This window comes from Peromyscus eremicus, chromosome 7 (genome assembly GCF_949786415.1).
Source record: "Peromyscus eremicus chromosome 7, PerEre_H2_v1, whole genome shotgun sequence".
Classification (NCBI taxonomy): Eukaryota; Metazoa; Chordata; class Mammalia; order Rodentia; family Cricetidae; genus Peromyscus; species Peromyscus eremicus.
Window position 1 is genome coordinate 65,082,301 of NC_081422.1, and position 63,754 is coordinate 65,146,054.

Consider the following 63,754-nt stretch of genomic DNA (forward strand, 5'->3'; position numbering starts at 1 on the left):
ACAATAATTTCTATATATAGATTCTTCAAGGGCAATAAATAGATATTGTATATAATTATGGAAAAATATGCCTCAAGTATACTTTTTAAAATCACTCAAGGTTTATTGTTTTTTAAATTAAAATAATAGAGTGTTCTGGAAAAAGCAAACCCTGAGGTTTGAGCTTTCTCCTTTAATCATCAGAGTGCTGTCTGGCATGGGTGTCTGTGCTGAGGTCAGCCCACCCGAAGGGGTCTGACCACTGTCAATTCGTACTCACCCTAGGCTGGAACCAAGAGACTGACCAAGTATTTTATACACAGATTCTATACCCCGGCATATCCTCTGATTAGTTCCCATGCTAGCATAGGAAATCTGAAGAAATAACAAAGAACATAAATAGACATGTAATAGAGAAGAATATAAAGGATACAGCATGGCCCTGAATTTTTTTCCCTTAGAATAATACTTTTCATAAATAAAACTCTACTTTTTACATACAGATTCATCCTACAGCTGGTTTGGGATCATGGAGAATGTTAATGACAATAGTCTTAAGAAACTCTAGACTACTTTTTTTGGGTAGTCTTTCGTTGCCTCCAGATCACAAGAAATAGTCTCTAACTGGACGTTCAATTTGGGATGCTCCTGAATAAACAAGTGCACTGAGGCTTAGGGCAAATCACACAGCTACCTGCACCGGCAAAAATCTTTACAAATGACTGAAACACACTTCAAATACAAAGTATAGAAAAAGGACCGTTAAGGATAGTTTTCCAAACTGGATCTAGAAATACAATATGTGCTGCCTCATCACAAAGCTGAGTAAATATTCTTCCAGAATCCTATAAATGATATAAGATGTCTTAGGTTTATTTGGTTCTCATTAAGTTAAAAAATCTGATTGCTTTTACATAAATTCCTTCAGATTCCTGCTATGTTCAGAATTTTATTAATATCTTTTCACTAGAGTCAAGAGATTAACTCTCCTTCAGAAATGTGCTTTTTATTGGCTTAAATAACTATGCTTAATTTTCTAGCAATAAACATGATTTAAAATTTAAGGTTCAAGGTAATTCTAGAAAAAGGTAGACAGTGAACTCTGCTCTTCTCTGCCATCATATTTACAAGGCTGAACATGAGTGTGGTCTCCTCCTCACTCGCTAACTACATCCTTAACAAACAAACAAAAAAAACCACCATTCAGGTTACCTAAAGGTGTTAAAATTCCTCAGAATCTCACAACACTACAAAGTCAGTATCTGATTTGGATAGGTTATCCGTATTAGTGTCATGTAATTTTTTTGTTTTTTTTTGCTATTGGAAAATAAAAAATATTTTTTTCTATCTAAATTGGATCCAAGCTCCATTATCAATTCTCAAGATAATAGCTAAAATGTACATTACTAAAGAAAGGTAAAGCTGTTCAAGGGCTGAACCAGTTCAATGTACAATGAAGGGTCATTTATTCCTGCTTTTTTTCTCTCCCTATATTAAACTCCTCATTTTTTATGGATTAGAACATAATTTAACATAAATGTTTCAGAAATAGTTGTGCTAATAATTACATCTTTAGAAGGATTGGACTCACTCAGGTGACCTCCATCCATTGTCAGACAGAACACAGTAGCTTACTAACTGATTAGAGTTTCCATGTCACTAAAAACAAAGTAGGAGTGATATACTTATTTGGCTACAAGTGACAACACACAACAGTTCCAACTTGTAACATAAAACTCCAGCTCATAAAGAGTGTATTGTGTAACTTAAAAAGTTGATTGTAACAAAGTAACAACCTTCCCCTGGAAAACAAGAGCAAAATCCCTTGGGAGATCAGGCACAGACGGTAGGTACTGGGTCTTCCTCTCCGTCATCTGCATAGGTGGTTTCCAGATGCCAACACTTCCTACAAAATCACACAGCTGTTTTTTTCCTTTTCTTTCTCTTTGTCTTTTTCCCGGGGTTCCTTGCGTTTCCGTTCACTATTTCCAGGCTGTTTTACACTTGATGGAGAGGCTTGTGCTGGCTGGCCCTGCTGTATGAGAAACACACACAGGAAGAGATGACTAGCTTTCCTGGGTACTGAACCAGAGCTAGCTAGAACCACAGGGCACCCACCCTCACAAAAACAGATGCTTGGCGGCATGGCTTCTGTTGACAGGTGCTAGGGTTCAGCTGGGAGATGGTCCTGGTCCACAGTCGGTCTGTTGCTGTGGGAAGTTTGGGTATCTTAGGGAAAAGGGCCTAGCAGTCCATATAAGGGTGGGTATGAGGGAAGTGGCAGGGCATGTTTTCCTGCCCGGCTCTTCCTGATGGAAAGGACAGGGAATGCTGTGCCACCAACTCCCACCTTCACCAACCGAGCACCATCCAACTCTGCCTTCCCCATTACGGTGAACTGTACCCTTCACTGTAAATCTCAACAAATCTTTTTCTCTAAGTTGCTCTGTCAGGTGTGAGAAAAGTAATTAATATACAGGATAGCTGACACAAATAATTAATGTGAAATTAATTACATACTCATTATTCCAAATACAAAATTATCTATAACTATTTAAGCTTCTAGTTTAAGAAATATTTACGTAGCTGGGCAGTGGTGGCACAGGCCTTTAATCCCAGCACTTGGAAGGCAGAGGCAGGTGGATCTCTGTGAGTTCGAGGCCAGTCTGATCTACAAAGTGAGTTCCAGGGCAGCCAGAGCTAAACAATGAAACTCTGTCTCAAACAAAAAACCAAAAAAAATTTTATGCTAAACTGTCAATTTTGGTAAACTATAATATTTCATCAGGACTTCATTAAACATCATAACAAACAGATCTTAAGAGCAAAAAACAAGAATCCTGAGAACTGAGAGTATAAAATAAGTGTGTGCTATGAGATCAGAGAACTTGAATGAAATGGAAAGCTGATTCTAACATGGTAGGACTCACCTACTAAGCTTGAATAGTTAGTGCTTGATTAAGAAAGAGGCAAGTTTTACATGTATTTTAATGAAAGAGAAGAAAGATGGAGAGAGAATGTGTGTGTGTGTGTGTGTGTGTGTGTGTGTGTGTGTGTTATGAGCGCAAGGTCAGAGGTGTACATCTGGTGCCCTCTGTCACTCTCAGCCTTATTTCCTTGAGAGATGTTCTCTCCAGACTCTGGAGCTCGTTAGGTCGCCTGCAGGCCCGTGAGACCCTCCTACCTGCCCACCACAGTTCTGCAGGCCCGTGAGACCCTCCTACCTGCCCACCACAGTCCTGCAGGCCCGTGAGACCCTCCTACCTGCCCACCACAGTTCTGCAGGCCCGTGAGACCCTCCTACCTGCCCACCACAGTCCTGCAGGCCCGTGAGACCCTCCTACCTGCCCACCACAGTCCTGCAGGCCCGTGAGACCCTCCTACCTGCCCACCACAGTCCTGCAGGCCCATGAGACCCTCCTACCTGCCCACCACAGTCCTGCAGGCCCGTGAGACCCTCCTACCTGCCCACCACAGTTCTGGGGTTGCAGGCATATGGCTATGTCTGGCCTTTGATGTGAGTACTGGGGTTTGAACTCAGGGCTTCACGTTTACACACCAAACACTCTCACCTGCTGAGCCACTGCCCCAGTCTCGTGAATGGTGAGTTCTGTACTTGGTTTCAGGAGATCCTAAAAGACATCTTGTTTTCCTGTGTGCCCAAGCCAAAGGGAAGGCTTCTGGCATGGTGCAGGTTAGCGTCAAATAAAGGAATACTTTTCAATTCATAAAATGAGATTTAGCGTGCAGAAACCTGTGTGACAGTCATACTTTGCAGCTTAAAACACAAATCAACAAAAATGCCAAGGACAGGGGTGCTAGCTTGTGCTGAATATGTGTTAGAAATTGAGTTAAATGGCAGCATTGTTGTTTCTAAAGAAACCTCAAGATGAAGTTTTACTGATAGGGAAAGGGGCCCGGAGAGGCAGAGGGCTGTAACCAAGTGTTCGCAATAGGAAGGAGGAGCCAGCAGGAACTATAGGCCCATGCCTCTGTGGCTCCAAAAATTGCACTCTTTGTAGCAAAACCTCAGACTGTCTCTAGCTGAAAGGAAGTACTTTGTTCAAGTTTATAGTTTGTAGCTTTAAAGGTCTTAAAAGAAAAAGGCTAAATAATCTTATCAGAACCTCTAAGAAAATGTCTTCATGAAATCAGAAATATGTCAGGATAGTAAAAAACGTAGACCAATGTGAAAAACTTCCACAGGAAGAGCTAGAGGGATGGCCCGGCAGTTAAGAGCACTGGCCGCTCTTGCAGAGGACCCAGGTTTGATTCCCAGGACCTACATGGTGGCCCACCACTGTCTCTAACTCCAGTTCCAGGGGATCTGATGCCTTCTTCTGACTTCTGCAGGCACCTGGCACACACATGGTGCACAGATATACATGCAAGCAAAACACTCATACACATGAAATAAGTCTAAAACCAAACCAAAGCAAACCAACAACCTTAAAGCCGTGGGTGCTGCCATGCTAACACAGCTTCAAGCCCGAGCTGACTTACAACTGCTTCTGCCAAACAGAAACTCTCTTGCTGCTAAAGTGACTGTCATGTTTGAGAGTCACAGAGCTGCAGCTTTACCTGGACCTGTGTGGAGGTGGTGGCAGCAGCCACGGCCACCTGTGCCTGCTCCTGCTCCTGGTAGTACTGAGAGGCCCGTCTGTCCTCCTCCTCCTGGAGTTTCTTCGCCAACTCCAGGTCACTGATTCCTTCTGGAATTTGCTCCCAGTTGATATCTTGGCTCTGCTGTTCTTGTTGCAGTGACAGTGCCATAAGGTAGTCCTGAGGAGTTCAATCACAACCAGCTTCAGCTTTGAGATGTGACCCAGGACCCAGCCAGCGTGAAGACAGACACCCATCAACGAGCTCAGAGAATGGCTTTCACAGAAGAGGTTTTTACAGCTCTATTAAGCACTTTTTTTTTTTTTTTTTTTTGCAGAGCTACAAATCTACTTCATTACTATCATTGCTCTACAGAGTTTTAGAATTTGTTTGAAATCTTTTCTACAATCAATAAATAAGGCATTCAAGAAAGCTAATGAAAAAAGTTCTCTTTGTTTACAAAAGAAACATGTGAGTATGGAACATGCAGACAAGACAGGAAACCAGAAATAGGAAAGCTGAAATCACTGTAACAGATGTAACTGTTGAGTATTTATAGCCGTCTAGTATTTTCTACATTCACATAGAAATTCAAACATATCTCCCACCCTCTAACACTATTTTAAGCTTTTATTTTTCATTTAACATTTGTTTTTAAAATAGTCTAAGAATTTCATAAGATTATTTATTCAATTCTCTCCCCCTCCCCTCAAAATTGTTTTGTTTTGCTCTGAGGCAAGGTCTTACTAAGTATCTTAGGCTGGTCTCCGTTTCAGATTTTTGTGCTTGGGCCTCCTGAGGGCTGGGATTACAGCTATATACGACCTATACAGCTCAAAGAATGATTTTTGTTTTTATTTTACATTATTTAATTACTCTCTCTCTCTCTTTTTTTTCTTTTTCTTTCTTTCTTTCTTTTTTTTTTTTTTTTTTTTGGCTGCATGTATGCCTGTGTGAGGTTGCCAGATCGCTGGAACTAGAGTTACAGACAGTTGTGAGCTATCACGTGGGTGCTGGGAATTGAACTGGGGTCCTCTGGAAGAGCAGCCAGTGCTCTTAACTGCTGAGCCATCTTTCCAGTCCCTTACTCATTTTTGAAGTAGGCCCTTGCTATATAGACCTGGCTGGCCTCAAAGTTGCCTTTGAGTGGAAAGCAGAGGACAACCTCAAGTGTCATTCATGGTTTTTTTCTCTCTTTCTGTGTGTGTGTGTGGGGGGGGGTAGTACAGTCATATGCATGTGTTCACACCTTTGGTGGTTGGAGCAGGACATTAGGTATCTTTCTGTATTACAGTCTTGAGACAGTCCATGTTACTCGCTATATTACAGCCTTGAGACAGGGTATCTTAGTGAATTAGAAGTTCATCTTTTGGACTAAGTTAAGCCAGGTAGTCAACCAGCTCTCAGGAGACATCTGTCTCCATCCCTAATGCTGGGATTACAGGGATGCATTGCCATGCTCAACTTTCTATATGGATGTTGGGAATTTGAACTCAGGTTTTCATGACTGGCCAGTGAGTTCCAGGGATCATCTTGTCTCTGCCTCCTCAGCACTAAGATTATAAGTGCATACAACCATTCCCAGCTTTTTACATGGGTTCTGGGGATTGAATTTAGGTCCTCATGTGTGGGCAGCAGGCACTTTAAAACTGAGTTATTTCCCTGGCCCCAAAAGATGAGTTTTAATGTATCCATGGTCAAATTCAATAACTAGGTAATTACATCTTCTCCTAGCTACATACCTAGATTATCTCCTATGAGAAAAAGTTCATTTTGGTCAAAGTTATACCTAATTTATTATTATTTTTTAACTTACTTATTCTCTGTCTGTCTGTCTGTCTCTCACTGGGTGGTGGTAGTGCACACCTTTAGTCCTAGCACTTGGAGGCAGAGGCAGGTGGATCTCTGAGTTTGAGGCCAGTCTAGTCTACAGATCGAGATCCAGAACAGCCAGGGCTACATGGAGAAACCCTGTCTCAGTACGTGTGTGTGTGTGTGTGTGTGTGTGTGTGTGTGTGTGTGTGTGTGTGTGTAAAAGCTCCTACTGCTAAGCCTGATGACCAGAGTTCAATTCCTCGGACCCACATGGTTGGTAGGAAAGGACAGATCTGCACACTATTCTCTAACTTCCAGGTGCACTGTGGTACACAAACTTACCCACACACAAACTAAGTAAATAAATACAATAAAGTGGATTACTGGTTTCTGCTTATGCCTATCTCTTTCCTATGTATTCTCCACATAGCAATCTTTTAAAAACATGACATAGTTCATGCAGTTTCCACATTTAACACTCAATATAATTGTTCTACTGTAATTAGAATGAATTTCAAAGTCCTCACTATGACCCTTCAACACACTCAACCTTCTGAATCATAGCGTATAACTGATGTTCATATAGAAACTATAGAATGATCACTTTCCTATTTAGGAAATATGAGAACTCACAGCTAAATTAATGGATGAATAGCCGGGCAGTGGTGGCACATGCCTTTAATCCCAGCACTCAGGCAGAGGCAGGCAGATTTCTGTGAGTTTGAGGCCAGTCTGGTCTACAGAGTGAGTGCCAGGACAGCCAGGGCTACACAGAGAAACCCTGTCTCAAAAAACTAGTAAATAAATAGATAAATAAATAAAATTAACGGATGAATCAACACTTTTAGATTAAAAAAAAAAACCTGACACTTGAAAAGAATTTGTTTTTTCCTTGCTATGTTGCCCAGGCTGCTTCCAACTTGTGAGCTCAGTGACATCCCTCAGCCTCCCAAGCAGCTGGGTACATCACCATGCCTCAATTAAGAGTATGCATTTTAAGCTGGGCGGCAGTGGTGCTGGCCTTTAGTCCCAGCACTTAGGAGGCACAGCCAGGAGGATCTCTGTGAGTTCCAGGCCAGCCTGGTCTACAGAGCAAGATCCAGGACAGGCACCAAAACTACACAGAGAAACCCTGTCTCGAAAAACCAAAAAAAAAAAAAAAAGTATGCACTTTAGCCAGGCATGGTGGCACAAGTCTTTAGTCCCAGCATTTGGGAAGCAGAGGTAGGCAGATCTCTGAGTTCAAGGGAGCTTGGTCTTCATAGGGAACTCCAGACAAGTTAAGGCTGTATAGCAAGACCCTGTCAAAAAAAAAAAAAAAAAAGGAAAAGAAAAGAAGAAAGAGAATATGCACTTTAGAGAATGTGATGGGTGGTGGGGAAAAACAATTTTACCTGATCTATTTGGTCTTGTTGACCTTTGTACACAGTCTCAGGATCTGAAGGAGGTCGCAGATGGAATTCTGAGTCACAGAAATTTCCATCACCATCTACATTGTGTAGGCTTTCCCAGACAACTTTTTCTTCGGTAAGAAATCCCTGGTCTGTTACCAACAAATACAGTTGACCCTTAATAAAAAATAACAAATGAAAAAGGAGTGTTAAATTCTCCCATACTAGCCAACATTAAATTTAAGGAACATTTTAAAGCCGTATGTTTGAAGTACAGTAATTATTTTAACTGGATCTGTGCAACCCAATAAAAAGACAAAGGGGACATCTGCTCAAATTCACCTGGTTTTGCCTGGAGCTGGTTGGTAGTCAGCATAGCACAGTGTATCATGAGATAATGAGCTTCTGATATGTTAACTGACAAACAGTTATAGTTTGTTTATAATTTCATTTCATAAAATAGAAAGATACAACCAGAAAGCATATGCAAAAAATATATTACATTGTCTGATTTTATTTACTTAACAAAAGTATGCTGATAGGACCAATCTAACCCAAACCAGCCTTTCCTAAACAACAACAACAACAAAAAGCCCCCTGTGTCTATGTGTCTATGTGTGGGTTGGTGCACAGGTGCAGTGCCCCATGGGCCAGGAGTGCGTCAGAGCCTCTGAAGCAGGAGTCACAGGCTGACGTGGGTGCTGAGGACTGAACTGTGCTCTGCAATAGCAGTGCATGTTCTTATGCTGAGACACCTCTCCAGCACCGTTGGTGTTTGAAAGGACTGAGCTACACATGTCCTTTGTCCTGTTGCTGTTTAATAAACAGCAGTGTCCCTTCTGCCCCTACTTAAGGGAAAAGGGCAAACTTCTGCCTGTGGAGTCCCTCCCTTACTCCTACTTCCACATTTCTTCCCTTTCTTATCTTTAAAATAAGTTTCTCATTTATTAGTCACCTTTAAAACAACTAAATGGATTTTCACTTCAATGTGGCAATCTGGGGGGAAGAAGCTAGCACTCTTAGTCCAAGTGTGAAAAGAATTAACAAGACATTATTGTATTTATTTATTTATCAGTGCTGGTGAATGAATGCAGGGCCTTACAGAACCTGTCAAGCAAGTTTCTCTGCCACTCTGCTACTCCTGGAAGTATATCTTTGTTTCTCACCAGCGTTAGTGTCACCCGGAACTCTGCTTTTCACTTCTAATCTCTAACAGGAACAAGGCAAGCAAAAGCAAACCTCAGAGCCTGTTCTCTCCCTCACTATAACGCAAAGATAGACAGATCCCTTTGAAAGTCCCGGGCTGGTCAGGTGCAGTGGTGAACACCTTTAGTCTCAGCACTCAGGAGGCAGAGAGAGGTGAATCTCTGTGAGTTTGAGGCCAGCCTGGTCTACAGAGTGAGTTTTAAGACAGCCAGAGCTACATAGTGAGACCCTGTTTCAAAACAAACAAATAATAAAATAAAATCACATAATAAAATAAAATCACATGTTGATGTTCTTCACCTGTGGAAAGATACCTATGCTTCTTATGCTTTGCTTCTAACATCTTTGGAATCTTCACTTTTTCTCTCTCTAATGAGTCTGTCAATGTTTTAAAGGCGCAAAGCTACACAGAGAAACCCTGTCTCGAAAAACCAAAAAAAAAAAAAAAAAACCAAAAAAAAACCAAAACGGGGGGGGGGGGGGTGTTGGGAGGCGGTGGAATGGTTTCGGGGTAAAAGACAACCTGCATTTGATTCCTGGGACCCATATGGTAGAAAGAGAGAACTGATTTGCCAAAGTTGTCCCCTTACAAGTGCTCCATGGCACACAAGTGTCTGTGTCCAAGCTATCACATAAACTTTGAACACTCCTCAATAATAATGAAGAACAAACAAGCAAACAAACAAAACAACCCAAGAGCCAGATGCAGGTGCAGTGGTATATGACTGTGGTACTAGTGCAGGGAGCCTGAGGTGGGAATATCATTTGAGGTGAGCTAGCAATATAAAAAGTCTGAGACCGAGCATGGTGGTAGATACTTTTCATTCTGGAATTTAGGAGACAGGTAAATCTTTATGAGTTCAAGGCCAGCTTGATCTACACAGTGAGATCCAGGCCAGCCAAAGCTACACAGTAAAATCACCTCATAAAACAAAGTGTAACAAACAAAAGCATGAAAATCACCAACCTTAGGTTCCATACCTCTAAAGCCCCTACGAGGAGAAGCCATCACCCTTAAGTCCAACATCTCCTTTTCGGGCAAACCATTATATATAAAAAACCAAGTTTCTTTTTATGTTTATTTCTTTTACGTGTGGGTGCGCGCGCAGGAGTCACACGACCTGGGTTCAAACTCAGGTCCTTTGGAAGAACAGCCAGTGCTCTTAACTGAAGCATCTCTCCAGTCCTCAGCAAACATTTCTAGAGTTGCCACTATGGCCTTCTCCATTCCAGCCACTCTTAAGTAACTCAGATTCTTTTGCTGCCACGCCTGTCCCCTCCTCCCATGTCTACCCTCAGGGTTCTTATCTCTTCTCCCCTAGCTTCCTAGATGCCACACTCTTTGTTTGTTTGTTTTGAGACAGGGTTTCTCTGTGTAGTTTTGTTTCCTGTCTTGGATCTCACTCTGTAGACCAGGCTGACCTAGATCCGCCTGGCTCTGCCTCCTGAGTGCTGGGATTAAAGGTGTGCAACACCACCGCTGCCCAGCTGATGCTACATTCTTAATTTCCCCCTTGCCCTCTTCTTTCTCAGCTGTCTTTACTAATGTTTCTTCCTTGAGGTGATTCTTTAAAAGTTGACATTCTTTAAATCTCTATCCTAGGTTTTCTCTTCTGATTCCTTATCTTTTTTTTTTTTTTTTTTTTTTTTTTTTTTTTTTTTTTTTTTCGAGACAGGGTTTCTCTGTGTAGCTTTGCGCCTTTCCTGGGACTCACTTGGTAGCCCAGGCTGGCCTCGAACTCACAGAGATCCGCCTGGCTCTGCCTCCCAAGTGCTGGGATTAAAGGCGTGCGCCACCACCGCCCGGCTTGATTCCTTATCTTGTAACACCCCCCCCCCCCCCCACCAAATTTCTGTATTTTCTTGTAAATCCTAAAATTCTATCAGTTCAAAGCATTCCCTCAGTATTTCCATACTGAAGTTCACCTCAGAAGTACTTCTTACATCCCAGACCCTTAACATTATATCTTTTTTTTCTTATATCTGTTTCTTTTGTTTGTTTTGAGACAGCCTCCTGTAACTCTGGCTGGCCTGGAACTTGCTAGTGTAGACCAGGCTAGTCTTGAAGTCACAGAGGTTCACCTATTTCAGCTTCCCAAGTGTTAAGATTAAAGGTGTGAACCACCATGCATGGCCAGCCATGTATGACTCAATAAGGAACATCACCATCCACAGAGGACCCAGAAATCACTTATTTTTCAAATCCAATGGAGATATCTGGCTGATCTATCTCCTGACCCACTCTGGAATCTTTTCACAGTGCATGGCCATTAGCAGCCCTTGTCCAAATCACTATAATCTCCTTCCTTTATCTTTTGGGGTATCTCCTAACTATATTCCACATCCACTCTCAAAGTCTGAAGCAAATTAATGTCACACAAGGGGCATGAGAGCACATGACACCAGTGCAGCATTGTTAAGCTACAGAATCAACTTAATAGGAAACCTTAGAAGCAGAAAAAAAGGCAGAACATACATTGTCTGAGCTCCCATGACCTTACAGATAGGCCTGCTTAGTCTACACAGGCATATCCTCTTCAACCACACAAAATTGGGGATACCTAACTGGCTAGTAAAGGCTTCCTGGCTGGGGACAAGGCTTTACTAGAACAGAGAACATCAGAGGCGATGTAGCTCTATGGTACAGTGCTTACCTAGCACATAGGAAATGAGGGGTGGGAGGGGAAGGGGTAGAGAGAGGAGAGGGAAAGCTCTCAGCCACCAATGACAGCCAGAGACCTTGTTTTCTCAAAGAACTATTTCATTCCTACTCACTCTTGGGCCCAAAGAACAAGAAAAGAAACCAGTGCCATTAAGAAAACAAGGTTCAGCCAAGTGGTGGTGGCACATGCCTTTAATCTCAGCATTCAGGAGGCAGACAGGTGAATCTTTGAGTTTGAGGCCAGCCTGGTCTACAGAGCAAGTTCCAGGACAGCCAGAGCTACACAGAGAAACCCTGTCTCCAAAAACAGAAACAAAACAAAACAAAAGCCAGAAAACAAAAATCTTACCTCTACGTTTCCACTCACAACTCTCTTTTAATGTGACTACCTCAGGGCCTTTGCATACTTGCTGCTAGTTATTTCTGCTTAGTTATTTCTTTTTGTTGTTAACCAATTAAACTCAGATAATTCATTCTCAGATTTCAGAAGTTTTCTTTCTTTTCTTTTTCTTTTTCTTTTTTCTTTTCTTTTTTTTTTTTTGTGCATGCTGAGCAAGTGCTCTACCACTGAGCTGTACACCCCAAGTCCTTAGGCTTGTATGTATGTGACCTTCTCAGGGAAGTTTTTCCAACACAATCCTGATAAGAGCTCTCAGAGTTCATGGTACGTGCCCTTGACATAAGCATCTCAGTATCAAACAAAGAAGTCCTGAAATGGCAGGAACCATGGCTGCTGTATCTATGGCTGCAGTTGTCAGGGTTAGCTTGGCTTTGTTAATCAGCAGATCCAAGGTCTGAAGAGGACAAGGAAAGCAAGATGATGGAGCAGCCATTCAGATCTGACTTACTCCGGCTTTCAATTCCTGAGGAATGTGAATGGCTCTCATCTGACATCTCACACACTCCTAACTATGAAGCTGAGGTAACAAAATGTACTCTTCTTAAAACACGACAGTAACAGAAGAGCCATGGCTTTGGGGTTTTCTTTTTTTTTTTTTTTTTTTGTTTGTTTGTTTTTTGTTTTTTGTTTTTTGTTTTTCGAGACAGGGTTTCTCTGTGTAGCTTTGCGCCTTTCCTGGAACTCGCTTTGGAGACCAGGCTGGCCTCGAACTCACAGAGATCCGCCTGCCTCTGCCTCCCGAGTGCTGGGATTAAAGGCGTGTGCCACCACCGCCCGGCTGGGGTTTTCTTTCATTGGCAAACAAATCATTTTTTACTACCCCATGTCATCCATTGACTTAAAAGCAGAGATAGAAACATGACGATGTGATTTATACTTCAATAAGCTACCTTCATTTAGAAAATAAACGGACATTTACATGGGAGGCAAACTGGTAAGCGACATAAAACAGTAAAAGCTCAATAAGGACAATGTGGCCACTAACAGGTAGAGGATGAGTACAGCAGTGGTCCTCAGTCTTCACATTAAAATCACCTGGGGAGCATCTGAAGCCACTGATGCAGGACAGATAGTGTAGCCTAACAGTGGAGTGCTTGCCTAGCATGTGTAAAAGCACTGGGTCTAATCCTTCAGATTGCAAAAAACAAACAAACAAAAAACTAAACAAAACAGACAACAACAACAACAAAAACTAGTGTTTAGGTCCCACCTCCTTTAGAGATTCTAATTTAATTGTATTAGTGGTAAGTTCTGGGCAGTACTATCTTTTTTTAAAAGCCATCCAGATAGGTCTAGGATACAATCAGGGCCGAGAACCACTGGTTTAAGTAGAAAAGGGGTACCTTTCAGTAAGTTAGTATTTGAAACGTTTCTTTAAGGATGGGTAATTTCGGAATAGGCAAACAGAAGTGAGGAAAGCTTCCCAAATAGTATGAACATATAGGATGGGAGCTGTGGCAGAGGGACCCTGCATTTTATCCTCTAGACATAGGTGCTAACTGAACATCTGTGCTGTATTATCAACACGGTAAGAACAGCATTCTGCCATGGGGGTCTAGGTTGATGATAAACTCCTGAACTAGATGTTACCTGTAAAATCAAGAGACAGATCTAAGAGACGAATAAAAGGGATGGATTCATAAGAGTGTGTGTATGTGTGTAAAACCATAAATACACTGATAATTTTAATAAAAGCCAACACTGTCATAAAGATAATTTGTGTGTGTTTAGGGGTAGGGACTTGAACTTGTAATCCTTCTGCTCAGCCTCTTCAGTAGCTTTGATCACATGCAAGCACCAACACATTCCAGTTTAGGGTAAATCTTTTTTTTTTTTTTTTTTTTTTTGGTTTTTCGAGACAGGGTTTCTCTCTGTAGCTATGCGCCTTTCCTGGGACTCACTTGGTAGCCCAGGCTGGCCTCGAACTCAAAGAGATCCGCCTGGCTCTGCCTCCCAAGTGCTGGGATTAAAGGCGTGCGCCACCACCGCCCGGCGTAAATCTTAATTCTAACTTCTAGTATCTTTTAATGCTTAAATATAAACATCCTTCATTCATAACCACCCTGGTTCTAGCTCTAGGTATTTTGTTTTCTCTAAGTAAGAAATAACCTAGCTAGGCATGAGAGCACATGCCTTTAATCCCAGTGTTCCAAAGGCTGAGACAGGAAGATCTCAAATTCAAGGCCAGTGTGAGTTACCCAGTGAAGTCCTCTCTCCAAGAAAGTAGAAAAGTAAACACTTGAATGCAATAATCTGTGATAAAGAAGTTGAGACTTCATTTAAAATAAAAGCTGATCAAGGTAACACTTCAATTGCTAACCCATTCCATTTTAACGCAGTATTTAATAATAATTACCTTCACAACTAATGGCTAAGGAATATTAAGCTCAATCTTATTCTGTAGCAGATTAAACACATCTCTAAATCAAGCTCCTTTGATTGAGAGTAAAAAATATCTGTTTCTATAGCCTACCTTGTGTTTTGTCATGGTGCTAAAATGATTATTCCGAAAGAACACACAGAGTTCTCCTTCCTGAACCGTTGAAGTCAGTTCACATAATCCATGGTACGTCAGTTGAGTGGCTGTATTGTTTAGAAACTGCTCAGCTACAAAGCCTATGGAACCAATGTGTACTATGAGAAGGAAGAATCATTTCAAAATTAGAAAGTTATTTTTCCTATTTACATTGTTCCAACTGTATACAAAGGCCAATGTTCCTGTTACATGATGGCCCCCAGATTGGAGATGCATCTTTCTAATTTTCTTATGGGAGCAGTGTCCCTGGTCATCCCTGTCCTGAAGAAACAATGACATGAAATGGCTTTCATCCACAGGTGCAGTTTCTTAACTTACAAAAACTCTTTCAGGTGATTTACAAGAGACACAGACACAATAAAACAACAACAGGGAAGTCAGTCACTCTACAACATTTTATAAGAGAGCTAAGGTCAGGCATGGCAGTGTATGCCTTCAATCTCTGTGAGTTCAAGGCCAGCCTGGTCTAAAAAGTGAGTTCCAGACCATCCAGGGCTACACAGTGAGACCTTGTTTCAAAAAACCAGAGATATATAGAGAGATAGAGACAGAGAGAGAGTGTCAGAGAGCATACCAAGAAGTGCAGAGTCAAGTTGAGTTTGTCTTGAGAGATACTTCAATAAGAGGCTGAAAATAACTTGGTGGGAATCTTGGTAAGCCCAGTGAGTGTAGCTGAGCAAGGCAGGTTTCGGGCACTCCTTTTCTATTACTTTTCATCAGGCCAGGGCACTTGGAGGTTCAAAGGAGTTAGAAAGTTACAATGCAGCACAACCACAAGGACTTGGTTAGGGAGAGCAGAGTCTGAGGTCTACAGCACACACTTGTGTCTATACCCTGGGAAATGAGTTTCCCTTCATGTTATTGTCATCACCTGGTTCACCAGAACGTATTCAAGCTCTTACTATTATGTACTACATTAAAGGATGCACCATTTGCTCAAAAGTACTCCTGGATGCAGTATCCATGCTCATAAACGCTTCCTTGAGAAAATACAAAAAAATTCACTGGAGATAGAGCACACTACCATTATGTTGGTGTGAAATTCAAAAATGAACAATAGACACATCTTTTTCAATCTTCTTTTTATAGAAAAGGAAATAGGCTCACAGAAAATAGATGATTTGCCCAAAGTAGTTATGGCAAAATGAAAACTGGGATCAAAGGAATTATTATTGGTATTAAAATGTTACCAATTTAGTGCAGAGATGATTATGAATTCCACCTGAATTACATATCACCCCAAATCATAAGGCATAAACTTATTAAGAGTTTAAAAATACAATGTTTCCTAATTCTTTTGTTCTCTCTCTCTCTCTCTCTCTCTCTCTCTTTTTTTTTTTTTTTTTTTTTTAGTTTTTCGAGACAGGGTTTCTCTGTGCAGCTTTGCGCCTTTCCTGGATCTTCTTTTGTTGTCTCTTAAATGGTAATTTTAATCCCATATAGGTAAGGTTACTCTAGGTTCAACTAACTAATTAGATTTTTTTTACAGAATAACAGCTAATAAGTATAAAAGGAATAATAAAAACACAATAACCACCATAACCATAATCGATTCAGTTAAAAATCAATGGTTCCCAATCTATTGAGTATACAATTCTTAGAGAAAAGGCTATTCACACAGTTTCAAAGCCTTAGGACAGATTATTAATTACACATTATTACTTATTAATTACAAAATGAAAAGGGTGATTTTACAATAAAGATATTTGGCCTATTCTACCTCACTCAAGTTTAAATATAACCAACACTGAATAATCTACGCACGCACCCAATTTGATGCAGTAAGAAGACAACTGTAGAGGATGTCATCTGTGTGGCATTCCAACCAAAATTATATCACCTGTCTCTACTCATAAGAGAACAATCAGTTAAGTCAAAATTGGGCCTAGTCTATAAAATACTGTTCCTCACTATTTAAAAAATGTTAGTAGAGAAGAGTGGGAGTAGATGAGGGTGGGCTGCATAGAGAAGGGCTGTGGAGGGGAAGAGAGCAATGCCACAAATGCAGGAAAGTTCTAAAAGGGGCTGGAAATATGGAACAGTGGGTAAAAGCACATGGAAGGACAGTGGCACACACCTTTAATCCCAGCACTCGGGAGGCAGAGTCAGGTGGATCTCTGTGAGTTCGAGGCCAGCCTGGTCTAGAGTGAGATCTAGGACAGGCACCAAAACTACACGGAGAAACCCTGTCTCGAAAAACCAAAAAAAAAGCACATACTGATCTTGCAAAGCACCCAAGTTTGGTTTTTAGCACTAGCACCCACATCTGATGGTTCACAACTGCCTCTAACTCCAACGCCAGGGAATCTAAAGCCCCTTTCTTGCCTCAGTGGTCACCCCATACATGGGGTGTACACACACGTACACACACACACACACACACACACACACACACACACACACACACAAATAACAGTAAGTTTTAAAGAATAGCTTCTTGGCTAGCAGTAGAGCTTGTGTCAACGCTCTTTCCTTTGTACAGGGTTGGGGTGGGAGTGGGGGTGTTGTCTGACTTGAGCTCGTGTCGGTCTTATACATGCTGTCACGGTCTCTATGAGTCCATAAGTGCATCTGCCCTGTTGTTCCTGGACAATGCTGTCTCCTTAAAATCACCCACCACCTCTGGCTCTTCGACTCTTCCACTCCCCTCGCCCATACAGACCCCCGAACTTTGAAAGGGAGGGGCTATGATGAGACATTTCTTTCAGGGCTGAACACTCCCAAGTCTCTCTCTCTCTGCATGTTGCCCAGTTGTGGAGCTTTGTGTTAATTACCATATGCTATAAGAAGTTTTTCTGATGTGGGTTGAACAAGGCATTGATCCATGGGTATAGCAATGTGTCATTAGGAGTTGTTTTATTGCTGTGCTCATTAGCAGAATAGTAGTAGTAGGTTTTCCCTTGGGCCCATGACCTATCTAATATCAGGTTCCTGGCCTCATTAACAGTATCAGATATGGGTTCCATCTCATGGAGTGGACCTTACAGTCCCACCAAAAAGTGGTTGGTTACTCCTATACCATTCAAGCCCCGATCTGTACCAGTGGGTATATCTGGCAGGCAGGTTATTATCACAGCTCGCAGGGTTTGTAGCTGGGAGACACTGACAATGACTTTACTTCTCCAGGAGTGTATGCAGCACCTTCTACCACTATGAATGCTAGCCAGAAGAGGTGAAGCTTGCAGTAAGTACCAGCTAGATTTCTCCAGGGAGAGGGAAAAAAATCAATTTTCTTCAATGGAAAATGGAATGACACTAGGTATATCCCCCACACTCCAGGGCAGGCCCCATGCTTAGGAGTGTTTGACTAGCACACATAATTTTTTTTGGGTGGCTTTTTAAAAAAATACTTAATATATATATATATATATATATATATATATATATATATATATATGTGCTCTATCTGTATGTACAACTTCATGCCCAAAGAGGGCATCAGATCCCACTATAGATGGTTGTGAGCCACCATGTGGTTGCTGGGAATTGAACTCAGGATCTCTGGAAGAGCAGCCAGTGCTCTTAACCACTGAGCCATACCTCTCCAGCCCCAGTTTTTTTTTTTTTTTTTTTTTTTTTTTTTTAAGAGAGAAAAGAACATGAAGTTGGGTGGATAGGGAAAGGAAAGGATCTGGAAGAAGTTGGGGATCAGGAAAGAATACGATAAAAATATATTGTATGAAGTTCTCAAAGAACAAAACAAAGGTTTAAAATAAAGCAGGAAAGAAAAGAAAGGAAAAGGAAAATAGGGATCTATTCTAAATGACAGAGATTGAAGCTGTTACAACTGCTGACTGGTCCTTGGCTGGAGTGTACACTGAAAGAGATGGAGAGTTAGAGGGTATGGTTAAGAAAACCAGGGAAGCACATGAACAACATACTACGTAACACAGCGTGACACTGCCTTGCCTGAGGTCACTGTGATCACAATGGGAAAGTTACACAGAATCCTTTCTTTTCAAGAGACAATGATGACACACTCATGATGTGACACTTGCAACTAGCTCTAATATGATTTTGGAAGAAACAATGTGTTGTGTAGGAATACAGAAAAAAGGCAGGTATTCAATGTGTGAAGAAGTGATGAATTAAGAGCAAGTGAATGTTCACCAAGAGAATCTTTTTATGTTTGAGATGTCTCAAAATAAAAGTTGGACAAAGAAAAATGATGGATATTACTTAATAAATTAATAATTCTTGCCACTACTTAATAAAGACAATATGAATGCAATCGGGGGAAAAAAAAGAAGTTTGAGTAAATGAGTGAATATCCTGGAGTTAGTTTCAGAAGTGTGTGTTTATCCTAGGAATAGTTACTAAGAAGTTACTTCTAAAAGATGTGAAACGAAATGACTGGCTTGGGAGGAGTCTGGCAGCTGGTAGTGTGGGGGGCTTTCTTATTGATTCTTATTTTCGTGTCACAAGCAATCATTAGAACAATCAGATTCAAGAAGGTATGGCCATTCCAAAGAGGAAGCAGACATGAACCTCTGCTTTCTGTAACAACGCTGTGCTGTGTTCACAAGGTGTCAGCACCCAAGAGAAAAGCTGCTTTTGCCGATACCAGCTATATAACATTCTTCCCCACCAAAAAGAATGCTAGTAAAGTATTTCTTATATTCTGAGGCTTCACGGCATATGGAATGTTTGGATTAAAAACAAAACAAAAGTAGTTGTCATTTAAGACTAAAGCTTCTAAGACTAGAAATAAACCAGTTTGGATATTTTATTGATTTAAAAGGAAGATACAGTTGAAGGCTACATATAAAAAGGAACTGGGCTACTTCTTGAACGTTAATCAAGGTGGTATGACCACAAACCACGTGGGAAGAACTTGCTGGAATGTGAGTAAAAACAGTCAGTGTGGCTCTTCCTTGTTTGTGTGAACTTTGGGGCCTTATACAAGTCATAACTGGTATTATTTCAAATGCACTACATATTGCTATTTCTTATATTTTTGGTTGTGAGCCTAGCCTTTAACGGCTGAGCCATCTCTCCAGCCCCATATTGCTATTTCTTATCATCAGAATACTATCCCAGCTTTCAAACTGTGATAAACTTCACATATGATTACTTCTTAGTATAAAAAAATCATATAGAGTTTCACTGCTATCAAATTGGCCTATCAAGGACTTTATAATAAACATGCACGGTATATGCACCCGAAAATTCGATGCACTGCAGGGTAGGTGATCCCTTCTTGCTTTTGCCAAGATATCCTTCCCAATTATCCATACTATGTACCTACACCTATCCATTATCCTGAGGAGTCAGTGTCAGAGAAACAATGATTTACACTATCAGGTTAGGGAGAAAAAGAGGAGTGATGGAAGAATTGACCTTTCCATGTTCATTGTATTTAATTAGTGTGTTACCAACTCCTATCCTTGTGGAATTGCAGCCTGGCATGGGAAGGATGCTGTCAGGCTGTTTCCAGTGACTTCTTACCCATAACATGCACACCCAAACTCCTTTTTATGATATCACTCTATTTCTTACCACTTTCTGACTCTTACTCTTCTTTTAATTACCATAAAAGAGTAGAATTATATTTTTAAAAATCATTTTTAAAAAAAATTTTATTTATTATATAAACAGTGTTCTTTCTGCAAATTTGCCGTATGCCAGAAGAGGGCATCAGATCTCATTATAGATGGTTGTGAGCCACCATGTGGTTGGTGGGAATTGAACTCAGGACCTCTGGAAGAGAAGACAGGACAGCGCTCTTAACCTCTGAGCCATCTCTCCAGCCCTAAAAATCATTATTATTATTATTATTATTATAGAGTGTGTATGTGTATTGTGCATATATGTTACTGGATGCATGTAGAAGCTAGAGGTCAACTTTCAGAAGTGGTTCTCTCCTTCTGCCATGGGTTCTGAGGATCAAACTACGGTCATCAGGTTTGTTGTGGGAAGTGCCTTTACCTCTGAGTCATCTCACCAACCCTAGAATAGTATAATAATAATAGTACATTGAGTGTTGTTGATAAAGTAGATTTCATAGATAGATATTTCCTTTATAGTCTTCTTTTCAGGAATGTATCTGAAACCAGGAATGTAGAAAGAAAGGAGTACATTTAGTGAGTAGAATTCTGCATACAAAGAGAAAAAAGATTTTCTTGTTTTTTTGAGATGATCTCACACTGTAGTCCATATTGGCCTGGACTCACTATGTAGCTACACTGTTCAGGCTGGACTCAAACTCATGGCCGTCCTGCTAACTCAGACTCTAAAGCAGTGGGATTAGAGGAGGCATGAGACACTACACCTGGCAGAAAACATTTTTATGATAGCTTTATTGCTTGTTTCCTTCCTAAAATTTAAAACTTTTTGCCTTAAATTGTAATAAAACAGATGTCACTCAAACCAATGATCAATGTTCCTATATGCTTATGTTACCTTTTCAAGTAAAAGACAGGGATAACTTTTTATTACTTGTATTTTTGCATAAATATATAAAGCTCCTGGATAATTAATACAATTAGTAGGAGCAGTCAAGATGAGATTCACACACACATCTTTTTATATGCTCTTATATATAATCTTTTGTTCTGTGGTGTGTGTGGTATTCATGTGGAGGGCCAGAGGTTGGTATAGGGTGCCTTTCTCAGTTACTATCCACCAGTGTCTGAAACAGGGTCCTCAGCAATTTAGCTAGACTGGCTGACCAGCTGGCCCCCAGGATGTTCCTGTCTTTGAAGTGTTCAGTTTTTATGTGGGATATAGGAAATCCAATACGGGTCTTACACAACAAGAATTTTACCAACTGAGTCATCTCCCTAGCCTAGCCCATTCTTTCATTTGTTTGTTTTTGAGATGGGGTCTCTATGTAGTCCTGGCTGTTCTGAAACTTGCTATGTAGACCAGGCTGGCCTCAAACTCACAGAGATCCTCCTGCGTGCCTGTAGCACCCAGCCAGCAGAAGAGGGAGGGCTCTAGGAGAATCCCTTCCTGCATGTCTACAGATGCTTCTCTTTAATTCCCACAAGAGCCACCACTTACAGTTTTAGAAGTCCTATCTGAGAAATTTACAACTACGAAATGATTTCAAGGCACATTGTTTAACCAGGTATCAGCAGCACTCAGCAGCACTCACCCACCTTCACTAACCAACTGGCTGTTGTCTGACTGCTTACAGGAGATGATCTTCTCCACCAGTTGGTTGTAGCTGCAGTTGCCAACAGCTTTTACAATGTCATCAATCTGGAAAACAAATGACTGTCTTACTAGCCCTGGCAAGATTAGAAACAGTGACAAAAACAATCCCATCACTCTGTAAGCCTCTGTCCTAATACAACACTAAATAGAAATGCTTATGAGAATGTCAGTACAGAAGCCAGAACCCAGCAGTTTCTGTTTACAACTCAAGTCTAACACATGAAAGCTACAGCACAGTTATAGTTGAATTGTGCAAAAATGATAGTTATTACATACAACTGTAAAAACTATAAAAATGCATAGATGGCTCACGCCTTTAATCCCAGCACTTGGGAGGCAGAGCCAGGTGGATCTTTGTGAGTTCGAGGCCAGCCTGGACTACAGAGTGAGATCCAGAAAAGGCGCAAAGCTACACAGAGAAACCCTGTCTCAAAAAACCAAAAAAAAAAACAAAACAAAACAAAACAAAAACATAGAAAAGCAACTACAATACATGAGGTATTCAGGAGGAAAAATAAGAAAATTCAGGGGGTAGAGAGATGATTTAGCAGTTAAAAGCACTGGCTGCTTTTCCAGAGGACCCGAGTTCCTTTTCCAGTACCTACATAGGTGCTCACAACTGTCCAGTTCCAGAAGCCGACACCCTCTTCTGGTCTCCACAGACATATAGGCAGGTAAAACATCCATACACATAAAACAAAAACAAATAAAAAAGGAAAAACCCAGTGTTCAGATAAAACACAGATGCTTTCAAACAGTGTGGTGGCACATGCTAAACCACTCTTCCACCTATAACACTTTCACACCTATTTTACTTTTTTTTTTTTTTTATGGTTTTTCGAGACAGGGTTTCTCTGTGTAGCTTTGCGCCTTTCCTGGAACTCGCTTTGGAGACCAGGCTGGCTTCGAACTCACAGAGATCCACCTGCCTCTGCCTCCAGAGTGTGCGCCACCACCGCCCGGGCTTTTACTCTTTTTTTTGAGATTGGGGGGAGTCTTATAAATCTCAGGCTGGCCTTAAACTCAGAATGCCCATGTCATCTGCCCATCACTTTTCTTTGATCAATTTTGAGGCATTTCTTTTTCCTTACAATATTTCTATGTAATTATATTTTATGTATATCTCTTACCAACAGCAAAACACAAATCTGTTTTAATCCAGCCCACAGTCATGTCTTTTTAAGTATTTTCGGAGGCCAGCATCAGTAACAAAGCAAGGCTTACCACAGAATTAAAAACAGAAATTGTTAATTATTTTCTTCTTTAACAATTAACACTAGGTCCTTGGAAACCTTAATTTCATTAATTTTTCTAACTTCTTTCTGCAGAGTTTTAGAAGTTTTGAGTACCCAAAAGATCATGCTATTTAGTAATCATTAGTCACTTAGATTTATCTATGTTTCATACAATATATCCAGTTTTTCTTTACATTTAGGATGATTTTGCCTCATGTCCAAATGTTTATTTATATTTATACTAATAAAGGTCTAGTGAGAGCAAATTACTAAAATGTAATTTGAAAAAAAATTTGCTTCATTTTTGAAAAGTGACTTTACAAGGACAGAATTATGGCCTGGAGTTTGTCTTCTTCAGTTCATTGATGCCATCCTGTTATCATCTGGCCTGCACCTTTGCTTTCAAGAGGCCAGTCACAGGCGTGTGGTGGCGTGTGGTTGAAACCTTAGCACTTGGGAGGGGGAGGCAGGTGGATCAGGAGTCCAAGGTGATTCCTCTGTTACAACGTAGTGAGTTTAAGGCCAGAATAGGATGTTTGAGACTCTGTCTCCAAACAAACAAACAAACAAACAAACAAAAATTAGTTATCAATTAATCATTTGGCAATATCTTCTCAGTGACTGAATTCTAGTGTCCATTATTCAGATGACTATAGATATTTATTTGCAAGATACTTTTCTCTTTTGAGACAAGGTCTCTATATGTAGCCCTAACTGTCTTGGTACTCTCTATGCAAACCATGGTAGCCTCAAATCCAGAGAGATCTGTCTGCCTCTGCCTCCCAAATGCTGATATTAAAGGTGTGCATTACTACACTCAAGCAAGATAGCTATTTACAGACCACAGAATTAGAATTCAAAGAAGCATCCAGTTCTGAAGTTGGCTTTTTTTTTTTTTTTTTCTGAGACAGGGTTTCTCTTGTGTAGCCCTGGCCATCCTGGAACTCATTCTGTAGACCAGGCTGACCTTGAACTCACAGAAATCCTCCTGCCTCTGCGCTGGGATTAAAGGTGTGCTCCACCACTGCCTGGCCTGAAAAGGGTTTTTAGGCTTTTGTCTTTTCTTGTTCTCTTTGGATCAACAGGATTTGTTAGAAAGAAAGGGAGTGAAACAGATCTAAAGTACTGAGATTTCTCTTGGGAACCTCTGCCTAGATCAGAAGTACCCAAAAAGCCATCTCTGTATTACACTGAAGTTTATTTTTTCTGTAAGTATAATATTCAACTGTATACTGGACAACTTACAGCTACACATACAAACAAATGATTCGAGTTTTGTTTTTAAGAACTCAGTCTACTGTTCCTCAGGCTGTCATGTAACTTACAAGAAGTGAAACTACCTGGTATTCCTACCTGCCAGGATACACCCAGGATGTGTAAAATTCTGGGCATGGTTGACTTTTAGTGATATCCTCAGTGATAGAGTGCCAATCAAAACACAGATGTCCTTGTTAAAGTGAACTACCCCTTTATTGCCCTGAATACCAGTTGATTTTAGGAATGGACAGGGATGGAGGGTATGGGCAAACCTCTGCCATGATGTCCTCTCTTTCTCTATAGCTAATGCAGGCACAATGCACTTTATCAGTTAATATTTATTAAGCACCTACTGTGTGATACACACTATTCTAAACATTGAGACATTAGATCCCCTAAAATGAACATTTATTGGGAAATGGCAGTCAGTCAGGTAAATGAATAGATAATAATTATAGTTAATGATAAATGATAAAAACATAGTAAAGGGAGAGAAAATGGCTGAGAAGAGGGAGAGTAATAATTTTAGGTAGGATCTCTTTTACAAGATAATATTTGACAAGAACTTTTGAAATGCAAAGAGCCAAAAATGTGAAGACCTGGGAGAACAAGGTACTGGGAGAATAGCAGTCCACAGGGAGTAATCCAGTCAGTACAAAACTGAGCTGGCCTGAGAGTGCAGACTTGCTTGGCATGCACAGGGCTCTGGGTTCCACGCCAAGACCTGCAGCAACATCAGCAGCTCTGAGAGGAATGAGCTGACCTGCTTAGATAACAGAAAAACATCAAGTGTCACTGGGGTAGAGTAAGAATGTTGGAGAAAGGCAGGAAGTGGAATTAGGCAGAGTCTACATCATAAAAGCCTGGATTAAATTGAGGCAGGATTGCTGTGGATTCAAGGCCAGCCTGGTCTACATAGTGAGTTCCAGGTCAAACTGGGCTATCAAACAAGACTCAGTCAAAAAAAAAAAAAAAGCCAACAAATACCCATCATGATTTCACCTTACTGCATCTATACTGGAGATTTAAGAAAATAAAAAAAAAAGGTTACTTTACAAGTAAGTATCAAGACAATTCAGTAGGTCTTGAAGGATCTTTTCAGCAACTAACAGGGCAATGGGATACTGACATGCAAAAGAATAAGGTTGGGTCCTTTCTAGACACAGAAAAACTAATTCAAAATGCATCATATTTCTAAATGTAAAAATTAAGACATATGAGTTCACATTTGTGACTTGTGGTTAGAAGACCACACAAAAGACAAAATTAAAATAGATAAATTGGGTCTCATCAAAATTATACATCCTATTACTCAGGAGGTAGATGCAAGGTAGATCTCTGTGAGCACAAGAGTCTACACGCATATGCACATAAATAAAGAAGTAAGAAAGATCACATGTTACATGTTTTCATTTACATGAAGTGCCCAGGATAGCTAAGTCTTTACAGGCAAAGCAGACTGGGAAAGTTACAAAGACTAGAGGCTGATGGCTAACAGGTATAGAGTTTCGTTTCTTTTCCTCTCTTCTTTCTCTCTCTCTCTCTCTCTCTCTCTCTCTCTCTCTCTCTCTCTCTCTCAAAGATTTTATCTATCTATCTATCTATCTATCTATCTATCTATCTATCTATCTATCTATTTAGGTTTTTTCCAAAGACAGGGTTTCTCTATGTAGTCCTGGCTGTCCTGTCCTGGAACTAGCTCTGTAGACCAGGCTGGCCTCAAACTCAGAGATCTTCCTGCCTCTGCCTTTCAAGTGCTGGGATTCAAGGTGTGTGCCTCCACCACCCAGCTGAGTTTCTTTTCAAGATGATAAAACTCTTCAAAAAATTGATTGAGGTGACAGCTACACATGAAATGTGCCAGAGCTAGGGAATATTCACATTCAACAACTCAAGTCTTCAAAATTAACTCAAAATGGGTCATAGACTTAAGTACAATAAATAAAACTATAGTATATTTGGCAAAGAAAAGCACAGCAAAAGCTGTCAAGATTTAGAGCTAGAAAGAGTTGTTGGACTTAACAGAGAAAAAAAATCAACGAACTAGGTTTCACTAAACCACTGAGTGATGGCTCAGTGGTTAAGAACACACACTGTTCTTCCAGAGGACCTGAGTTTGATTCTTAGCACCTACATCATGTGACTAACAACCACCTATAACTCAAGCTCCAGGGAGCCCATACCTTCGTATGGCTTCTGCAAGTACCTGCACATATGTGATACATGTATGCGCACATATACACAGACACACATAAAAATTAAAATAAAAAAACCCTTGAAGCCAGGTATGGTAGCACACACCTGCAACCTGGCACTCAGGAAGCAGAGGCAAGAAAATTGCAAATTCTATGCCAGCTCTGGTTATATATAGAGACTCTGTTTCAAAAAACTAAAAACACCAATATAATTAGAAAATTGGAGGGGAAAAAGGGAGGGAGAAAAAGAGATTTTATAAGAGGATATACTAACAGCAAATAAGCATGGGAAAATATGTTCAACATCCTTAATGGTTAAAAATGCAGGCATGGGGCTAGGAGATGACTCAATACTGCCATCCAAGTTTAATCTTCAACCCTCATAGAAAAAGTCAAGCACAGTGGTATATGCCTGAAATCCTAGCACCAGGAAGGCAGGCAGGTGGAGCTCTGTGAGTTCCAGGCTAGCCTGATTTATATAGTAAGACCCTATCTCAGAAACAAACAAACAAACAAATAAAATAACTTTACACGTAAGAAAGAAGCTGTTTCTTCCTTTGGTTCTTCCAAAACTGTCTCTGCACTCTATTCTAAAGCTGCCTCTTTACTTTCACTCAGCTTGACTAATGTATGGTAATAATGGACACTAGAGAGTGGGGGCAGGATAGGTCTTCCTTTCTATCTCTGCTACTATCCATACTTGGTAGTAACTGTATTACCTTCTGGACTGTCCTCTCATGCTTCAGCAAGTGGTATTGCTGGGTTTTAAGCACTGTCTCTTCAGAGTTCAGGGGAAATGGTTCCTGGCTGCAGATAGCTCTCAGATGCTTCACCATTCCTTGGTTGTTTCCCTTACCTTTGCCCACATCTTTCTAACTAGACTCTTCTTAAAACTTTGTTTGGTTATACTGGAGTGTGTCCTGTATTTCAAGTCAGGACCCTGGTATACTCGGCAAGAGGCAGAATGTAGATTATTAAATACAAGCAGTCACTGGACATATAGAAAGGTGCAGAATCCTTTCACACATTAGAGTGATGAGGATATGGCAGTGGCTTTTAAAATAAATGTCAGGGAAATTAGAAAATCTGTCTTTAATGCTATGCCCTTGACCAAGGAGAGGTCTGGCCTTTCCAGACTTCTGGGGTGATAACCTCTAAGCTCTTGGGATTTCTCTAGTAACAAGACCAATGGTGCTACACATGGGAAAGCCTTTATGCTACACCTGCAGCTCACATTAGAGCACAGTGACTCATGGAGGCCCCCTTGAACAATGAATGCGGCATCAAGTCTTGCTTTCTGGAAAGGAAGGACTGGAGACTGGGATCAATCACACTGGCAATCAATCATAAGAAATCTGAACTCTGGAGGCTGAGTTCTGGGATTAGCAACACTCTATGATACTGCCATATACCAATTCCAGGAGGGCAGCATGCTTAGAGGACAGGAGCTTCCCAGGTAAAACCTTCCTAGATTCTGTCCTATGCACCTTCCCTTGGTTAATATGAACCTGTATCTGATTTCTCTTGTGTGCATCATTATAGTAATAAGCTGAATTATTTGTATGCAATGGTACACCCAAGAAGGTTGTCTTAGTTAGGGTTTCTATTGCTGTGAAGAGACACCACAGCAACTCTTTTTTTTTTTTTTTTAAGATTTATTTATTATGTATACAGTGTTCTGCCTGCATGTATGCCTGCAGGCCAGAAGAGGGCACCAGATCTCATTACAGATGGTTGTGAGCCACCATGTGGTTGCTGGGAATTGAACTCAGGACCTCTGAATGAGCAGCCAGTGCTCTTAACCTCTAAGCCATCTTTCCAGCCCCACAGCAACTCTTTTTTTAAAAAAAAATTTATTTTATGTGTATTGGTGTTTTGCCTGTGTGACAGTGTTGGAGCCCCTGGAACTGGAGTTACAGACAGTTGTGAGCTGCCATGTGGGTGCAGGGAATTGAAGCAGGGTCCTCTGGAAGAGCAGTCAGTGCTCTTAACCGCTGAGCCATCTCTCCAGCCCCACAGCAACTCTTATAAAGGAAAACATTTAATTGGGGGCTTGCTTACAGTTTCAGAGGTTCGGTCCATTATCATCATGGCAGGGAAAATGGCGGCATGGATGCAGTTGTGGTGCTGGAGGAGTAGCTGAGAGTCCTACATCTTGCAGGCAACAGGAAGTTGACTGTGACACTGAGCAAAGCTTAAGCAAGACACCTCAAAGCCTGACTCCACTGTGACACACTTCCTCCAACAAATCCACACCTAACTCCAACAAAGCTACACCTCCCAATATTGCCATTTCCTTTGGAGGCCATTTTCTTTCAAACCACCATAAGGGTTCTAACAAACTATTAACTCTTAAGATATTTTGGAAAATTCTCTAAACTTGCAATTGATGTGAAAAGTGAGGGATTCTTTACTTGACTCTGCAGTTAGCAAGAGTCAGAGTCTTAAGCAGGTTGGGAGCTCTGGAAGACTGTGTCTGTCTTGGTTTTGCTAATTCCAGGTCAAAGAGCAAGCATACTCATATTAAAAAATATAAATTTAGATGAACTTTCTGGCATTTGTGTTTGTGTGACTGTTATTTTTAAGTTTACGAGTGTTTTGCCTGCATGTATGTCTGTGTACCAGTGGCATTCCTGGCATCTGCATGTGTCAAAAGAAAGCATTAGATCCCCTGGAACTGGAGTTACAGACAATTGTGACCTGTCTGCAAGAGTAGCCAGTGCTCTTAACCACTGAGTCATCTCTCAAGCCCCCTGTATTTATACAACTGAAACACTACTTACCTGAGGGTCCACTAACCACCCATGATACAAAGGAATATCTAGAAGATCGAAGACTATGCACTCTGGTGTGTACTCGAACACTCGCACCCCAGTGAACCTGACATTCACATCCAGGCCTGTCTGTAGTTTGTGCAAGATCGCCATAGCATCACTCATATTCTAAAAATACAAAGGGGAGAAGTAGAATTCAGAAGAGTAAGAAGTACAAAAAAAATAAAAGTATGTTTCTTTTTTCTTTCCTCTCTCTCTGTCTCTGTCTCTGTCTCTGTCTCTGTCTCTGTCTCTCCCTCTCCCCCCTTCCTTTCTTCTTTTCTTTCTCTTTCTTTTTTTGAGACAGGGTTTCTTTGTGTAATTTTGGAGCCTGTCCTGGAACTCACTCTGTAGCCCAGGCTGGCCTCAAACTCACAGAGATTTAAATACAAAACATACTTTTACTTATTTCAGACAGTCTTGCTGTGTAGGCCAGGCCTTGAATTTTCAGTCCTCCACCCTCTGCCTCCTGATCACTCAGATTACAATGGTGTGCTGTCACAACCAACTTAAACCTAAGTATGTTTTACAAACACACTTGTGATCATTTAAAAACTTGTCAGGCTGAAGGTGCAGCCTGGTAGTAGAGCCCTGACCTACCTGTGTAAGGCTCTCATTTAATACCCTACAACTGCAAAAATAAATGAGTAAAATGAAAAGGAAAACCTGTTGCCATGCACACTGTGTTTTCTTACCCTTGTCTATTTGACAAGGCTAGGAAGTGTGCATTGTCAGCATGGTGCCTTTGGCAGAGGTCTCACGTGAATATCCCAGCTCTGTGTTGGTCTTTGCAGATGTAGGTCTGACCATGTCGGCTCATATAAAGTCTCATTAAGAACAGGTGCCTGACCACAAAACAAAACAAAACAAAACAAAACAAACCAACAGGTGCCTCACACCTGTGGGCTTAAACCAGGTGCTCAGACCCAGCATGTAGCTTGCTACACACTATTCTTAAAGTGAATGGTAACATAGAATTACTTCACCAATACTTTTCATACTTATTTTAAGAACAAGGTAGTCTGAAAATTGTTCACTGTGGTTGGGGGACGAGTGTGTGGATGCCACAACATGCATGTGGAGGTCAGAGGACAGCCTGAGGGAAGCCGTTGTTTCCTTTCACCAAGTGGGCTCCAGGAATTAAGTTCCTTTATGCACTGAACCATCTCAGTGGGGTCAGGTATGTTTGCCTTAAGTCCTTATATATCCTTGGTCTCAAAGTCAAACTGCTTTTCTTCCACTACTCAGGAATCCAAGCCACTGTAGAGGAAATGCATCCACAGACTACATGGCAGGTTAAAAGGAACAAACATGCTTCTGTCACTTGCAAACACTTGTCAATGGATCCTTAGAACTCGTCAACAGATGTAATATGATACTAGGATGACCAACCACTATTCTGAATTTGAGTTTTGATGTTATCCAAAAACGCCTCATTGAGTTCAGTAAGAAATTATATCAACTTTATAAATGATATCAGTCAAACCTTACCATGTCATACTTATAAACTATTATTTACTGGTTTGATGTGGACATCAGTCATGAAATGAGAAAGAGGACTCTGAAAGGGGAAGATGAAATCTAAAGTGAGGGAAAAGAAAGACAAAAAAATGACAGTAATGGAATTCATGTGAAGTGAAAGTGGGAAGGGCTATTGGGGAGAAGATGGGGACCAGAGAAGATGAAGGGCAGGAGAGGGGTAACCTAAGAACAAAGCATGCATGAAAATTATACAATGAGACACGTTACTTTATCTGCTAGCTTAAAAAACAAATTAAAACATCATTTATGCTGGGCGGTGGTGGCGCATGCCTTTAATCCCAGCACTAGGGAGGCAGAGGCAGGTGGATCTCTGTGAGTTCGAGGCCAGCCTGGTCTACAGAGCGAGTTCCAGGACAGGCTCCAAAGCTACACAGAGAAACCCTGTCTCAAAAAACCAAAAAACAAAAACAAAAACAAAACAAACAAACAAACAAACAAAACCCACATCATTTATTGATTTTATATACTAGAAACTGATGTTAAGATTTCAGGGGAGGTTTCTACTGCTAAAAACTGTTTGAAAATCACTGCTCTAAACTACAAATTCTCCTAGTAATTTTTGGGAGAGTTACTGATTGGTAAACCTAGGTCCTTCGGAGCTAGGCTTCAATCTTCTCTAATAAAATTTCAACCAGCACACAAAGTTGACTTCAGTTACAGATTACCTATAATGCAAGATGGTGATTTTTCAATTGTGTTAGGACAAGATTATATGAACATTCAAATTCAAGAAACTTTGTAAATTAGTCCCAGCACTTGGAGGCAGAGGAAGGTGGTTCTCTGTGAATTCCAGGCTAACCTGTTCGACATTGTGAGCTCTAGGCCAGCCAAGTCTACACAGTGAGACCCTACCTAAATAAATAAATAGAAAGATAAACTCTAAAAACCAGAAATGAATTTTGTTTCCTGTTGTGAATTTGCTCCTGATGACTGTTTTGTGAGAGAGAGTCTCACTGTGTAGCCCTGGTTGGCATGGAAATCTACGCAGATTAGGCTTCACCATGCCCAGCTGATCCCATATTTTAAACGTTGCTTGTACAGTGAGAATGAATCCCCAGTGATGTTCATTTCCTCCCCAGGTGACCCATCCTTTCACATAAAGAAGCTAATTTCTTTGTCCTCCCTTCTATTGACAAATACAAAGAAAACTGTAGAAAATAAAGCTTGCTTGCTTATTCCCAGCTTTGGCAACTTTGAACCTGCTGTGCCTTCATTACAGAACAGGATCTCTAAAGAATGTACCAAAAACGTGGCCATGTTGAAATTACACAATTGCAGAATGTGTCCTGACATCTCAGCCAGCATTTACTCAACTTTATCCTAAACATAACTTGAGGACTGGCTGAGTGTTTATCTGGCATGTACAAGGTATTGAATTCAATTCTCAGCACTGGAAAAAATGATAATAACTTAAATAAAACAAGAAAAGATAAATCAATGACAAATTCACTTGAGGGTAAATTTTTTCAAGAAAACTGCCAAGTTATCCTGTACAGATTTATAAGATGATATCGATACATTATTAGTACATAAATTCATAAAAACAGGAATCCAAAAATTACAGCTTCTGAACCAAATATGGCTCTGAGCTAAGATTTTTTTTTTTACATTTTTAAAGGGTAGTTAAAAAAAAAAAAGAAGAAGCAATAGATTTGAACTTATGTGATTGGCAAAGTCTAAAACATTTACTCTCCAGTCCTGTATAGAAAAAATTTCAAACCACAGACAATGATCAATGTGTATATTCGTAACACAAAATTACATATTTTAATACAAAAATCATGTTTATTACCTGTTCATAATTTACACGTTGAATTTCTGAAATTTCTTTTGGCTTTGCCTCAAGCATGTAATCCCCTGTAAAAAGAAATTATAAATTGCCTTTTAAAAAATATTCTTTCTGCTTATAAAAGATTTTAACTATAAATTTTTAAATATTGTAGCAACAGGTTACTCATGAAGTTGACCCCTCAGTTCTACCTAGAGAAAGTCAAAGTTAACTATTCACCTTACATAGCTTTCAATGTATACATACAATGCTCATAAATTCTTATGAACTTCCCTTCCCTCTCTTCCTTTCTTCCTTTTTGTGGTACTGTGGACTGAACCCAGGGCCCTATTCATGCCAAGCAAGCACTCTACCCATTCTCCAGCCCTTTTAAAACTAATATATATGTTAGTTTAAAACGTGTGTGTGTGTGTGTGTGTGTGTGTGTGTGTGTGTGTGTGTTTCCTGCATGCATATCTGTGTACGACAAGTGTGCCTGGAGCCAGGAGGGTATCAGTGTCTCTGGAACTGTGGTTACAGAGGGTTGTGAGTTGCCATGTGGGTGCTAGGAATCAGACCCTGGTCCTCTGTAAGAGCAGAAAGTGCTCTTCACCACTGAGCCATCTCTCCAGACCCCCTTTTTTAGTCTTTGAGATAAAGTCTAACTAAGTTGCCCAGGTTGGCTTGATCTTGCTCTGTAGCCCAGGATGGCCTTGACTAGAGATCCTCCTGCCTCAGCCTCTTGAATAACTAGATTTACAGGCCCATGCCACTAGGCTTGACTTGAATCTTCTTTTTTATTTTTCATTTTACAATATATTTGAGCATCTTTCTATGACCTATAGCGATCCCAAAGAATGCACCAACTTCAATAGCTATAAATAAGTTAGCTACTTCTCCAATGATTTCATAAACCAGAGATGCTACCAATCTGCCACTGAGGCACCCTAGTCACTGCTATTATTTTTTAATGCGTGTATAACTTTTCAATATATGTGGCACCTTTAAAAATGTAGAGCACAATTTTAGTATGTATCTGTCTCTTTCTCTCTGTATGTACACACACACACACACACACACACACACACCCCTCTTAAAATTTTATTTATGTGTATGGGTGTTTTGCCTGCATGCATCTGTGCATCATGTTTGTGCCTCAGAGGCCAGAAGAGGGTGTCAGATCCCCTGGGACTGGAACTACAGACCGTTGTGAGCTGTCTCCAGGTGGGCACAATTGAATTGGGTCCCCTGGAAGCACAGCTATTGCTCTTGGTTTTTTGTTTCTTTTAGACAGGGTCTCACTATGTAGCCTTGAGTGGCCAGGAACTCACAGAGATCTACCACTTCTGTCTCCCAAGAGCTAGGAATAAAACCATGTGATGCCATACATGACTTACATTTTACTGTTACATTAAGATTGTGGAGTTCTTGTGTTTTGAACCTAGGGCCTTGAAGATGCACTAAGTATGTGCTCTACCATTGAACTACAGCCCCAGTCTCCATATTACCTGTGAAATTATTAACCGAATATGCCTTTTTATTTAAATTAACAGTGTATTTATCATCACTTTATTGAGTTGTAAAAGCTCTTTTACATTTTTACCACATTTCTATGTATTTTGTGTGTGTGTGCACGCATGTGGAAGTCAGAGAACAAGGTGTGGGATTCAGACCCCTCCTCCCACCATGTAGTTCTTGGGGACTGAATGCAGATGGTCAGGCTTGATGGCAGGTGCTTCACTCACTAAGCATCTCCCTGACCCCAAAAGCTCTTTCAGAATGAGAAGAATCAGCACAATCTCTGTGATATATTTAGTAAAGATTTTTTTCCTATAGTTTTTTTTCACTCCATGACAGTTGTTTTTTGTTTGTTTGTCCTATTTTTCCTGAATGGAAATAGCTATGTAGATTCTGGATTAGATGCTATGTTCAGAAAGATCTCTACCTCTTTAGAGCTTATAGATATTCACATATGCTTTCTTTAACCTTTGTGCACTCCCTTTTAAATGTTTAAATCTTTCATTTTAAATGAAATTTATTTTGATAGAAACAGTAAGATATGGAACTAGCTTCTTATTCAAGTAGCTAACAAGTTAACAAAACTACTTTACTATAACCTCTACTTCCTACTTTGAATAAACTTATAAAGACTACACCAAATATTCTCTTAAGCTTTGCAGCTCTGAAAGCAAAAGAATTCCTATAGATATCAATCTTTATTTTAAGACAGTTACACCTGCAATGACTTAATTTACTTATACAGAAGAACTTCAAAAGTACTAAAATAATTGCTTTATGGAATAGCATATGCAATTTTTAAATTATATAGATTGTTTTGTCTGTACTGGGGAATGGATTCTGGGTCTTATGTATTTAACAGTTTCATCTTTGAAATGCTTCTTTCTATTTAGGCAAGGCTGCCTCAAAATTATGATATTCTGAATGCTGGGATTACATACATGTACCATGAAACCTGGCTAGGTTGAGATTTTGATGTAAAATTTAGCTGAAAGCAAATTTAACTGTGAGCAAACTATATGTGTGTGTGTGTGTATATATACACACACACACACACAAATTATATATGTATATATTTATAAATATATATATTTATTTGGATAATGGAGAATATGAGTGGTCTGCTTGAATCCTGTATTTCATTTGTGTTCCATGTTCATTTTGGTGAAAGACTGTGTGTGCTTTTTCTAGCTACCATGTTACATGTTAGTTGGTCTGGGATGTGAACATCATATGAGACAGTTTTAAATGATATGCTTACAGAGACAAAAGCTTGGGCACTAAAGACAGGACTCTTGATATTTATAACTTTTTTATAGATCCTTTCATATGGAATGTATTTATTGATTCATTATCTTGTTTGTTTTTTCTGTGTTCTTGAAACAGGGTCATATTTGTAGGCCAGGCTAGCCTTGAAATCATGATTCTCCTGCCTCGGTCTCTCCAGTGCTGGGATTATAGGTGGGTTCCACCACACCTGGCTGATTTACCTCAATGAAGAAAATATGACAGAGTAATGAGATGTCCCTTCTATAATTAGAATAAAAACACTACAGCTTTTACATTGTGCTCGCTACTGCTCACTCTGAGGACAGCCAGCCTCCATGTTGTGAAGCTCCTCATGCAGAGGTTCCTATGGCCAGCAGTCATCAGGTAACCAAGGGCTTTAGTATCACAACTCAAGAGAAACTGAGTCCTGCCAACAACTGTATGTGTCAATAGCCACCAACTCTCCATAGCTACATAGTCACCTGAAGTGGCAGTGCTGGTGGGCACCATGTTTTCAGCTTCCTAAGACCCTGAGTGAGGCTGTCACCCATATTCCTGACCCAACAATACCATGAAATAACAAATGATTATTGCTTGGGATGATTTATTATATAGCATAAGGTAACTAGTATACGAGGCACACAATGCTGGAACCATGTAGTTTAGGGAGAATTTGTAATATAAGAATCTGATTGGTCTTGTGTGTGGACACAATGGAGATCAAACCCAGAGCTTTGTTGAGTGCTAAGGTATGTTCTACTACCGAACTAAACCTACAGCCCTTATAACCAAATCTTTTTAAAAAGAAGAAATTACCGGGCAGTGGTGGCACATGCCTTTAATCCCAGCACTCAGGAGGCAGAGGCAAGTGGATATCTGTGAGTTCGAGGCCCACCTGGGCTACAGAGTGAGTTCCAGGAAAGGTGCAAAGCTACACAGAGAAACCCTGTCTCAAAAAGCAAGCAAACAAACAAAAAACAAATAAAAAGAAGAAATTGAGCTTCTAAAAAAGCACCTTTCAGTTTTAAATATGGAAATAAATTATCTCTTAAGAGTACACTTTTATTTAGATTATCACACTGTAGTGTCTGTTCTTACTTTAAAAACATCATTTACATAAAAGGTGCTTCTTTTCCACAGCTCTGGAGACTACAGAGACATGACTGCCAGCTCCAGGACAGCCTGGACTACATAGCAAGACCTTGTTTCATAAAACAGAAGTATTTCTTTTCTTTTTGCTTTTTTTTTGTTCCCTTAAATATTTTTGCCTTTTTTAAAGTTTTATTTTATTTTTAAAATTATGTGTGAGATGGCTAAAAAGATAGCTAAGCAGTTAAGAAATTTTTTTTTGTTCCCTTAAATATTTTTGCCTTTTTTAAAGTTTTATTTTATTTTTAAAATTATGTGTGAGATGGCTAAAAAGATAGCTAAGCAGTTAAGAAATATATACTAGTCTGGCAGAGGAGCTGAGTTTGGTTCCTGAACTCACATCAGGCAGCTCACAACTGCCTGTAACTCCAGCCACAGGGGATCCAATGCTGTCTGCTGGCCTTCATGGGCACTGTACTCATGAACACACGTGTATGTATGTGATAGTGCACAAGTGTATACACACACACACACAAACACACATACATACTCTTAAAATTTAAAAATGTTATGTGAAGATATATGCGTGTGAGCATGGGTGCTTGCAGAGGCCAGAAGAGGGTGTCAGGTATGGAGTTACAGGCAGCTGTAAGCCACTTGACATGGATGCTGGGACCTGAACTCAGGTCCTTTGGAAGAGCAGTATATGTAACCCAGGCTGGTCTTGAACTTGGGATTCTCTTGCCTACCTCCTCTGCAATACAGGGATTACATTATGCACCACTCTGTCCAGTGTATTTCTTTTGTGTGTGAAAACATGAATGTGTGGAGGCCAGAAGTCAGTCACTGCTGTTGATACTTGTGAAGTCTCTACCTTGAGTTGGGGTCTAGCATGTACCCATCAGGCTATGATGGCTGGCCAGGGAGCCCCAGGGAGCTGCCTGTCTCAGTCTCTCCAGCACTGGAATGACAAGTGCTATTACCATTCCCAGCTGTTTCACATGCATTCTTGAGGCTCAAACTGGTGTCCTCATGCTTGGATTGTAGGCACTTTACTGAGCATGTCGCCAGAACTCTCAGCATATTTGTTGGAAGTCAAATCCATTTTTGTCACGGTTTAAAATAAATATTAGGACAAAGATGTGTTACTCTTTAAAAACTAATAATTTGGTTGTACAAAAACCATATTTCTTATTCTTGAAAATAGAGAAATCTCTATTTCCCATAGAGACTAAATCAAGAATAAAGTAGACAAAGGGTAAAATGAAATAAATGCTTGAATCTCAAGTGGTTTTGGAAACAGATAATGAAGCTAGCCAGGCTTCTAAACAGCCTCTGGAAGGAGCTGTCTAAAGTAGGTTCAGAACTTGGCAGAACTTGGCAAGGCAGATCTCTCTCTCTCTCTCTCTCTCTCTCTCTCTCTCTCTCTCTCTCTCTCTCTCTCTCTCCTTCATGTGCAAAAGCAATGAGCCTTTACTGCAAGCTCAAGCTTAGGCTCTCTATCCATTCCGACAACTGGATCAGTTGAGGCAGGGTTTTTAAGGAGTAAAGGATGAGGGGGTAGGGGAACTCCGGATTCAGATGGGGGTTGAACTCCTGATTGGGCAGGAGTGGGGCAATAGAAGTCTTGTCAAACAAGGATTGGTACTGTCATTGCTGCAAGGAAATTGGCAACCTATATACAAGTGATGTAAGTTATCCTTAATGTTGTAGAGCCTTTAGTACTTGTTTGTCTCAATTCTGATTGGTCCACCACAGGGTACAGTTTGTGGCTTTTCCTGGTTATTGTTAGGATGGAGCCTAGTCTCAGTATTGCCTGCACACTGCCATGTCCCATCACAATGATAATGGACTATACCTCTGAAACTGTAAGCTAGCCCCAATTAAATGTTTTCCTTTCTAAGAGTTGCCATGGTCATGGTGTCTCTTCACAGCAACAAAAAATCTAAGACAATGGCAGAACTGGAGAAATCTTTGTGAACTTCATAGGCAGATTAAACAAGCACAGCACGACCAGTCCTGGATTTGATGTGCAGCTCAAAGACCTAGGAAAATGGCAGCATGGTGTACTCCTGAAGAGGCCTAATTTAAACATTAGTGCAGCCATGACAGGCTGCAGACTAACAATACTGAGACTAGGCTTCTCTCTCTCTCTCTTACACACACACACACACACACACACACACACACACACACACACCCCACATATACTTAAAATAAATTTTAAAATGTTACATGTGTATAAGTGCATGTGAGCATGGGTGCCTGCAGAGGCCAGAAGAGGGTGTAGGTCTGGAGTTCCAGGCAGCTGTAAGCCACCTAACATGGATGCTGGGACCTGAACTGATAGGTGAGCAAGCACTCTGAAGGGAAAGAGGGTTGGCACTGCAGCTGGGCATTAGAACACTTTTTAAGCATATGCAAGGCCCCCATGAAACAGCTGAGTCAATGAGTGGGGTTTTTAAATGGGTTATTTTAAAAGATGAATATGTCAGATTTGTTTTAGAAGAAAATATGTCTGGTAAAAAACAAGATTATAAAAAAAAATCCCAAGTTATATAATGTGTGGTTTCTTATAAAAGACCGTAGGGATGTATATATGCACACATATCTATGTGTGTGTTTATTTACTTTTTCTAGTATGAAGGGTAAGATCTAGTACCTCACACTTGCTAGACAATGGCTTACCACTGAGTTATATATCCCAGCCCCTTGAGATTTTAAGTTGGATGGAGGATGAAATTGATGCTTTCAGAAGAGTATACTAGTATAGGCTAATCTAGAGGGCAGAAGAATGACAAGAATTCACAGCCTCTGAAATATCAGTGCACAGAGAAAGAATTTCAAAGAAAGTCCCCAATTAGAATTTGCTACTAAGAAGCTGTTCCAGGCAACTGAAAATCAAGAAACAAAACCCAATATTTACATTAGGCCAACAATGGAATCTGGCAAGTAGTTAGTTTAGGCCAGATGATCTTGGAAAAGAAGACATAGTTAACTGTAGTCAAAATTAAAATGTTTTAATACAGGTCTATTTTTATAGTTTATTTGTATTCAAAGGGTAATTTTTTTTAAAGCACAACAATGCCATCATCCCAACTATTTTTCTTTACTATGCTTTACTATACTTGTCTCATCATCTCACTACTAGGGATGGTTGCAGTCACAACATTCATCCCAGCTTGTGTAAAATCTTAAAAACAAGCAACATTTATTTATCTGGGAGGTGATATATGGAGGTTAGAGGACAATTCACAGGAGTCAGTTCCTTCTCCCACCACTCAAATTCAGATCATCAGGCTTGGCAGCAAGTACCTTAATTTGCTGAATCTGTATTTTCTACCTCACTTCTTTGTTTTTTTGAGGCCAGGTCTCCCACACAGGCCAGGTATGTACCAACTTGTAGATGTATTGTGTCCCACAATATACTGTGTCTCCCAATAAAATTTACCTGAGGATCAGAGGAAAAAGCTAGTCACTATCTTAACATAGAAGTCAGGCAATGGTAGCACATGCCTTTAATCCCATCACTTGGGAGGCAGGGATCTGTCTGGATCTCTGTGAGTTCAAGGCCACACTGGGAACAGAGCCAGGCATGGTGATACATGCCTTTAATCCCAGCACTAACCAGAAAGGTCTGGAGGTCTGTACAGACAGACAGGAAGTGACAAAGTTGGGCAGAAAGAAGAAGTGATGTAGCTGGGCTGAGAGAGCAAATGAGAGAACAGAACATAAAGGCCTATAAGTGTGGGTAGACAGGAAGTAGCTTGTTTTGGAAGCTTTGGAGTTGGTGAGGTGAGGTCAGCATGTGGCTGTTCCTATTCCTCTGATCTCTCTCAGGCTTTAACCCCAATTTCTAGCTCCGAGTTTTTTATTAATAAGGCCGTTTAGCAATTCGTCTACACCACCTCATTCAGCTAGTTCCCACCTTATTTTATTAGACTTCTCAACACTGCCTAGGCATCTACATGCTATGTTCCTTTCTCTGTGTCAAATACTTGAACGAGCTACAGCTGTGTTTGGCCACCTTCTTACCTAGGAGCAGCGATTTCCAAAATGAAACTCATTTGCTTTTCCTTTAACCTTTGCCAGGCAAAATTCCCATTTTTGTTGGGTGTGATAGTACACACCTGTAATCCCAGCATTTGCAGCCTGAGGCAGGGGGTTGTGAATTAGAGGGCAGCTTAGTTTACACAGCAAGATCTTATCTCAAAACAATTAAGTAAATAAAGAAATAAAAATCCCAAAAGCTGAGTGTGCGTGCTTGTTATCACAGCACTGGGGAGGCAGAGATGGAGATTCTTGGGGCTTACTGGCCAGCCTGTCCTACTTGGCACGCTTCAGGCCAGTGAAAGATGCAGTATCAAAAAACAAACAAAAAAGACATGTCTGAGGAATGACATCTGAGTTTGTCCTCTGGCATAGACTCACGTGTACCTGCACGTGTACCTGTACACAAAACTAATACACACAAAATTCCCATCCTTTGGGGTAGCTCACCTAGATGTTAGGAAAACAACCAATGATCTCTCTTTTTTTTTTTTTTTTTTCCTGAGACAGGGTTTCTCTGTGTAGCTTTGCGCCTTTCCTGGAACTCACTTGGTAGCCCAGGCTGGCCTCGAACTCACAGAGATCCGCCTGGCTCTGCCTCCCAAGTGCTGGGATTAAAGGCGTGCGCCACCACCACCCGGCCAATGATCTCTCTTATAATCCTTCTACTACTGTTTGCACCTTAACTCAAGTATTATAACATCCCATGCTGGCAAGATGGCTCAGCAGGTAAAAACACTTTGCCCTACAAGCCTGATGACTTAAGTTTGATCCATGGAACCCCTCCCTGACCTCCACATTGGCACTGAAGCGTGCTGGTACTGTGCTGATGCCTCTCTTGCCAGGATGTGGCTGGCCAAGGCAAGAAAATCACGGAGTCCAGGAGTTTAGGAATATGGCCAAAGACTTAAGACTTCTGAGACATGATGGAGAAAACAAGCCTAAGATCCCATGAGGTGGAAGAAAGAGCTGGAGAGAGCCAATGGAAGACCAGTTTTAGCCCTCACTGGGTTTAACAGGAATTAAAACTGGTGTGGGCTGTTTAGATAGAAAAGATTTTCACCTTTATCTTGGACTAACTAGTGGTAAAACAGCCAAGTACATTAGGCTTACGACAGAATTGGTGAGGTTGGATGGATCCCCTACCCTGCCCAAGTTCCTGTGATAAAACGCCACATTTTGTAACCTGTTGTACTCTGGATGTGAAGCATTTTTGCATAGCATTGTGATACTGTATGTTTTGTCCTGGTTTTATAGTAATGCCTCCTCCCATCATCCAGAGTTGGCTGCAGGACCCATTCAGCTGTGAAGATTTGCCTTTGCTCTGGTAGACTGCTTTTCAGTTATGTATGAACATCTCAAGAGGTCACTTCCTCCTTTAAGGCTTTTTCTTTTCTTTCTCTCTTTTTTTTTTTTTTTCAAGACAGGGTTTCTCTGTGTAGCCCCACGCTGTCATGGAACTTGCTCTGTAGACCAGGCTGGCCTTGAACTCAGAGATTTGCCTGCCTCTGCCTCAAGAGTGCTGGGATTAAAGGTGTGTGCATGTGAGTACAGATGTCTGCAGAGGCCAGAGGTGTTGGATGCCCTGAGCTGGAGTTACAGCCAGTTGTGAGGCACTTGCTCTAGGTGCTGGGACTGAGCTCTAGGTCCTTTGCAACAGCAGCCAAGTGCCATTAACCACTATGTCATCTTTCCAGTGCTTCACCTTATTTTTCGGTCTCTTATATTAAGATCCCTCACTGAATCTGGAGCTCACCAATTGGTTAAAATGGTTGACCAAGAAGCATCAAGGATTTTATTGCTTCTACCTTCCATGTAGTACAGGCACACGCTGCTACACTCAGCTTTTACATGAGTACTGGGATCCAAAGTCAGGTCCTCATGCATGTGCAGTAAGCATTTTACTAACTAAGCCATCTTCACAGCCCTTGACTAACAATATTTTTAAATAATTTAATCACTAAAAGTACTAGAAAGATATGGGGGAAAATATCTTATTTGGCAAAAATATAAACACGTAAGTTGTTTGCCAAATGGCAAAAGGCATAGTACAATGTATAATCACCTTTTCTCTAAACAAGTTCAATTTAATATAGCCAGCCTACAAGCTGAATTACTAGTCTTTTTTTTTTTAAAAAAAAAAGGTTTATTTTTATTATATGTATATGAGTGTTTGTCTACATGTATGTATGTGCACAATGTATATGCCTGGTGCCTATGGAAGCCAGAAGATGAAGTAGGGTCCCCTAAAACTAGAGTTGCCATATACTATGGGTACTGGAAATTGAATACAAGTCTTCTGCAAGAGCAGCCAGTGTTCTTAACTGCTGAGCAATCTCTCTAGCCCCTACTAGTCTGTTTTGAGATAAAAAGCCTGGGAAAGAATGTAATTCAACACATTGCTTCCTTCAACAAGAAAGACATTTCAGATGAAATAAGACTATAAACTGACACAGGTCCACAAATTATACTTTGAGTAGCAGTATCTCACATCATTTTGTCAGCTTTTTTTTTTGTGTGTGTGTGTGTGTGTGTGTATGGCTTGTTATGTTTGTTTTTTCAGCTCTATTGATTAAATCCAGGACCTCACACATGCTAGCCAAATGCTCCACCACTGAGCTACATCTCAATCCAATTCCTTCAACTTTAATCCAAGTCAACACAATTTTAAAAAGGTATTTTTCTCATGCCAAAGTTTCTGTATCATTTCTCATTCTACAGTTTACTGGGATTAATTAATTAGTGTGCTATTCTCTAGATTTGCCCAGTCTTCTTATTTATAATTCAGGATTCTAATGATGGTTAGAAGAATGCTGTAACAGCCAAGAATAGTAACATACTGGTAAAATTTTTAATTAGCAGATTCAGAACTATAATTTTAAAATAGATTATATAATAGCACCAGTAAAATAACAGCTTTGAAAACTTCATTTAATTTTGTAAAAGATACAAAATCACCTAGTCTTTGGCACTGACCTAAATATTCCATCAGCTGCTCCGCAGTTATGATTTCCATCATTGGTGGAAGTTTCACCTGAAAAAACAAAGTATTATTTCTATAAAAAATGTTTTTGATGACTGAATTATTTCCTGTAAGTCAAAAACAAGCACACATGTGCATGCAGATACACACAAACACTTACTATATAAATACATTAATATTCATCAACATATAACAAAGTCATCCAGGCATGTGGCTCATGCCTATATTCCCAGTACTCAGCAGAACGATGGCCATGAGCTTTAGGTCAGCTATAGAATGTGACTCTTTCTCAAAAAATGCAAATAAGGGTGAACAAAATAGTTCAGCAGGCAAAAGTCTTGATAGGTGAGCTTGATCCTAGGAACTCAGGATGAGAGGATAGAATGGACTCCTATAGTTGTCCTCTGACTTTCACACACATTGTGATACATATGCACACCAAGACACACATGAATCTTTACTCACATCTCATGCACAAATAATATTTTTTAAAAATGTTAAAAGGCAAATAAAATAACAAAAAATAAAGTATAGCTGGGTGGTGGTGGCACACGCCTTTAATTCCAGCACTAGGAAGGCAGAGCCAGAAGGATCTCTGTGAGTTCAAGGCCAGCCTGGTCTACAGAGCAAGATCCAGGGCAGGTACCAAAACTACACAGAGAAACCCTGTCTCAAACCCCCCACCCCCAAAAAAGTATAACAAAGTCAGTCCTGTCACTGTAACAATTATAAGGTGATAGAGGATTATATAGAGATATTGAGATGTCTGAAAAGCCATGTCCTTTTATCATCTAGCATGATTGCTATGAGACCCCTGTCACAGAGTCCAGAATGGTAGAAAATTCAGTTAAAGAGCAGGAAGAGGCACCAAGCATGTAACAAGTCATCAGTGGAATCATTTTCTGGAAGGCAGGATGGAACAAAGCTTTATATCCATTATTTCAATCTACCTTGGGTATGTTTTGAATGGTTCAAATAAATACAGTATTAAAGTACTAACTAAACACTAAAGAATTCATCAGTATGACTTTATGTAAATACAAATTTTGCCAGGTTGCGGTGGTGCATTCCTTAAATCTCAGCACTCAGGAGGCAGAGGCAGACAGATCTCTGTGAGTTCGAGACCAGCCTGGTCTACAGAGTGAGTTCCAAGACAGGCTTCAAAGCTACACAGAGAAACCCTGTCTCGAAAAACCAAAAAGACTATATATATATATATATATATATATATATATATATATATATATATATATAGTAAAAATAAGCTACATTATTTAGAGTTATATATGTAGGTGACAAAAGTATATATTAAAAAAAGGTAAGGAAATATAAACCTGTAATTCCAACACTCAGAAGGCTGACAGCTCAGACTATGTAGGGAGACCTTGTCCAAACAAACAAACAAACAAACAATAGCCAGGCATAGTAGTACACACCTGTAATCCCAGCACTAGGGAAATGGGGGCAGGAAGATCAAGAGTTCAAGGCCATCTTTGAGGACAACCTATGCTACATTAGTCATAAGACCTCATTTCAGAAAATGAAAAAACAAAACGTAACAATACAAACCAAGATTATGGTTACTCCTAGAGGTTAAGAAAGAGTTCCAGAAGAGAGACTGTAAGAGCTTCTGAGGCACTGCAAACTCAGGTTGCTAGGATTGTATACCAAGTGCTTTTATCTACTGACCTAACTCACTGTCCTAAAATAAAATTTCAGTTGAGTTGTCAGATGAGTTACATATATCATGCCAATGACTAAATATTTTAACTGACATCCACAACCATACTCTGTTATAGTCACAGAATAGAGGAAAAATAACTATTCGGAGGACTGGAGAGATGCCTCAGCCGTTAGGAGCACTAGCACATATATGGTGGCTCACAGATGTTTGTAACCCCAATTCTAGGAGATTAGACACCTCCTTTCGGACTCTGAAGGCACCAGGCACACACAGGGTGCACATACACACATGCAGGCAAACACTCACACACACACAATTCTTTTGAAAATCTTAAAAATATTCAGGATGGAAATTCCAAATAATTACCATATCAATGAAGGGAGAATATAATTAAAAATGTATTAGTCATTATTTTCTGTTCAACCAAGGAAACTGTTTAAATCATCAATTTCTCCAATAGCTCCCTAATTGTTAAAGAAGGTATTCTAAGTTTATGCTATCAAATGTGTTAATGACACATTAAAATGTTTTTAATCAATGATAAAACAAGTTTTCAAAATGATTGCTGCAAACATAGCAGTTTTAGCTTCTCGGAGAGCACCTATGACAGTTGCTTCTTAGGGTCCAGTTGTCTTTTGGATTTATCACTCAATGAAAAACAAGACACGCCATAGAGGCTTGCTCATCATATTATTCTAAATGATTTTTTATTCTTTGTAACAACGTATTCTAAAGAATACTTTTGGCTGCAGGCAGCACTCTAGTTACTGTCTAGTCCAATGCCCTATTGCAGTTACTCAATAAACCATTCTTCAAAGAAAATGTGGGTTTAAAAAAAAGGTTTCTTTTTTACTTATATGTATGTATCTATATGAGAATGTACCATGTGTGTACTCGTACCCAGAGGCCAGAAAAGGGTGCTAGATCCCATGGAGCTGGTGTTATAGACAGCTGTGAGCCCCAACTTGGGTGTGGAAAATCAAACTTGGGTCCTCTACAAGAGCTGTATGTGTTCTGAACTGCTGAGCCAGCTCTGCAGCCCACTTCCTACACATAATTTTAAAACTGAAGATCACTTGCAAATTATAGTTTGCTGTCTGTTTTTCTAAGAAAAAGTTGGGTTTCTTACTCACATTGTTTATGTATTCTTTGGCTACACTTCAATATATTCTACTTTTTTTTTACTACAGTAGCAAAGTTTAATTTCTCTAACAGAAACTCATGAAACACAAAGCCTAAAATGATTAACAACCAGTTTTAAATTTTTTTTTTAATTTTATATGTCCGGGTATTTTGCCTGCATGTATGTCTGTGCACCATTTGTATGCCTGGTGCCCACAGAAGCCAGAGGAGGCCAGAAGAGGGCATCAGATTCTCTAGAGCTGGAGTTACAGATGGTGGTTATAAGCTGCCATGTGAGTGCCCGGAATTAAACCAGGTCCTCTGGAAGAACAGCCAGTGAGTGCTCTTAACCCCTGAGCTATTTCTCCAGTTCCACTAAGTAATTCTTTACAGGACAATTTACTAATTTTTGCTTTAGACTATTCTAGCTATTGTTATACAGTATTTATCAAAGTGTTTCAGTATCATTTTTGATGTGCTGATATCTAGCTATACTTGTATTCTAAAGATGGAACTTTCAATTTCACAGCAATCTGAAAGGGCCATTCATACATATCAATGTTTTTAAAATTATTACTATTTTTTTTGGAGATAGGGCCTGACTATATAGCCTTAGCTGGCCTGGAGCCCACTATATAGACCAGGCTGGCCTCAAACTCACGGAGATCCACCTGCCTCTGCTTCTTGCATGCTAAGACTAAAGGTGTATGCCACCATCCCTGTCATTTTTATTGTTTCTACATTTTTTCACACTTATTTATTTTGTGTTTGTACCTGCGTGGGCACACATGTGCCTGGGCATACTTGTGGAGGTCATAAGACAACATGCCAGAGTCCATTCTCTCCTTTCACCATGTGGGTCCTAGGAATCAAACTCAGATTGTCAGGCAATTGGTGGCAAGCACCTTTACCTGTTGAGTCTTCTTGCCAACTTAAATGACATTTTCTTTTAAAAGAATTATGTGTTTTCTTATTTAAGACAGATTCAATGTGACAAATTCACCAGAAGATTTCCTAAACAAATAATTTATCCTTACCGGGCAGTGGTGGAGCACGCCTTTAATCCCAGCACTTGGGAGGCAGAGCCAGGTGGATCTCTGTGAGTTCAAGGCCAGCCTGGTCTACAGAGCGAGATCCGGGACAGGCACCAAAACAACACAGCCGGGCGGTGGTGGCGCACGCCTTTAGTCCCAGCACTTGGGAGAGAGAGCCAGGCGGATCTCTGTGAGTTCGAGGCCAGCCTGGGCTACCAAGTGAGTCCCAGGAAAGGCGCAAAGCTACACAGAGAAACCCTGTCTCGAAAAACCAAAAAAAAAAAAAACCAAACAAAAAAATTTGTCCTTTCTCAAAGGGCATGCAAGATGGTCCAGCAGGTAAAGGAACTTCCCACTAAGCCCAATGACCTGACAATTTGAGTTCCATCCTCTGAATCCACATAATGAAGGAAAACAGGTTGTCCTCTGACCTCTACACATAGACTGTGGTGTATTCTCCCAATACATAAATAAATGTAAAAAAGAAGATAAGTGTAAAAAGAAGAAAAAATAAACCCTTCTTTTAGTTTCAGCAATGTCGTAAAGTTAAAAAGCCAAAGAAACGGGCTGTAGCTCATGGTGGAGTTGCATTCATCATGCACAAGGTCCCAGGTTTAGCCACCAAGACCAGAGGATAAGAACAAGATGAAGACACCAAAGAGTGTGTGAATTTGGCATATATATTCTATAATCCTAGGGCTCTACATAATTTCAGAATATAGTCTGGAACTTTCCAAGAGGAGACTGCCTACCATGTCCTGTTCTAAGCATATAAAATGAGAAGAATCACCTCTATATTGATACTAGAAGTAGCCTCAAGAGAGGCCAAAAATGCAGGGCAGTGGTGGAGCACGCCTTTAATCCCAGCACTCGGGAGGCAGAAGCAGGTGGATCTCTGTGAGTTGGAGGCCAGCCTGGACTACAGAGTGAGTTCCAGGAAAGGCACCAAAACTACACAGAGAAATCCTGTCTCAAAAAAAAAAAAGAGAGAGAGAGAGAGAGAGAGAGAGAGAGAGAGAGAGAGAGAGAGAGGCCAAAAATGAAAACAATAAAATCTTGTGTTTAAAACACTAGTGAAATTTTAAACAGGAATGTAAAATGTGCTAAAAGTGATAGGCTAAGATTTTTAAGGGGATGGGGAAGTAGTAAATGCAGAGGACTCCACATTACTAAGGAATAAGGAGCAGCTTATCTAGAAGATACTAATATAAGCCTTTAATCCTCAAACTCAGGAGGCAGAAGCAGAAAGATCACTGGGAGTTTGAGGCATATTGATTCATACAGTGAGTTCCAGATTGGCAAGAGTTATATAGTTAGACCTTGACCTTGTCTCAAAAAACAAACAACAGCATCACCCCCCCCAAAAAAAAAGAAAGAAAGAAAAAGGTTTTTGATCAGTTATTGTAGATAATTGTTAAATTCTTAATACAAAGTATTGAAGAAATGTACAATCAAGTCCTAACAACTTTCCTAATGTGTGTGTCCATGTCCGTCCCCACAGGAACAGAGGCCGGAGGCAGGCACCGGGTGTCCTCCCCTCTGTCACTTTTCTCTTTATTCCTCTGAGGAAGGGTTGTTCCCTGAACCTGGAGCGTGTGTATTTTCTAGTTGGCTGGCATCAGTAAGCCCCAGTGATCTTGTCCCTGTCCCTCCACTGTGCAGGGATTACAGGTGTTTCCAAGACCACACCTGGTTTGTTGGAGGATGCTGGGATCTGAATTCACATCCTCATGGTTACACAGCACTCCTGGTGGCCCTTATGCCTCAGCTTCTCAAGTGTTGGGATGCCCAGCTCCAATGGCTTTTTAAGGAAGAGACACTAGAAGAGATAATAAAATTGAGTTTGTCCAGTCTGTTTATTAAATTACCTACTAACTGCCATTCAACTTACTGGTCACCTTAATTGATGACTGTGAAACAAGTCACAAGACATAATTAATTCAAAGACTAAATTAAGGCTTTGAAATGTTTGTCCAAAGTAAGTAGATGACTTGTAATGTGACTTGAGACTCACAGCAAAGTAAGTTCCTCTTTCATTGTGACAGTATGAACCTCAAAAGAAAAAGAGAGGAAAGAATGAATAAAATATATTCAGTCAGTGAAATGTCTGTCAGAATCAGATGTGTCCAATCGGCCACATTATGACATGACACTGTCATACACACACATGATTTCAGAATGTTTAAAGTAAGTTAATGATTCTATTTTAGGGCACATTCATACTATTCTGGGGTGCATGCAGTCTGCTGTAAAACAGGTGAAGGTAGGGTGTATAGGTAGAGTGCTTGCTTAGCATACTAAATTGAGTTCCCAAAAAGAAGTTGCACCTATATTAAATATTCTACAAAGTCTGATTAAGTGATAGAATTTCAGTGATTGTGGAAAGACTGGAACACTGTAGGTCCGGAATCTAATTATAATTTATCTTGGACTATCTTTAGTCCTCTTAATAACTCACCTCTGTGTCTGACCTAACAACTTTGGGATGTATTAATGGAGCAGACCACTGGCTTCCACTAACCTAAAACCTAAGAAAGTCAGCAGATAGCATCTGATACCCATAGCTGAGGTTCTTTTGATCTCCCTCACCCCTCATTCTGCTGTAACTCACCTATCTGATGTTTCCACCAATGTATTTAAAATAGTCTTTGTTTTGTTACTCTAACGTTTTCATGAAACTGTTACCATATCAGAACATGGGATTTGGGGTCACCTAAATTTGTGTTCCTGGACAGTGCCACTCATTTTTGGCTCCCAAACAGCCAAGCAGCACCACTTGTTTGCTTCGTTTGATCTGATCTTTTCAGACAGGCTCTCTCAACAAAGCACAAGCTGCCACCAAACTTACCAGAAGATAAGAAATGGGTTTTTGTTTTATGTCATCAGATCCCTAACACAACAAAAACAAAACATTCAAAACAAGCAGTGCATAGTGGTCCAGATCTGTAGTCCCACTCCCAGGAGAATGACAGAGAATAGTGAATTTGAGACCTGTCACAAAACTGAACTAAAGACAAAGCAACTTAATTAATTAAAAGTGGAGAATAAGGGACTGGAAAGATAGTTCAGTGGCTCCAGATCACTGGCTGTCCCTTCAGAGTACCCAAGCTCGATTTCCAGCACCCACATGGCAGTTTACAACTGCCTATAACTATTCCCAGTGGATCTGATGCCACCTGGCCTCCTCTGGCCTTCAAAGGCACAGGCACACACACGGTACACAGACATACATACAGACAAAACAATCATACAAATAAAATAAAAATAATTTAAAAAGTAGAAGTAGAGAATAAGTGGCCGAAGAGGTGGTTCAAAGGTTAAGAGCACTTACCAGAATTCCATTCACAGCACTCACATCTCAGCTCACAATCATATGTAACTCCAGTTCCAAAGACTCTGTTCCCTCTTCTGGCCTCCATCAGCACCAAGCATACATGTGATACACATGCATACATGCATGAAAAACAGCCCCTCTCCCCAAAAAAGATACATGGAAGTATCCTATTTTTTTTAAAAAAGTGGAGAATAATGGGGGAACAGTATCAAAGTTTACCTTAAGCCAGGAATGTTGCTGGACACCTGTAACTCTAGCACTCTAGCACTCAACAGGCTGAACCCAGAGGATTGAGAGTTCAAAAGCAGTGACTAAATAGCAACACCCTGTTTCAAAACAAGCAAGCAAACAAACAAACCAAAGTAGAAACAAAAAGTTACTATAGTCAAACTAGTTTGTTGGTAAGACATGTATTAAAAAACCCAATATCCTTTACCTGGACCTCCATAGGCATGATTGGAAAAGGAAAAGGAAGGCTTTTTCATTGAAGGAATACCACCAGAACCAGGCAGCCACCCATGTGGGATCACACTGTTCTCATCTACTTTACTCGCAAGTTCAGAGATACATATTACTTCTAATTCTTGTGAGAAATTGGGAAAGGAAGCCCCAGAACTGTTCCTCAAATCTTTATGTAGATAAGATTCCACTAGTGTGTAAAGTTTTTAATTTCTCCTTACAAGATCTATATTTAAAACAGAGTAGGCAGAGGCTAAGATAAAACCTTTGGCTCACCATCTGCTTTTCCTTTTTTATAAGCAGTAAACACACTTGGAAAACCTCAAGAGAGTTTTGTGCTTACTGTAGGAAAAGATAGCATGAAAAAAATTAGTGTGACTGCAATTCTTCTACAGGTTTGGAGTAGGATAGGGTAGAGTAAGTCATAAAGTAACATGAAGGATTTGGGGAAAGCACATGGGAGAAGAGATGAGATGTTATCGAAAAGTAGGGAGAGCCACAGCAAATAGTCACTGCTGGAAAGATGCTCATTGACATAGAACTTTACTTCAAGGTGATAAAACAGGAAATGGCCATATAAACTTTAAGTTTCTTTCCCTCCCTCCTTTCTTTTTTTTGAGACAGGGTTTCTCTGTGTAGCCTTGGCTGTCCTGGAACTCACTCTGTAGACCAGGCTGGCCTCGGACTCAGAGATTCACCTGCCTCTGGGATTGAAGGTGTGCGCCACCACCACTTGGTGGAGTTTTTTGCTATTGATTTTTTTTTCTTGGTTATTTATAGGTGCTCTTTATAAACTAAGAAACTTATCCTCAGGTCTAGAGAGAGATGGCTTAGTGGTTAAGAGCACTGGTTTCTCTTCCAGAGGACCTGGGCACCAGACATGCATGTGGTACACAGATACACATGCAGGCAAAACACCCATACACACTAAAGAAGAAACTAGCCCCTGCAGTCAGGTGAAGATGATCAGAGCACACTACAAACATGTTTGAAAATGCTATAATGAGGTCTGGAGATGTAGCTCAGTTGACAGGCGCCTGTCTAACATACATGAAGCCCTGGTTAACCCCAGAACCACATAAACTGGGAGTGGTGGCACATGCTTGTAATTCCAGTACTTGGGAGGTTGAGGCAGGAGAACCAGCAGTTCAAAAATCATCCTCAGGCTACACAGCAAGCTGGAGCCCAACCTGTGATATATAAGACTCTTATCTCAAAAAGAAACAAACAAAAAAACCCCAAATCTTATAATGAAATCCATTACTTTCTATATAATCAGCATCATGTAATAAGATGAATATGATCAAAGTATATTATATATGTATGAAAATGTAATAGTGAAACCCATTATTTTGTACAATATAATGCTAACTACGAAAAGAAACTTGAAAAAAATAAAGAAACTTGCAGCTGGGACAATGGCTCAGTGGAAAAAGTGCACCTGAGTTTAGATCCCCAGCAGCCATGTAGAAACTGGGCTGTGATGCCAGCCATACTTCCGTCCCTCAACACTGAAGGGTGGTGAAGTAGAACAGGCAAACCCAGGGCTCACTGGTCAGGTGGTCTAACTAAAAGAACAAATTCAGCTGAGACCTGTCTCCAAAAAACCACAAGATACTGGGAGTGATACAGAAAACCACCCAACTACTGGCCTCCACACCTCCACACACAGTGCACGCGCACGCGCGCACACACACACACACACACACACACACTCACACACACTCACTGGTTCTTAGACATAATAACCCAACAAATACTTATGTCTGTGTGTTGTGTATAGTGGATGCCCTTTTGTTCTCCTTTTTAACCTCAATCATCACCCATCCATCAAAGAGTCTAGAAATCTCTGCTGACTTCCAAAAGGCAAATAACATTTTTGCATTAGTAGGAAAACAGTTTTGACCTCTAGACACCCTGGCTCACCTTGCAAATACGACTTGACATTGTTTCTCTCACCCATTTCTCTAGCAATCATTAATAATGACTGGTTTTTGTTGGCATAAATAGCCTACAGGCAGAAAAAGAGCTGAGAACCACAGATTTTCAAAAAATCTTCAAATTCACCAGCACACACGCTCATTCACAGACTAACCAAACCCATCAAATTTCCTGCTTGCTTACGACCCTTTCTTTCTCCTTCTCCACTCCATTTCAACCAAACTTGGAGGTGATCAAAATAAACTATCTCTGATCTTTCTTCAAATGTACTATTTTGTCCAGAAGCCTTATCTCACTCAATCTTCTGACCTAAATCAGCGTGTCTCATCTCTAAAGCCTTCCCCTGAGATCCCATTCCCAGTTACCCACCCCCGCCTTTTTTTTTGGGGGGGGGGTTTACTTCCTTAGCACATTAGGACTGCAATTACTCTTTATGTCTGCCTTCTTATCATATACTGAGCTACCAGAAGGCTGATGTACTCTGTACAGTCTTTGCATTTATAGTGTCTTCCACAAAACCGGAACCCAATTGTGGTTACACATTTGAATCTGTCTTTCAGAGTCAATTCAAGGCTCATATATCCACAAAGTAATCCAGGCCATGGTAGCTGCTCCTCCCACTCTGGATGTGGGTTTGGACTACATAAAAAGGAGAAATCCAATTGAGCAGTCATCTGCCTCTGCTTCCTGACTATGAATGCAATGTGACTAGCTACTTCAGGCTCCAGCTCCCATGTCCTCCCTGAATTAATGGACTGTACCCTCACACTGTGAGCAGAAATAAACCCTACCTTTAGCTGCTTTTCTCAGGTATTTTGTTACAGCAGTGAGAAAAGGAACTATGCCAGAAAACTGGTACTAAGGAATGGAGCCTTTGCTATGACCAACCTGACTATGTAGCTCTTAGACTGAACTGGTTTGTAGAAAGAATGTGGAAGTTTGGAACTCTGGGATAGAAAAGCCCTGGAATGCTGTAGGCATAGGTTAATCAAAATTATCTTCAAATTCATTAACATGCATACTCCTTCACAGACTAACCCAGATGATTGGAACCCAGATGATTCATTCCATCAAGAGCCCCAGATACTCAACATGGAACTGCAACATTGAGTGTTTGGGATTTCTTTCTCACTATCCATCTCACTTCTTCATAACTGGCTAGCAAAATTCAAGCTATTCTTCTAGGGACCATTTTAACTGCAGATGAAATTATCAATTTGAAAACAGGTGCTGAAATGCACCCTCTTAGCACCTAGAATCTGCAAGCTTAAATATGACACTTTACTCTGAGGCCTTAATACACCTGCTGTTCCCTTTTTGTGCTCAAGTATCTTAGATTTATCATTTCTTATTTTAGTTGTTAATAGTTTTAGCTTCCTTCACACATTCTAATGTATAGTTACTGGTAAAAATGCCAAACCTTTGAGGTAGAGCATAAGAAACAAGGCAAGTAAAAAATCATACACAAAATGAAAATATAGTCTTTGAAAACAAGTAATTTATGATAAGTGGGCTCAGACCAATGTTTTTCCTTAAATGGAATTTATCTAAAAGGGCTGGCTGTATCTTCATTATCTCCATTCCTTCATGTATCCACACCCAACGGTGGCAGGCAGCATTCTCTAGAAAACAGTGTATATATAATCATTAAAACTTACTCCATGATATCAGGTTAATAGTAACTCTGAAGATCACTTTTTCCAATCTCCACTGTTTTGCAAGAAGGAGTAATATATGGGCGAATATAACTAAAAACATTCAGAAGGTGTAGGTGCAGGGTCTAGATTCTATCTGTTTAGAAGTACACCATCAGTTACAACCTTGAACTTTTAATACAAAAGGGACCTACCTGAAATTAGGGGCAATTCTTCCTGACACATACATACATACATACATGAATAATCGTTCAATAAAGAAATCCTGGAATTAATTTCATGTAAGAAGGGGCTGTTAGACGTGATGGTGCATGCCTGTAAACCTAGCACTCCAGAGGCCAAAGCATGAAGATCATGAGTTCGAGGACCGCCCAAGCTATACAGAGAAACCTTATCTCAAAAAAGGAGGTCTGATGAATGAAGAAACAAGGAAGCCATCAGCTGACAAACAGCAGTTTCCTCACCCCATTTTGCCCCTCCCCACAAGCTGTAGGAAGTAGAAAGCTGCAGACTGTACCTTCCAGGCCAGAAGCAAAACATTGAGGATGGCCAGCAAAGGGCAGGGTCCATTCTCATTCTGCGTGATGATGGGCGTGTTCTCCTCTTTCCACTGGATCCACTTGATGTGATACACCGACTGTCCGGGAAAGCGTTCTTTGGAGGCCGCTAGCACCTGGGCCGGGTCCTCCTCCTCCTCCTCTTTGCACAGAGGTGCAGCCCTGGGCGGCCCCGCCGCGCCCTCCTCCACGTCTTCGGGGACCCTGGTCTCCGCTCCCTCCTCACTGTTGAACTCAGAGCTACTGGGGAAAGAATGCAGGTTGGAGAAAGACTCCAGGGAGTCCAGGCTGGGCGAGTCCCCAGGGGGGCTCGGCTCGCTGCAGCTGCTGCTCAGGGCGCCGGCGCTGCTGGGCTCCTCGGCCGCCTGCTCCACCCTGCAGGTGCCCGCGTCCGCCACCGGCCCCGACCCTCGGCCAGCCGCGGCCTCGGCCAGCTCCGGGGAGGCGGTCACCTTGTGCTGCCCTCTCGGGGGCGCCTCCGAGGCGGCGGGGCTCGGCGACGCGCTGTCCTTCAAGTCGGAGCCCGCGCCGCAGCCGAGCTGGGAGGGGGACGTCGGGTCCCCGGGGCTGCTCCGCGCGGCCGCCGCCCCCTGCCCGCCGCTCTCCTCCGCGCGTCCTGCGAGACCATCCTCAGCCTCGCGCCCGCCGTGCCGTCGCCCTTCCGGCGGCGACTCCCGGCCCGCCGCCACCCCGAGTTCCAGAGGCTGCGGGTTGTCAGGGCCGCTCTCCATCCCCGGCCGCCCGCCCCTGGTCCTATAGACACCGCGGCCGGCTCTCCTCAGCCAGCGCCTCCGACGCCATGACAGCCGCTCAGTGGCAGCTCCAGCGCCCTAGCGCGGCCTCGGCCAGGCACGTCACCGGAGAGGGTGGCGGGAGCGCGCGTGCGCTCGCGCTCGCTCGCGCGCGCCCGCCTGCCTGGTCGGAGCGTGCCTCCGCGTGACCGCGCTCGGTGAGGCGCCGGGACCCACACGCAGAGCGCTGCTCCCCCGAGGCCACGCCCCTCCCGCGCGTTCAAGCCTAGGAAAAAGCAGAGAGAGGCTGGGGGCGTGGTTAGGGGCGTGGCCAAACTGCTCCCGCAGCCGCAACGCCAGTAGGAAAATAGCCTCTGTGTGGGCCGGAAGTTGAACTCCCGGGCATCCCTGCTGCGCGCGGTTACTTTAAAGGCTGTCGCCAAGGCGGTAGCGAGTGTGGTCCAGCTTTGGGCTTGTGCCTGGTGAACCCCGAAAGTGGCAGTAGCACTTGGAAGGGAGCCATTCCCTGAAGGGCTCTGGAGAGCTGTTTCTTTAGCTTTTAATATTGAAAACTGGAAGCATTTCTTAGGAAATGCAGATTTTAAAGGCAGAGTGGAGGCTTTTGGAAGACTGCGCTGCACAGGGGCAGCTCTCCTTGGGTTTTGGCTGAGAATCGCTGTGCTCCCCACCAGCTACTGGTATGCCTTGCCGAGGCTTCAGTGCGGTTGTGGATATTGGCGTACGCCCCAGGAGAGAGGGTAAATTTGGGCCAATAATAATAAATTAGTTTGCGTTTGAAGTAAGCCAAGTCTTTGCGGTTCTGTTTACTTGGCTCCACTTGCAGAGAGTGGGAAGCGCCTGCTCCAGAAAAAGTGACTTTTTCTAATTAGAATTGACTTACCATGAAGCTTTGATGTCTGCAAAGAGGTCAGAGTTGCCTACAAAAATTTTTTTGGCAAGAGTGGATACAGATCTTCTGCTCTGTTTTGGAAAAGGGTTTCTTTCTGGACCTTCTCTTTTCAAAGTTGTCTAGGCTTAGAGGATATAAAAATGAACAAGACAGGTCTTCCTTCAGGGTCAGACATACAAATACCTGGTACATCTGTCTCTACTGGCTGGAAAGGTAGACAAAATAAATGCATTGTTTTGCTCCTTCACATTTTAGCACCAAGTATGTTGTTGAATACTGTGTTTCACACTAAAGATGGCATTGTTATCTTCTCAGAAATTATGGTCCTTTCTCTCCTGGCCCTCTCTTCCACTTCTCTCTCCTCTTCCCCCTCCAACTCTCTCCTCTGTCCCTTCCTTTCTTTTCTTCCCTACCTCTCCTTTCTTTTTTCAGTGCTGGGAATTAATGCATGTGAGCACTCTACAGAGCTACACCCCTTACCACTTCGTTTTATTTTATTTTATTATTTTTTTGAGACAGGTCACAATATGTAGCCCTGGCTGGCCTGGAACTCCCTATGTAGACAAGACTGTCCTTGAACTCCCAAAGATCTGCCTACCTCTGCCTCTTGAGTGCTCATTTTATTCTTATTGCTACCTTTGTAATAGATGCTCAGTGAGTATATGTTCCTGAAAATGCAAAAGATCATGCCCCCCCCATTTCAATTTAGAGAGTCTCACTGTGTCTGAGACTGACTGACATGGAATTTACAGCAATCCTCCTGTACTCTCCCACACTCCAATTTTGAGATTATAGATGTGAGCACCTTTTTTTTTTTTTTTTTTTTTTTTTTTTTTTTTTTTTTTTTTTTTTTTAAGATTTGCAACTTTTGCCGGGTGGTAGCACACACCTTTAATCCCAGAGACCTAGGCAGGCAGCTCTCTCTGAGTTGGAAGCCAGCCTGGTCGACAAAGAGAGTTCCAGGACAAACAGGGCTACACAGACAGACCCTGTTTCACAACAACAACAAACTGGCAACTTTTTTTTTTTTTAAATTGAGGCAGTCTCACTATGTAGCCCAGGCTAGCCTGAAAGTTGTTATGTAGACATAACATTGCAGACATTAAACAATTAAGAATATGCTGTTGGATCTGATCACTTTACAGTACTGAAATCCGTGAAGTACAGCTGAAAATATCACAGACTTCAGAGAATTCATTTGTGTATGGTGCCTTAAATCTAAAAGGAGAACTCAAATGTGTGCTATATGACTAAACTGGGTGAATAAATGAATTATTTGTAGGCCAGTATAGCACACAGTAGAGCCCAAAATAATGGAACATACTTCTCAAAGAATGGCTTTTTCACCAGTTTTGAAAATTCTGTGTGGATAAACCTATACTTTGGTAGTTTTTATTGGTATGTGTTTCAAATTGAGGCTGGACAGGTGGCTGGGTGAATACAGAGCTTGCTGTTCTTGCAGAGGACCCAAGTTCATTTTCACTGTAATCATTGATCGTCTGAGAAAGGTAGAGCTTTATTTTGTGTTTATAATGTATTGTTTGGCTGGGTATAATGGTCAAGGTTGGAGATACGTTTTCTTCATTTGAACTTAGTGACTGTTTTCTGGCTTCCAGCTGATTACTAAGCAACCTGCTACGATTATGACTCCAGAAACTTCTGTATATAACCTGTTCTCTCTGAAGTTTATCTTCCTCTTCATCCTTTTCCCTGCCTTCCTTCCTCCCTTCTTCCTTTCTCCCTCCATCCCTTCCTTTCTTCCTTCTTTTCTCTTTCTTTCTCCTTCTTTGGAGAAAGGGGCTGGCCTCCCATCAAGTTTCTTCTTCTTCTTCTTCTTCTTCTTCTTCTTCTTCTTCTTCTTCTTTTTTTTTAAAGATTTATTTATTTAGTATACAATGTTCTGCCTGCATGTATGTCTGTCTGCAGGCCAGAAGAGGGCACCAGATCTCATTACAGATGGTTGTGAGCCACCATGTGGTTGCTGGGAATTGAACTCAGGACCTCTGGAAGAACAGTCACTGCTCTTAACCTCTGAGCCATCTCTCCAGCCCCGAGTTTCTTCTTATTTTTGATGTTCTGACATTGCACTAGTTAATATTTCTTTATGTGTACCTTCCTTTATTCATTGTGCTGACTACTTGGTAACCACAGTCAGTACAGAAATTTATGTTCTTCAGGTATGGGAAATTGATTATTTCTTAATAATTCTGACATTTTCCATGATTTTAGTCTTTATCTTTAATTTTCAAATACTCCATCTAGTTCTTTTTTATTGTTAATAGTATACAAACTTTTATTTTAGAATATTGATTATAATTTTTATATTACCCTTTTGATGTTATATATTTTTTTAAAGATTTATTTCTTTTTATTGTATGTGAATGAGGGTTTTGCTTACATTTGTGTATGTGCACTGGGTGTGTGCCTGGTGCCTGCAGAGGTCAAAAGAAGGTATTGGATTCCCAGAACTGGAGTTACAGACAGTTGTGAGCCATCATGTGGGTGCTAGGAACTGAATCTGGGTCTTCTGTAAGAGCAGCAAGTGCTCTTAACAGCTGAGACATCTCTCCAGCCCTACCTTTGTATTTTCCAAAGGGTATCGAAACATACGCATCAATAATGTGTACTTAGTAGTGTTAGGGATTGAGATGGAGGGAAAGAAATATAGAATAAGTCTTACTTTGGGAAATAAGATATTGATAAGGGCTGGGGAGATGGCTCAGTAGATAGTGCTTGCTTCCCAAGCATGAAGACTGGGTTTGGATCCCCAGCACCCAGATAAAAGCCAGGTGCAGTGGAGGGACAGACAGACAGATCTAAGGGTTCCCTAATCAGCCTGTCTAGCTGAAATAGTGAACTTCAGGTTCAGTGAAGGACCCTGTCTCAAAGAACAAAGAGGGCAGAGTATGGTGGCGCACGCCTGTAGTCCCAGCACTCAGGAGTTAGAGGCAGGCAGATCTCTGTAGTTTGAGTCCAGCCTGGCCTACATAGCAAGTTCCAGGCTAGCCAGGGCTACACAGTGAGACCCTGTCTCAAACAAAAAGACAAACAAACCCACAACAAAGCAAGAACAACAGCAACAACAAAACACAAAAAAACACAAAAACCAAACAAGTTGGCGAGTGATTGAGGAAGGAGTGATTGACCTCTGGCCTCTACACAACCCTCGAAGGTGAGTACACCAATACACACATGCACAAACACATACTACACCCATGAGCTAAGACATATTGACATGAAATTATTGTTGAGAATATGTCACAATATTAAATAATTAGTAATAAACAATAAATATTGCAAAAATTCAGAGGAAAGAAACCTATGTGAGATAACAATTAAAAGTATAGGCTGAGTATTGCCTTAGACTTAGGATGTAGAAAATATATATCTCAGCTGGGCAGTGGTGGCGCACGCTTTTAATCCCAGCACTCAGGAGGTGGAGGCAGGCGGATCTCTGTGAGTTTGAGGCCAGTCTGGTCTACAGAGTGAGTTCCAGGACAGCCAGGGCTACACAGAGAAACCCTATTTCAAAAAAAGCCAAAAAAAAAAAAAAAAAAATGAACAAGATCTTTCTACTTGGCTCTAACAAGCCTGGCACAGTACTAAATCCATAGTTCAGACTGGCCTCAAGCTTGATGCAACCCTCCTGTCTCTACCTTACAACTGTTGGAATTACAGATGTGAATCACCACATCTGGCTAAAATTATACGTATTTATTTTGTGTTACCAGGAATTGAACCCAGGGCTTCCTGTTTGCTAAGCACGGGCTATACAACTGAGCTTTATCCTGGCCTTGATTATTTGCTTCTGTTTTGTTCTAGGGTAGCCCAAGTTATCCTCATACTCTTACTCAGTCTCCCAGGTGCTGGGATTATAGGCATGGGCCATCACTCTTGGCTCTAGCCTATTAAAACCATGTTTATTTTGAAGCTACATTGCAAATTTTCTAGCTATTACATCAGAAAGCTTGACATCATCTTTGCCTTTCACCCTAGGCACTCATCATTATTCTCTCTGTCAAATCTTACGATGTTATGCACCCTTTATTTTGTCCCTTCTCCCTGTGGCCACCCCTAGTCCTTATCCCCTTACAAGTAGTATATAGCACTATTCCAGTTACTTTGTGGCCTATGGCCTTTTCTTCCTCACAGCCTACACATGCCTATAAAAATTACAATTCAAAAGTCTTTGCTTTCATGAAGTTGACATTCTACAAATAAAGAAATCGGTGGTTCTTGTATTACTCAGGGTTCTCTAGAAGAGCAGAACTGATAGAATGTATGCATATTAAAAAGGGAACAACTAGATTTGCCTGTGACTGAGAGGGAGTGAGTGGTCCAATACTGTCTGTCTGCAGGCCAGAGAGGCTGAGAACCTGGTAGCTGCTCAGTCAGTGAAACCGTATTCGTCAGCAGTCCCAGTTTGGTGCTGAGGGGCTGCAGAGTTCCTGGAGAGTCCCTAGTCTTCAATCCACACTGGAGTTTGAGGAACCTGGAGCCTGGTGTCAGCAAACAATGGCAACAGCAATAGAGAAAGACACAATCATCAGCAAGAAGTGCAGGCAGGCAGCCAGTGCCTCTTTCTTCTTCCTTAGATCTTCTTAAATCTGGGCCACCCACCGGATAGGTGCCACCAGGGCAGGAGGGCCTTCGAAGTTAATTCTTTCAGGAAATGCTCTTACATGCTTCCACGTCTCTTAGTTTATTCCAGACTCAATCAAGTTGACAATCAAGATTAACCATCACAGATATCAGAATTAGCTGCCTCAAGTGAGCCCTGAGCAGAACATGGAATGTACACAGGGCATATGTACTTTAGCTCCACCTCATTTAGTTTTCAGTTCAACATATGTGAGTTAAAACCCAGGCTTTTCATATAGCTCAGTGGCCCTGGCTTTGGCCCTCAGCTGCTTGCAGACACTCCAGCTTCCTGCAAAGTACATCCCCAACTCAATTATTTCCTTTCGCCCCCATGAGGAGCCTTGCACCTGTTCAGAAACAAATCCAATGCTGTGATAATGGACCAGGTGCTGCCTCTGCTCCATGCTGCTTTAGCAGATGCTCCTCTGTCCTGGTGATGTGAAAGGATAGAGAGAAACGACCTTTTTCCCTTTTTATTGGAGCCCTCATATGCTATAATATTAGTGAAATGGTTCTCTCGTTTAATCTTTTTCAAAAAATGAAACCTAGATGTGTACTTTGATACTATAGATTATACTAGGAATGAATCCGAGGAGCATATTCCATCACTTTCAAATACTCCCTGGTATTTGAAGTGCTCCCCTAGCTTTAGGCCAGTTTATTGTTGGATCAAGTTTAATTGTGCCTGCTTCCTTCTTTCCACAGGACTTCTCTCAAGAAAAAAAAAAAAGTCCTGCTAAGGATCAGAAATATATAGCATATTGGTAAAGTGTGTCTTTAGCATGCATGAGGCTCACGGTTTAATTCCAGAGTGAAAATAAACAACAAAATTCTGTCTTGCCAACCTACTATTTTACCAGATAACTCAACAGTTATTCTCAAAGTATGCATTTTTGGATTGGCAATGCCAACATCACCTGGAAACTTATCACAAACAAAAATTCTTAGGAATAAGAATGATTGTGTTGATTAGTGGTAGAGTGCTTGTCTAGCATAAGCAAAGCTCCAAGTGTGTGTGTGTCTGTGTCTGTGTGTGTGCATGTGGTTGGAGAGGAGGGCTTAGAATGTGGTGTTTAAGAAATCCTCCAAGTGATTCAAATACACTGTAAAGTTTGAGCATTGGACCTGAGAATGTAGCTCAGTAGAGTGCTTTCCTAGTGCACATAAAGGCCTGCGCTCCATTCCCGGCAAAGTATAAACTGGGTGTGGTGGTCTGTAATCTCAATACTTAGGAGGTGGAAGTGGGAGGATCAGGAATGGAAGGTCATCCTCGGTTTCATAGTAAGTTGTTGGCCTGCGTAGGTTATGTAAGATCCTGTCTCAAAACAACCAAAAATGGCGATCACTACTACACTAGAAATAAGGCCAGCCGGGGATATGCGAGACCCTGTCTTAAAGAAACAAAACAAAATATAGGACATGGTAGTGTATGGCTGTAATCCTAGCACTTGGGAAGTATCTTTGTGATTCCGTGTCTGTTTCACAAACAAAATAGACCAAACCAAATAAAAACAAATAGATAAAAATAGATATGAAACAACTTGGTCTTTTAGTTTTTAGTAATCCTTCATTATGTTTGCTTAGAAGAGTAGTTGTCAAACTTTAGTACTATTAATTCTCAAGAGTCAAATGAATCCAAATCCTGTTCAGATGCGTTTCTGGACTCCACCTCTGGAATTCCGATCCAGCAGAATTGGAGAAAAGCCCAGGAACTTGCAGCTCTGACAAGCATGTGGAGTGATTCTCCTGCAGGAAGTGTCCTGGCCTATGCATTGAGAAACACTGGTCTAGAGCACTATCAGATAGGAAACACCCTCATTGCTGAGTAGTGTAGTATGTGTTGTTAAGATTCTTGTAGTAGGAGATGGAGAGATGGCTCAGTGGTTAAGAGCATGTACTGCTTTCTCAGAGAACTTAGGTTCAGTTAACGGCACCCATGTGACAGTTTACAACTATCTGTAATTCCAGTTCCAGAGGATCCTCAGGTACTAGGCATGCATGTGGTACACATACATACATGCAGGCAAAACACTCATACACATAAAATTAAAACAAAATCAGCTTTTAAAAAAGATGTATATAGTAAGTATGATACATTTGGTTCATAATTACAATGAGACATCTCCTTAATTAATTAATTAAAACATAGTTATTTGGGGCACAGAAGAAAATGTTAAGCATGGAAGCAGGCTAATGTAACAGAAAGTATGGTGAT

General features: G+C 41.0%; 1 protein-coding gene across 2 annotated transcripts; it reads right to left on the reverse strand.

The window, feature by feature from the left end:
- Window positions 1-1,716: 1,716 nt before the first annotated feature.
- Window positions 1,717-56,107, reverse strand: Mindy2 (MINDY lysine 48 deubiquitinase 2). Of its 2 annotated transcripts, XM_059268203.1 has the most exons (10): window positions 55,218-56,107; window positions 43,465-43,522; window positions 32,587-32,651; window positions 29,223-29,381; window positions 21,695-21,797; window positions 14,529-14,671; window positions 7,791-7,964; window positions 4,561-4,761; window positions 3,552-3,611; window positions 1,717-2,014 (listed from the first exon to the last, which is right to left on the reverse strand). In XM_059268203.1, the coding sequence occupies exons 1-10, from the start codon at window positions 55,986-55,988 to the stop codon at window positions 1,886-1,888; spliced, it is 1,863 nt and encodes a 620-aa protein (XP_059124186.1). In that variant the 5' UTR covers window positions 55,989-56,107; the 3' UTR covers window positions 1,717-1,885. The 2 variants fall into 2 exon arrangements, with proteins under 2 accessions (XP_059124186.1, XP_059124187.1); XM_059268204.1 differs by lacking the exon at window positions 3,552-3,611.
- Window positions 56,108-63,754: the final 7,647 nt, after the last annotated feature.

Coding starts and splice junctions, on each gene's coding strand:
- Mindy2 (XM_059268203.1), bottom strand. CDS start 55,988: ATGGAGAGCGGCCCTGACAACCCGCAGCCTCTGGAACTCGGGGTGGCG. Junction 7,965..14,528: donor GCACCATGACAAAACACAAG/GTAGGCTATAGA, acceptor TTTTTTATTAAG/GGTCAACTGTATTTGTTGGT. Junction 4,762..7,790: donor AACAAGACCAAATAGATCAG/GTAAAATTGTTT, acceptor TGAACTCCTCAG/GACTACCTTATGGCACTGTC.